The 72,089-nt window shown below is 44.0% G+C and overlaps 2 protein-coding genes across 8 annotated transcripts in view; one reads left to right on the forward strand and one right to left on the reverse strand.

The window, feature by feature from the left end:
• The first annotated feature begins 262 nt into the window (after positions 1 to 262).
• LOC129866628 (L-lactate dehydrogenase A chain-like) lies at positions 263 to 15,222 on the forward strand. Its single transcript, XM_055939389.1, has 8 exons — positions 263 to 376; positions 2,246 to 2,371; positions 8,211 to 8,328; positions 8,557 to 8,730; positions 9,521 to 9,694; positions 9,834 to 9,951; positions 13,969 to 14,092; positions 14,466 to 15,222. The coding sequence occupies exons 2-8, from the start codon at positions 2,246 to 2,248 to the stop codon at positions 14,628 to 14,630; spliced, it is 999 nt and encodes a 332-aa protein (XP_055795364.1). The 5' UTR covers positions 263 to 376; the 3' UTR covers positions 14,631 to 15,222.
• An 18,471-nt stretch (positions 15,223 to 33,693) lies between these two features.
• The window catches only part of LOC129866629 (membrane-associated guanylate kinase, WW and PDZ domain-containing protein 2-like), a 274,270-nt gene continuing 235,874 nt past the window's right edge, over positions 33,694 to 72,089 (reverse strand). For 2 of the 7 annotated variants that reach the window (XM_055939392.1, XM_055939396.1), the window contains 8 exons: positions 71,956 to 72,089; positions 62,039 to 62,224; positions 47,669 to 48,002; positions 46,020 to 46,248; positions 45,422 to 45,565; positions 45,100 to 45,238; positions 37,948 to 38,036; positions 35,371 to 35,517 (listed from right to left, as the gene is read on the reverse strand). The exon at positions 71,956 to 72,089 is cut by the window's right edge and continues 118 nt beyond it. In XM_055939392.1, the coding sequence (XP_055795367.1) occupies positions 35,461 to 35,517; positions 37,948 to 38,036; positions 45,100 to 45,238; positions 45,422 to 45,565; positions 46,020 to 46,248; positions 47,669 to 48,002; positions 62,039 to 62,224; positions 71,956 to 72,089 (1,312 nt within the window). In that variant the 3' untranslated portion in view covers positions 35,371 to 35,460. Of the gene's footprint in view, positions 35,521 to 37,947; positions 38,037 to 44,626; positions 45,239 to 45,421; positions 45,566 to 46,019; positions 46,249 to 47,668; positions 48,003 to 62,038; positions 62,225 to 71,955 lie in introns of those variants that run through there. The other 5 variants (XM_055939393.1, XM_055939391.1, XM_055939390.1 and 2 more) reach the window with 5 other exon arrangements.

Consider the following 72,089-nt stretch of genomic DNA (forward strand, 5'->3'; position numbering starts at 1 on the left):
ATAAAAAGGCTACCGTTCAAGAGTAAAGTAGGGCTACTGGAGGGATTCCTCTGATGATGCACTTGGTCAATACCACAGAATAGTCTTTGCAGAGACTCATTAACCGAGCGTGGCGCGCACTACCGCATCCAAGAGCACAGCAATTACATTTGCTCTGCATGGACGTGACATTTAACACTGACAGGTCTGGTATGATTCATATGTAATCACGCAATGTCTACCGGGCACCCCGAAGCTATTTAAATACCGTGAACCTCCCCCATGTGCTCCATTGCTGCAGAAAAGCTGCATCCAGCCAGGGAAGAAGAGGCCAGCCGAAGACATTCCAATTCGCTTCTCAGTGTTGTTTCTACATCACTTTCACTAAACCTTCAAGGTGAGACATCAGATTTTGTGATCAAGTAATGGGAAGGGTCATTCCTACATAATATTTGGGGAGGAAAGTACCTATTTCATTTTTGGGGGGTATTCTAGCACTTTTAGTGGTCAAGCTCAGGCAGTCCTTAGCTGTGGTATATTGGCCATATAGCACCTCCCTTGGGGCTTATTGCTTATTATACCAGGCATTGTTGAATACTTGTTTCTGATTGGCTTGAAGGGCATTCTATTTCCCTATAATGCACGCTATATCAGCATGGTAGAATTCAATGGCTAAAGTTCATTCTTACATGTTCTATTCAGCTGCTTTTGAAAGCAAAAGTTGAATTGAAAACTTCATTGGCATTGTTGAATTAGATTCTCATAATAGAAAGCTAAGACTGATGGTTTGGTTAGCTAAACTAGCAAATCTTTAAGGGATAATCAACGAGAGGTTATGGCGTTCTCTGGAGAATAATGCAACTCCGTGGAAGGTTAGTTCCACTTCGCTAGAGCGTCGTGGAGCACACCTTCCACATCGTTCAGTACTCTCCAGAGAACGCATAGCCTCTCGTTGATTATCCCTTAAATAATTATAGGCAGATTGTTCACACATGGACCATGATATATTTCCATTATGTTAGGAACATATACATATATCTGAAAATGGTAACACATGTATGTATCTAGATTTAGATTGTCCTTTATTCTATCACATTCATTTGTTTTCTTCAAATAATTACAAAACAAAGATTAATGAGTAAAATGTGTATTCTTTTCAGAACCAGCGCTTTATTTGCACCCTATTTTTCCAAATAAGATTCAATATCAACAGAATGTTTAGTTGACCCCTTCTATCTCTGCAGGTTACCACAAAAATATACATAACATTTGATGGTATTGTTCATTTGTTATTTTTAAATACTGACCTAACAGGATGGAATTGAAGCACAAGAGGGTATTAAGCAAAAAAACGTGGTGGAACAACCAATAATGAATACAAGATCCTAACAGGGTGGAAATTTGGAGCCTAAAATAGCTTGAATGCTGTTGTAGCCGTGTCATCAATTTAATGTCATATTCTCAACAGGCCCTTCACTATCGTTCTCCCCGAACCAGGAAGTATAAATAGCGCCCATGTCATGACCCCATTGCCACCCCGTAATAGTTTGTGGTCAGTCAGGCAGGGCAACCGGAGGCAGGAGCAGAAGGGTGCGGGAGAGAGATAGGCATTGATATGGAGACCCAGTGTTGCTGTCGGTCAAATAGGAGATAAAGATTTTATGCTGGGCTGCAGAGTGGGACGATATAACTAACTAGCTGTTGGCAACCAATACATTTTTATATGATTTGAATATGATAAAAGGAAAGTAGTTTAGTTCAAATGCCATGTTACTAAAAAATGTGGGGAATGGGGATGGTAACTCCATATAGACAAGATAATAAAGCTCATGCTTTCATTTAAAAACTGTAATTTAATATTCACTTCATAGCTGCCTCTGAGCTGACAGAAACACTGGACAAATCATAAATAATAATCATAATTGATTGGATTTACAGTATATAGCACCTTTCTACCAACTAAGGTACTGAAAGTGCTTTACAAAATAAGGGGGAAACACCTCATCCACTAACAATGTGTGGATGCCAGAATCCTTACCACACATCAGCTAGCATGGTGGAGAGGTGAATGATATATACCAATTAATTCATTGTTTTGAGAGTTGACTCTTTGACCTTCTATTCATTCTTGCTCTCTGCGATGATGTACTAGGCAAAACAAATGGCATCAGGATACAGTATGTCTCTGACCCCGTCTCTCTCTGTCCCCTTTTGTCTTTGTCTCTCTGTCTTTCTATGGGTTTCTCTGGGTCTGTCTGTCTTTCAGATGACAACCAAGGAGAAGCTGATCACCCATGTGTTGGCTGGTGAGCCTGTTGGCTCCCGGAGCAAGGTGACCGTTGTTGGCGTCGGCATGGTTGGCATGGCCTCCGCAGTCAGCGTCCTGCTCAAGGTGAGACCGATGGAGGGGGTGGGGGGACGAACCTTACAAAAGACGATTGCCGTTTTTAAACTGCAGTAAAAGTGCAGTAACTGTTGACGACTGTGGTATTTTGGATGCAGTAATTGCAGAATAAGAGATTAGGGGAGTGGTGGAAGGAAAGGGTGGAAGACTTTTAGCCAGAGTGAAAGGGGTGTTAGGTGTTACAGTGTGAATTGTGGCGGCGGCTGCAGGGGGGGTAATAGGTAGTGGGAATGAGGGAGATAGAGGACAGAGGTAAGGGGTGTTTAGGTAAGTGCATGAACATTTATGAACATAAGAAGTTAGACAGACATGACTAGGACACAATGTCCAAGGTCGTGTTCATTTGGCACCAAACAGAATAATACGTACTTAAACAGAGAGGGACTGCATGTACGTGTCCAATATGACATTGTTTTTCCAAAAACTAAATCTGTTGCGTGCCCTAATGAACATGACCCAGGCCATTACCTCCATTGTTCTAACTGGTAAGAGAGAAGATTAGAGAAAATAACACAGGAATCTGTTCAAGGGCTCCAAGATCACTGGTCTAAAACCCAACCCCTCTGTAATTCAGTCTGGCTTTGTCTGATACACCACCAGCCAGAGGAAACAGGGTAAATGAAGTGAAGCTGATAAGTGAAGTACATTCTGTAAATGTTTGATGGATTCCAGTTCTCTCTACTTCAGGGAGTGTCAGAAACATTGAGAGTCGTTTTATACTCTAGCCCTCGATACACCTTGCATGATCATCCCACTGGGCACACAGTGGTTGAATCAACATAAAAACTAGCGTTGAACCGACGTGGAATAGACATTGATTGGACTGTGCCCAGTGGGATGTAGTTGTCGTCATCCGCTCAAGATGATCCGATCACTATCTGATCGAGATTTGTTGCGTCTACACATGGTATTAAAATGGTCTCTTATCTGCCCACTGCATCCGTATTGTGACCAAAATCCCTGGTCTCTCCCTGTATGCAAATGAATGTGACCTGCCTTGGACCTCCCATTATGACACAAGCTGTATAAATCGACAGAAAACAGCACACTTTTATAGTCAATCATTTTACACTCTCATCGTTAAAAAAATTATAAAAGTGGGAATAGATAAAAAGTGCAAAGAATAATGCATGAAAAGCAAATTCTATGACTTTATTAAGGATTAAAGTGTCAAACTAAACGTAGCCATGCTTACAGAAAGCAATGTGTCTTTACGTATCAGTGTGGACATATTCTACAATTTAGGGGAGAGGGTGGTAAGTAGAGACCTTTTTTTACATTCAGCATCACTCCGTCAAGGGAATATATTATTATTTCAAACATATATATATATACATATATTTTAGGATGTTGTGTATCCCTAGAAATAAATCAGTATTCATGTAAACATTACAGTTTTGAAAACATAATGGTCTTTTGGCACAACCTACTCCGGGTATGGGGTAAATAGAGTAAGTTAAGCTGCATACACATTTCTGTGCTGAATGAAATATTACCACTACTTTTTTTAAACCATGTCTACCTTTATTTCCTAAACACAATTTAAAACAATCACAATTGTTTTTTGTATTTTAATCATTTTAAGCATATTTTAAAACAGGCTTAACACCTTACAAATACTTTGTACTTTTTTAAAAGCTTAACATAAGCCATTATTGCAGTATTACTTTAGTGCCTTGTTGCAAACAGAATGCATGTTTTGGAATATTTTTTATTTTGTACAGGCGTCCTTTTTTTCACATATTCAATGGCATTTTTTTTTTACCTATCTACCAAAAGGTGCCCGAAAACCTCCATGGTCTTTGTGGTTGAATCTGTGTTTGAAATTAACTGCTCGACTGAGGGACCTTACAGATAATTGTATGTGTGGCGTACAGAGACGAGGTAGTAATTAAAAAATCATGTTAAACACTATAATTGCACACAGAGTGAGTCTTATTATGTGACTTGTTAAGCACATTTTTCTCCTGAACTTATTTAGGCTTGCCATAACAAAGGGATTGAATACTTATTGACTCAAGACATTTGATAATTATTTGTCAAAACAATTTGACATTATGGGGTATTGTGGTTAGGCCAGTAAGCAAAAATGTTAATTTAATCCATTTCAAATTCAGGCTGTAACACAACAAAATTTGAAAAAAGTAAAGAGGTACTATCTAAGAGGTACTATCTAAGAGGTACTATCTAAGAGGTACTATCTAAAGGCATTGTACCGCTTTATTCTTTTCATATCTGATATAGCAACTGAATTAGACTATTTACATTACCAAAAAAGTTGATAAAGCGCTCAGCAGCTTTCCCTCAATATTGCCACAGCACTGTCCAGAATGAACAACGGACGGGTGTTGGGATGGTCACCCAATACCGCGTCCAGCGCTGACTAAAATGGCTATCGGGCACTCCCGTTCCCACTCCTGCTATTGCAGTCCTTGGCCTTTCTGTACAATGTTTTCAAATATTCGATTTTGCGCTGTCATTGGACATGGAATGGGGGAACCCTTTTTTCCCATTCGGGACAATATCTTTTTATAAATAGGCCTCTTCATTTCTATGTGCGTTATCTAATTTCAATTGGACTGTGCATCCGACCACAGTGCCAGTAGGCACTTCCCACAGGGCAAAAACTGGTTGAATCAAAGTTGTTTCCATGTCATTTCGACCCCAAAAAATCTATGTGATGGCATTGAATCGACAGGGGATACTGATTGGATTTGCAAAAGTAATCCACATAAGGGCGTCACGTCTTTTTTGGTCACCGTGTCATTTGAACCTACCATAAATCCAATGACGTGGTGACGTTTGTTGTTGATTTCATGTTCAATTCACGTTAGTTGACAACTCAAGCAAATGTACACTGAACGAAAAATATAAATGTAACATGCAACAATTTCAAAGATTTTACTGCGTGACAGTTCATATAAGGAACTCAGTTAATTGAAATAAATTCATTAGGCCCTAATCTATGGATTTCACATGACTGGGAGTACAGATATGCATCTTAAAAAATGGTAGGTGAATGGACCAGAAAACCAGTATCTGGTGTGAACACCATTTGCCTCATACAACGTGACACATCTCCTTCAGAGTTGATCAGGCTGTTGATTGTGGCCTGTGGAATGTTGTCCCACTCCTCCTCAATTGCTGTACAAAGTTGCTGGATATTGGCGGGAACACGCTGTCGTACATGTCGATCCAGAGCATCCCAAACATGCTCAATGGGTGACATGTCTGGCGAGTATGCAGGCCATGGGAGAACTGGTACATTTCCAGCTTCAAGGAATTGTGTACAGATCTTTGAGACATGGGGCCGTGCATTATCATGCTGAAAGATGAGGAGATGGCGGCGGATGAACGGCACGACAATGGGCCTCAGGATCTCGCCACGCTATCGCTGAGCATTCATATTGCCATCAATAAAATGCAATTGTGTTTATTGTCTTTAGCTTTTACCTGGCCATACCATAACCCCACTGCCACCATGGGGCACTCTGTTCACAACTTTGACATCAGCAAACCGCTCGCTCACACATTTGCCATCGGCCCGGTTCAGTTGAAACCGGGATTAATCTGTGAAGAGCACACTTCTCCAGCGTGCCAATGGCCATCGAAGGTGAGCATTTGCCCACTGAAGTCGGTTACGATGCCGAACTGCAGGCAGGTCAAGACCCTGGTGAGGACAATCTTCGGTTGTGCAAACCCACAGTTTCATCAGCTGGGTGGCTTGTCTCAGACGATCCCGCAGGTGAAGAAGCCGGATGTGGAGGTGCTCGGCTGGCGTCGCTACACATGGTCTGCAGTTTTGAGGCTGGTTGGACGTACTGTCAGATTCTCTAAAATGACCCTGAAGGCAGCTTATGGTAGAGAAATTAACATTCACTTATCTGGCAACAGCTTTGGTGGACATTCCTGCGGTCACCATGCCAATTGCATGCTCCTTCAAAACTTGAGACATCTCTGGCGTGTGACAAAACTGCACATTTTAGAGTAACCTTTTATTGTCCCCAGCACAAGGTGCACCTGTGTAATGATCATGCTGTTTAATTAGCTTCTTGATGTGCCACACCTGTCAGGTGGATGGATTATCTTGGCAAATGAGAAATGCTTACTAACAGGAATGTAAAGAAATGTGTGCAATTGTCTTTTAGAGAAATAAGCCTTTTGTACGTATCAAACATTTCTGGGATCTTTTATTTCACTCATGAAACATGGGACCAACACTTTATATTTATATTTTTGTAAATCAAAACTAGACATTGAACTGACGTCTCTGCCCAGTGGGTTGGTTTTTAATGAAGACCAACGTCTTAATTCTGTAGAGATATCCTTGTCCATATCTACTTTCCTCCGACACATTGGTGCGTCTGGCTTCCGGGTTAAGCGAGCATTGTGTCAAGAAGCAGTGCGGCTTGGCAGGGTCATGTTTCGGAGGACGCACCGCTCTCGACCTTCGACCTTCGTACGGGAGTTGTAGCGATGGGACAAGACTGTAACTTCCTTTTGGATATCACGAAATTGGGGAGAAAAAGGGGGTAAACATTTTTTTTTTAAAAGACCTATAAAGTTATAAACAAGGCTCCTGACTATTGCGTCCCAAATGACACCTATTCCCTATTGTACTACCTTTGACCAGAACCCTATGGGCCATTTTTTGTTTCCTCACTGGCATAGGTTGTGTCCCAAAACATTAGGAACAACTACTCTTTCCATGACAGACTGTAGATTGACCAGATGAATCCAGGTAAAAGCTATGATCTCTTATTGGTGTCACTTGTTAAATCCACTTCAATCAGTATAGATGAAGGGGAAGAGACAGGTTAAAGAATGACTCAGATGGTGAATGGGCAAGATAAAAGATTTAAGTGCCTTTGAACGGGTTATGGTAGTAGGTGCTAGGCACACCGGTTTGAGTGTGTCAAGAACTGCAATGCTGCTGGGTTTTTCATGCTCAACAGTTTTTCCCATGTGTATCAAGAATGATCCACCACACATCCAGCCAACTTGACACAACTGTGGGAAGCATTGGATTCAACATCGTCACCTTGTTGAGTCCATGCTCCGACGAATTAAGGCTGTTCTGTGGGAAAAAGAGGGTGCAACTTGATATTCGGAGTGTGTTCCTAATATTTTGTACACTCAATGTATTGTCATACACCCTGTGGGCCCTGGTCAACAGTAGTACACTATATAGGGAATAGAGTGCCATTAGGGATGCAAACTAAGCCAGTGAGGAAACAAAGGCTTACAGGAAATAGACCTCTGCTGAGAGCTGTGCATGTCAAATCTGCCGAGGTGATCTGAGTGGAGTGAGCCGGAGGTAACTGGTGGGCTGCCACTGTGTTTTTTCCAGGGCTTGTGTTATAACCAATCAGTAGAAGTTTGTTTTATCCAGTTGTTCAATAGGCCTATTTGGCATGAGACTGGTGTCAATAAGACAATGGACTGGAGGGAAGTGGTTTTAGGCCTCTAAGTGTGAGATGGGCCTGGTCAGTTGTCAAAATAAAACACAGCGAAAATGCATTTTAGACATAAACTACTTTTTATATAGGTTATATTGTTAAACACTACAAAGTGTACTACTAAATAATGATCATTCCACCATTAAATGTCTTAGTAAAATGGAGCAGTGACAGTTTCCCTGGACACAAATAATGCATCGTCCGGGACTAAAAAGCCGTTTCAACTGTGAAATGCCAAGATTTATGCCAAGATTTTGCCCTAATTTGTGCCCAGGAAACCAGCCCCTTATGTACAGTATAGCCATATACTTTTCTACATGGAGTATATTCCTGAACCATAATATTCCTTGTTTGCTTGTGTTGACCAGGACCTGTGCGATGAGCTGTGCCTGATTGACGTGATGGAAGATAAACTGAAGGGTGAGGTCATGGACCTGCAGCATGGCAGCCTCTTCTGCAAGACTCACAAGATCGTGGGTGACAAGGGTGAGTGAAGAGTCATACACTTATGCACACACACTCTGAAACACACATACGCACAAACGAGTTGTGCACACACACACACAAACATACACATGCATGCACAAGTTGAGCAGACACACAAAGGCACACACATACAAACACACACACACATACACATTTGTTGCGGGGGTGCTTCGGAAAAACTAGGTTGCATTTGTGTGTGTTTAACGTGCATCTTATATCTCACTCAAGACTACAGTACGACTGCCCACTCTAAGGTGGTGGTGGTCACAGCCGGTGCTCGTCAGCAAGAGGGTGAGAGCCGTCTGAACCTGGTGAAGCGCAACGTCGACATCTTCAAATTCATTATTCCCCAGATCGTCAAGTACAGCCCCAACGCCATCCTGCTGGTCGTCTCCAATCCTGGTACGAGAGAAGAGAAGGATGAGAGAGAGAGATGAGAGAGAGAGATGAGAGAGATATGAGAGATGAGAGAGAGAGAGAGATGAGAGATGAGAGAGAGAGAGACACAGAGAGACACAGAGACAGAGAGACAGAGACAGTGACAGAGAGAGAGAGAGACACAGAGAGAGAGAGACACAGAGACACAGAGAGAGAGAGAGAGACACAGAGAGAGAGAGACACAGAGAGAGAGAGACACAGAGACACAGAGACACAGAGAGAGAGAGAGAGACAGAGAGAGACACAGAGAGAGAGAGAGACACAGAGAGAGAGAGAGAGACAGAGAGACACAGAGAAGGAAGGTAGACAGATGGAGAGTATGGAGAGTACAATACATAGAAAAGTGGAAGTGAAGGTAATTCGGTTCAACATCGTCTAGATCATTCCTCTAGCATTATGATAAGTCATTCATAGGTTTGAATCATGTTAGTCCTGGGCTGGAACAAAAGCCTGCTCATCCTGTAGCTTTCCATGATCAGGGGCAGGTTACATTAACAACTCCACGGTCCTATTGCTGACAACTCCTATAAAATGTGTCACCCCTTCACCCCTCTCTTTCGGTCCCCACTGTATGACCAGTCTGCAAAGTCAATATAGGCTATACAGTGAACTTTTCTACAAAGAAAAAATATAATTTAAAGTTAGGCATAATGTTAGTGGTATGGTTAAGGATAGGGTAAAGGTTAGGGTTTGTTTTGTTTTGTTAACTCAGATTGTGCTAATATTTGTCACCCCCCTTCTTCCCCCATCTCAGTTGACATCCTAACCTACGTGGCTTGGAAGCTGAGTGGTTTCCCCCGTCACCGCGTTATCGGTTCCGGCACCAACCTGGACTCTGGTCGTTTCCGTCACCTGATGGGCGAGAAGCTACACCTTCACCCATCCAGCTGTCACGGCTGGATCATTGGAGAGCACGGAGACTCCAGCGGTATGTAGAATATGGCTTCAAATACACTCCACACCTGGAACCTGTCTGTCTGATTACAATATTGTGAAAGACCTTCACGTACATTGGTCCTGTGTCTATGACAGACTGACTGGATGCCTGTCTCTTCTCCTTCTCCCAGTGCCTGTATGGAGCGGTGTGAATGTTGCCGGTGTTTCCCTGAAGGGCCTGAACCCAGACATGGGCACAGACGCAGACAAGGAGGACTGGAAGCACATCCACAAGATGGTGGTCGACGGGTGAGTCTTATAAACACACATATCGCTATATGTTCAACTTTATCTTTATTTATCTAGGGTCATGTTAATCAGGGCTCACACTTTAAAAAATGTTTGCAATGGGAAACGTGTTACTTAGTTCAGATAGTACTCCATTCATTTAGTACTCACTTCTTTTCGGCTCGTTTTCTTCCGTTTCATGCCTAATGAACACAATGGTTCTAATTTAAAACAAATATTTTACCAGGTAAGAAGAAATTCTTAATTACAATGACGGTCTACCCCGGGCCAATTGTGCGCCGCCCTATGGGACTCCCAATCACGGTCAGATGTGATTCAGCCTGGATTCGAACCAGAGACCATAGTCACCTCTTACACCGAGATGCAGTGCCTTAGACCGCTGCACCACTCGGGAGCCCTAATGGTTGGGTAAAGCAGAGCTCAGAGACCACTGCAGCACATGAATACACAGTCGTGGCCAAATGTTTTGAGAATGACACAAATATTAATTTTCACAAAGTTTGCTGCTTCAGTATCTTTAGATATTTTTGTCAGATGTTACTATGGAATACTGAAGTATAATTACAAGCATTTCATAAGTGTTAAAGGCTTGTATTGACAATTACATGAAGTTGATGCAAAGAGTAAATATTTGCAGTGTTGACCCTTCTTTTTCAAGACCTCTGCAATCCGACCTGGCATGCTGTCAATTAACTTCTGGGCCACATCCTGACTGAAAGCAGCCCATTCTTGCATAATCAATGCTTGGACTTTCTTGAGGATTGACCACAAGTTCTCAATGGGATTAAGGTCTGGGGAGTTTCCTGGCCATGGACCCAAAATATCGATGTTTTGTTCCCTGAGCCACTTAGTTATCACTTTTGCCTTATGGCAAGGTGCTCCATCATGCTGGAAAAGGCATTGTTCGTCACCAAACTGTTCCTGGATGGTTGGGAGAAGTTGCTCTCGGAGGATGTGTTGGTACCATTCTTTATTCATGGCTGTGTTGTGAGTGAAATTGTGAGTGAGCCCACTCCCTTGGCTGAGAAGCAACCCCACACATGAATGGTCTCAGGATGCTTTACTGTTGGCATGACACAGGACTGATGGTAGCGCTCACCTTTTCTTCTCCGGACAAGCTTTTTTACCAAACAATCGGAAAGGGAATTCATCAGAGAAAATGACTTTACCCCAGTCCTCAGCAGTCCAATCGCTCTACCTTTTGCAGAATATCAGTCTGTCCCTGATGTTTTTCCTGGAGAGAATTGGTTTCTTTGCTGCCCTTCTTGACACCAGGCCATCCTCCAAAAGTCTTTGCCTCACTGTGCATGCAGATGCACTCACACCTGTCTGCTGCCATTCCTGAGTAGGCTCTGTACTGGTGGTGCCCCGATCCCGCAGCTGAATCAACTTTAGAGGACGGTCCTGGCGCTTGCTGGACTTTCTTGGGCGCCCTGAAGCCTTCTTCACAACAATTGAACCGCTCTCCTTGAAGTTCTTGATGATCTGATAAATGGTTGATTTTGGTGCAATCTTACTAGCAGCAATATCCTTGCCTGTGAAGCACTTTTTGTGCAAGGCAATGATGACAGCACATGTTTCCTTGCAGGTAACCATGGTTGACAGAGGAAGAACAATGATTCCAAGGACCACCCTCCTTTTGAAGCTGTCTGTTCCAGTCTGTTATTCGAAATCAATCGGCATGATGGGCCTCCTGGTCGCGGCCAGCTGCGACAGAGCCTGGGCTCGAACCCAGAATCTCTGGTGGCACAGCTAGCACTGCGATGCAGTGCCTTAGACCACTGCGCCACCCGGGAGGCCGAAGCACTGATATTTAACCCTTTCTCCTATGCTGAGTCTCCTCCTACACATCTGAACAGCCAATGTATCTCTGTTGCTTGACAGAACCTTAGTGATATCTGTTCTTCCTCACTTCATCTGACCTGACCTCTGCACCAAAGTCCTCACTCCTCCCCAACTCACGGCTGTCATGGTGACTGATACCAGACTGTGTCTCTTCTCCTCCCAGAGGCTCCGTCCAATAGGATCCCTGATGGCGAACAAAAACATATCCTGACATAATGGAAACGTTATACATTAACCTCTCTCCCTCAGTGACATGAATAAGTATGGGCCAGCATCCCTGTGTAAAATGCTTTTGACACCTTGTAGAGTCCATGCCCCGACCAATTCAGGCTGTTTTGAAGGCAAAAGAAGGCTGGTACAACTCTTCATCCGAAGAGGAGGAGCAGGGATTGAACCAAAATGCAGCTTCGTGATATGACATGATTTATTAAAGTAAAGACGAAAAAACACGAAAACACTTTAACAAACTACAAAACAACAAACGAAGTAGACGCACCTGAACATAAGAACTTACATGACACGAAGAACGCATGAAACAGGAACAGACTACATAAACCGAACAAACAAACCGAAAACAGTCCCGTGTGGCGCAACGTACATAGACACAGACACAGGAGACAACCACCCACAAAAAAACAGTGTGAAAACACCTACCTTAATATGGCTCTCAATCAGAGGAAATGAAAACCACCTGCCTCTAATTGAGAGCCATATCAGGTCACCCTTTAACCAACATAGAAACACATAACATAGACTACCCACCCAAACTCACGCCCTGACCGTCAAACACATACAAAATAACAGAAAACCGGTCAGGAACGTGACAGCAACTCAATATTAGGAAAGTGTTCCTAATGTTTGCTATACTTAGTGTATATTTTCCACTAATGTTTTTTAGCATTTACAACAGGAAAAACTACCCATATTTCCCCAAAAATTAGACGGTTGTTTTAAATGTTTTATGAATGTTATACCTATCTTATAGGTTAAAGAGGTGTGTACAAAGGTGTTATGTTAGAGGTGTAGGTTAAAGGTGTGTGTATAAAGGTGTTATGAAGGTTACACATATGTTATATATATATATATATAGGTTATATAGATGTGTTTAAATGTATTTGTATGTTTAATATACACTATATATACAAAAGTATGTGGACTCCTCTTCAAATTAGTGGATTCGACTATTTCAGCCACACCTGTTGCTGACAGGTGTATGAAATCGAGCACACAGCCATGCAATCTCCATAGACAAACAGTGGTAGCATAATGGCCTTAGTGACTTTCAATGTGGAACCGTCATAGGATGCCACCTTTCCAACAAGTCAGTTTTCTGCCCTGCTAGAGCTGCCACGATCAACTGTAAGTGCTGTTATTGTGAAGTGGAAACATCTAGGAGCAACATGGCTCAGCCAGGGCTGAAGTTCGTAGTGCGTAAAAAATGTTCTGTCCCCGGTTGAAACACTTACTACCGAGTTCCAAACTGCCTCTGGAAGCAAAGTCAAGACAAGAACTGTCTGACAAGAACTGAGTCCAACAGACAAATCTGGGTTTGGCAGATGCCAGGAGAATGCTACCTGCCCGAATGCATAGTGCCAACTGCACTTCCTTGGTGGAGGAATAATGGTCTGGAGCCTTTTTTCATGGTTCGGGCTAGGCCCCTTAATTTCATTGAAGGGAAATGTTAATGCTACAGCATACAACGACATTCTAGACAATTCTGTGCATCCAACTTTGTGGCAACAGTTTGGGGAAGGCCGCCGTGCACAAAGTGAGGTCCATACAGCAATGGTTTGTCGAGATCGGTGTTGAAGAACTTGACTAGCCTGCAGAGAGCCCTGACCTCAACCCCATCAAACACCTTTGGGATGAACTGGAACGCCGACTGTGAGCCAGGCGTAATCACCCAACATCAGTGCTCGACATCACTAATGCTCTTGTGGCTGAATGGAAGCAAGTCCCCGCAGCAATGTTCCGACATCTAGTGGAAGCCTTCCTAGAAGAGTGGAGGCTTTTATAGCAGCAAAGGGAGGACCAACTCCATATTAATTACCATGATTTTGGAATGAAATGTTCGACGAGTAGGTGTCCACATACTTCTGGTCATGTAGTGTATGTTTGTATCTTGGATGTTCCCCTTTAACTCCTCTCCTCGTTTCACTCTATGTCATATAGTGCCTACGAGGTCATCAAGCTGAAGGGTTACACCTCCTGGGCTATCGGCCTGTCCGTCGCTGACCTGGTTGAGAGCATCCTGAAGAACCTCCACAAAGTCCACCCTGTGTCCACCATGGTCAAGGTAAGAAGACCATATGCTGGGAGTCCATCTGCCATAATGGGACAGATGCAATGTTGCGTCCTCTATCATTGTCTGTGGTTGTAGACTAGGAGTAAAGTCGTTCTTTTTTTTTTTTTTTTTATAGTCTCAAACCGACATGCATCTATATGCCAAAGCATATACTGTAACCAATGCTTGTTAAGACTGAAGATGTAAGGATTAAGTTGGCACACATGCTATTACGCCCCCCCCCCCCCCCCCCCTCCCCCCCACATACACACGCCTACCTCTCATGTACACACATGCCCCTCCCACCCAAACCAACACTCCAGCTGTGTTCGGCCCCTAACCAGTTTCTCTCTTTGCCTCCATCCATCCCCCTTCCCTATCTCAGGGAATGTACGGTGTGAAGGAGGAGGTGTTTCTCAGCGTGCCCTGCGTGCTGGGAAACAGCGGTCTGACCGACATCATCCACATGACTCTGAAGCCCGAGGAGGAGAAGCAGCTGAACAACAGCGCCGAGACCCTATGGGGCGTACAGAAAGAGCTCACCTTGTAAAGAGTCCTGTGTGCCCGTCTGTAACATCCTCAACCCCCAATCCCACCTTCTGTATACCCGTCCTTGTTCTCCCCTATATTCTTACTATTGATGGTACAAATGAAACCTTTTAGGCAGAAAGTAAGACTAGGACCAGGTCTGAAGAAAGGCAGTTGGTTTGAACACACTGCCAATTGCACTGTACCTGCTGTTTGTATGTCAATAACAAAAAGCGTTATAAACAGAGAACTTATTGGAATCGTCTGGGCGCTCACATAAAAAAATTAATCTGATGGCACTTTCCAATGTTGTGTTTTGGGTTGAAACCTGACGTGTAAGTAACTGATGGTGACAATCCTGCTCGTCGCCAGTGTTCTGTGCACCCTAAATTGACTGCTCAGTTTTCCCACCGTTAATGATGATTTCTTAAAATCGGTCTCTGAAGCTTCAGTGGCCCAAACTCCGCTGCGATGGTACTGCGGTAAAGGCCTATATAGTTATTATGAGCTGAGCTGGAACTACGGCGCTGTACTGTGCTCGTCAAGGCAGCTGGATGTACATATGATCCGATTTTCTTCACCACCAACCAAATAAAACTACCAGGATGAAACAAGCCTCTCTTTTGTCACTCTCTGTGTGTCCGTGCACGTGTGAGCTATATCATGCCTGTATGGGAGTTTTGTGTTTACGTGTTAGAATTGCAGCTGATTCAACTGATTCTTCTAGGCAGAGTTGCAAAGAAAAGGCCATATCTCAGACTGGCCAATAAAAATAAAAGATTAACAATGGGCAAAAGAACACAGACACTGGACAGAGGAACTCTGCCATGAAGGCCAGCATCCCGGAGTCGCCTCTCCACTATTGATATTGAGACTGGTGTTTTGCGGGTAATATTTGCCAGTTGAGGACTTGTGAAGTGTCTGTTTTTCAAACGAGACACTCTAATGTACTTGTCCTCTTGCTCAGTTGTCCACTGGGTCCTCCCACTCCTCTTTCTATTCTGGTTAGAACCAGTTTGCACTGTTCTGTGAAGGGAGTAGTACACAGCAATGTACGAGCTCTTCAGTTTCTTGGCAATTTCTCTCATAGAATAGCCTTAATTTCTCAGAACAATTATAGGCTGACGAGATTCAGAAGAAAGTTCTTTGTTTCTGGCCATTTTGAGCCTGTAATCGAACCCACAAATGCTGATGCTCCGGATACTCAACCAGTCTAAAGAAGGCCAGTTTTATTGCTTCTTTAAACAGCACAACAGTTTTCAGCTGTGCTAACATAATTGCAAAAGGGTTTTCTAATGATCAATTGGCCTTTTACAGGTGTGGTTGCTGATAACGGGCCTCTGTGTTGATATTCCATTCAAAATCAGCCGTTTCCAGCTACAATAGTCATTTACAACATTAACAATGTCTACACTGTATTTCTGATCAATTTGATGTTATTTTAATGGACAAAAATGTAGCTTTTCTTTCAATATCAAGGACATTTCTAAGTGAGCCCAAACTTTTGAACGGTAGTGTACCTTTCTTAGAACAGCTGAAAACTTGAAGTGGACAGGAAAAGAATAATAAAAAACATGCTAAGAAGAAGCAGTTAAAAACCTAAAATGTTCCTTTTGATGCGGGTAGTAGAGCGACACCTTGCACAAGGGCTGAGGGGATTCTTTTATGGAAAAACTGACATGATCGACAGTGACCATAAGGGTTCTGCTCATTGGGCAACAAACAGATTAACAGGGAGGGACTATCCGTGCTTGTCCAATAAGAAACAAGTTGGCAAGGCAAGTTGAGAACAAGTTCTCATTTACAATTGCGACCTGGCCAAGATAAAGCAAAGCAGTTTGACACATACAACAACACAGAGTTACACATGGAGTAAAACAAACAGTCAATAATACAGTAGAAAAATAAGTCTATATACAATGTGAGCAAATGAAGTGAGATGAGGTAAAGGCAAAAAAAGGCCATGGTGGCGAAGTAAATACAATATAGCAAGTAAAACACTGGAATGGTTGATTTGCAGTGGAAGAATGTGCAAAGTAGAGATAAAAATAATGGGGTGCAAAGGAGCAGAAATAAATAAATAAATACAGTAGGGGAGAAGTAGTTGTTTGGGCTAAATTATAGATGGGCTATGTACAGGTGCAGTAATCTGTGAGCTGCTCTGACAGCTGGTGGTTAAAGCTAGTGAGGGAGATAAGTGTTTCCAGTTTCAGAGATATTTGTAGTTCATTCCAGTCATTGGCAGCAGAGAACTGGAAGGAGAGGCGGCCAAAGGAAGAATTGGTTTTGGGGGTGACCAGAGAGGTATACCTGCTGGAGCGCGTGCTACAGGTGGGTGCTGCTATGGTGACCAGCGAGCTGAGATAAGGGGGGACTTTACCTAGCAGGGTCTTGTAGACGACCTGGAGCCAGTGGGTTTGGCGACGAGTATGAAGCGAGGGCCAGCCAACGAGAGCGTATAGGTCGCAGTGGTGGGTAGTATATGTGGCTTTGGTGACAAAACTGATGGCACTGTGATAGACTGCATCCAATTTATTGAGTAGGGTATTGGAGGCTATTTTGTAAATGACATCGCCGAGGTCGAGGATCGGTAGGATGGTCAGTTTTACAAGGGTATGTTTGGCAGCATGAGTGAAGGATGCTTTGTTGCGAAATAGGAGGCCAATTCTAGATTTAACTTTGGATTGGAGATGTTTGATGTGAGTCTGGAAGGAGAGTTTACAGTCTAACCAGACACCTAGGTATTTGTAGTTGTCCACATATTCTAAGTCAGAACCATCCAGAGTAGTGATGTTGGACGGGCGGGCAGGTGCAGGCAGCGATCGGTTGCCGAGCATGCATTTAGTTTTACTTGTATTTAAGAGCAATTGGAGGCCACGGAAGGAGAGTTGTATGGCATTGAAACTCATCTGGAGGGTTGTTAACACAGTGTCCAAAGAAGGGCCAGAAGTATACAGAATGGTGTTGTCTGCGTAGAGGTGGATAAGAGACTCACCAGCAGCAAGAGCGACATCATTGATGTATACAGAGAAGAGAGTCGGTCCAAGAATTGAACCCTGTGGCACCCCCATAGAGACTGCCAGAGGCACGGACAACAGGCCCTCCGATTTGACACACTGAACTCTATCAGAGAAGTAGTTGGTGAACCAGGCGAGGCAATCATTTGAGAAACCAAGGCTATCGAGTCTGCCGATGAGGATGTGGTGATTGACAGAGTCGAAAGCCTTGGTCAGGTCAATGAATACGGCTGCACAGTATTGTTTCTTATCGATGGCGGTTAGGATATCGTTTAGGACCTTGAGAGTGGCTGACCAGCCACGACCAGCTCTGAAAACCGATTGCATAGCGGAGAAGGTATGGTGGGATTCGAAATGGTGTGTAATCTGTTTGTTGACTTGGCTTTCGAAGACCTTAGAATGGCAAGGTAGGATAGATATAGGTCTGTAGCAATTGGGGTCAAGAGTGTGTCCCCCTTTGAAGAGGGGGATGACCGCAGCTGCTTTCCAATCTTCGGGAATCTCAGACGACACGGAAGAGAGGTTGAACAGGCTAGTAATAGGGGTTGCAACAATTTCGGCAGATCATTTTAGAAAGAAAGTGTCCAGATTGTCTAGCCCAGCTGATTTGTAGAGGTCCAGATTTTGCAGCTCTTTCAGGACATCAGCTGACTGGATTTGGGAGAAGGAGAAATGGGGAAGGCTTGGGCGAGTTGCTGTGGGGGGTGCAGTGCTGTTGACCGTGGTAGGGGTAGCCAGGTGGAAAGCATGGCCAGCCGTAGAAAAATGCTTATTGAAATTCTCAATTATAGTGGATTTATCTGTGGTAACAGTGTTTCCTATCCTCAGTGCAGTGGGCAGCTGGGAGGAGGTGTTCTTATTCTCCATGGACTTTACAGTGTCCCAGAACTTTTTTGAGTTTGTGTTGCAGGAAGCAAATTTCTGCTTGAAAAAGCTAGCCTTGGCTTTTCTAACTTCCTGTGTATATTGGTTTCTAGCTTCCCTGAAAAGTTGCATATCACGGGGGCTGTTCGATGCTAATGCAGAACGCCATAGGATGTGTTTGTGTTGGTTAAGGGCAGTCAGGTCTGGAAAGAACCAAGGGCTATATCTGTTACTGGTTCTACATTTCTTGAATGGGGCATGCTTATTTAAGATGGTGAGGAAGGCATTTAAAAAAAACAAAACAGGCATCCTCTACTGACGGGATGAGATCAATATCCTTCCAGGATACCCCGGCCAGGTCTATTAGAAAGGCCTGCTCACTGAAGTGTTTCAGGGTGGAGGTCGTTTGACCGCTGACCCATTACCGATGCAGGCAATGAGGCAGTGATCGCTGAGATCTTGGTTGATAACAGCAGAGGTGTATTTAGAGGGTAAGTTGGTTAGGATGATATCTATGAGGGTGCCCGTGTTTACGGCTTTGGGGTGGTACCTGGTAGGTTCATTGATAATTTGTGTGAGATTGAGGGCATCAAGCTTAGATTGTAGGATGGCTGGGGTGTTAAGCATGTTCCAGTTTAGGTCGCCTAGCAGCACGAGCTCTGAAGATAGATGGGGGGCAATCAGTTCACATATGGTGTCCAGAGCACAGCTGGGTGCAGAGGGTGGTCAATAGCAGGCGGCAACGGTGAGAGACTTGTTTTTAGAGAGTTGGATTTTTAAATTGCTTGGGTACAGACCTGGATAGTAGGACAGAACTCTGCAGGCTATCTTTACAGTAGATTGCAAAGATACAGCGGAGGTAAACCTATGTATTGAGTGATGATGAGAGAGATATTGTCTCTGGAAACATCATTGAAACCAGGTGATGTCATCGCATGTGTGGGTGGTGGAACTGAAAGGTTGGATAAGGTATAATGAGCAGGGCTAGAGGCTTTACAGTGAAATAAGCCAATAAACACTAACCAGAACAGCAATGGACAAGGCATATTGACATTAAGGAGAGGCTTAGTCGAGTGATCATAAGGGTCCAGTGAGTAGTGAGGTTGGTTGGGGTAACGGCGATTCAGACAGCTAGCCGGGCCATCGGTAGCAAGCTAGCATAGAATGGAGGTCTGTTTTTAGCCACCTTGTGCGTTTCCGACGGTAAATTAGTGGGGTTCCGTGTGGTAGAGGGGATCAATCCAATTGGCAAAATAGATATAGTTATAGTGACCCAACAAAAATTGTCCGATAGACCTATTCAGATAGCAGCCGATAAGACAGCTAACGATTAGCGGGCCGCAGATGGGCGTTCAGGTAATGTCGCGACGGAGGGGCCAGTTGGATAACTCCCTCGGGCAGATAACGTCGGTAGTCCAGTCGTGAAGGCCCGGTGGGGCTCCGCATCGGCAGTAAAACGGGTCCGGATAGGTGATTGTAGCCCAGGAGTGGCTGATGGAACTCTTCATCTGGCTAGCTCTGGAATAATTGATGTTTGCTCCGGGATCGACGTAAGTCACATAGCAACTAGTTTGCTGCGAGATCCAGCTGTAAATGTCCAGAGCTTGCGGTTGAAAATCCGGGAATATGGAGAGAAAAATAGGTCCGATATGTTCTGGTCTGAGTCGCGTTGTACAAAACTGGTGATAGCTTTTCGAGCTAAAGGATAGCTGATGACCACAAACCGTGGTTAGCTGAATACTAACGTTAGTCAGTGAACTGGCTAGCTTCTGGCTAGCTTCTGGTTAGCTTCTGGCTAGCTTCTGGCTAGCTTCTGGTTAGCTTCTGGTTAGCTTCTGGCTAGCTTCTGGTTAGTTTCTGGCTAGCTTCTGGTTAGCTTCTGGCTAGCTTCTATTGTGGATTTCAGATTTGAGGTAAAAAAAAAAATATATTTTTTTAAATTGGTGAGGCGGGTTGCAGGAGAGTGTTTTGAAGTTGAGTTTTTGGAAAAGAAAATATATAAAAGATATGCAAAGAAAGATGTAAATGTATATATACACGGGACACGACAAGACGAGGACAAAGGACGTCTGACTGCAGGTCAAGTCAGACTGAAGGATCATCCTGAACAGGCTCAGCCAAAACAGAAAGCCGCTCTTAATTGTTCAAGATGCTAATTGGATCAATATTGACAGAACAGTTGAGATAAGCAAGGGGGACTGGGAGCACAATCCAAGGTCGCCTGCTCACGGCATTGAGAAAAAAAGAAGAAGAAGTTCAGATTGTACCTCCAAAGGTTTCCAAATGGTTTCATGTCAACATGAACGCGACCCTACTCTGAGAAAGCATGCGCCTACTAGTTGAACCCTTGTCATTTCCTAAAAGACATGCATTTACAGTACCAGTCAAAAGTTTCACCATATGTATTCATTTATGGATGTCCATCATCAATTTTGTGTGATATGTTACAAATTCCAAGTTGTTGTGGCTAACATTAGCCAGGTGGCTACCGCTACCTTCGGTCTTATGTAACCATACCAAGCGTCCCGGATTTGAATTTACTATGTTACGTCTGGTCTATGAGACCAGCCTTGATAGGGGTTACCTAGAACTGCACTAGGACTACAGGTGATGGTCAGCCAGGAAGGATAGGGAGGTTATTTTCTTCACAAAAGTAACAGTGTCATAGTAATACACCTAACAGTCTTATACTTACTAAATTACAACATAAATATTGATGTTTTATGTTCTCTTTCTTTCTTGTCAACCAGGGTTCCCCAACCGGGTTTACAAGGAGGGTTGGGTTTGCTCTGTACTGTATCTGAACTAGCGGGCTGGAGTCAGCAACATGAATGTCATGGTTAATCTCATGGTGAACCTTATCCTCTTTCACCCCTCTACTCCCCTCTACTAAATATAGCTCAGTGTTCTGAGGGGTTTGAGACCACCACATCCCTTGACCTTTCGGTCAACCTACTCTGGTTACAGAGAAGACCTTTCTGAGGCAGCCCGGCACTCCAGTGAGGTCACAGAGGGAGGGGAACAGACCCCAGCCAGAAGGTTAAAGGTCAGTTTCAATGAAAGGCAATTGTGTAAAGTACTTAAGTAAAATTTCTTTAAAGTACTACTTAAGTATTTTTTTTTGGTATATGATATATGATATACTTTTTACTCCATACATTTTCCCTGACACCCTAAAGTACTCGTTACATTTTGAATGCATAGCAGGACAGAAAATGGTCCAATTCGCACACTTATCAAGAGAACATCCCTGGTCATCTCTACTGCCTCTGATATGGCAGACTCACTGAACACAAATGATGTCTGAGTGTTGGATTGTGACTCTGGCTATCCGTAAATAAAAAAACAAGAACATTGTGCCATCTGGTTTGCTTAAAATAAGGAATTAAAAATTATTTGTGATTTTACTTTTGGTATATTTTAGCAACTACACTTACTTTTGTAGTATAAGTATATTTAAGTATATTTAAAACCAAATACTTTTAGACTTTTACTCAAGTAGTATTTTACTGGGTGACTGACTTTTACTTGAGTCATTTTCTATTAAGGTATCTTTACTTTTACTCAAGTATGACAATTGAGTATTTTTCCACCACTGATGAAAGGTCAACAGAATGGCGGGCAGTAGATCCAGAGTTCACGTGGATGATAACAGATAACAATGCTTGTCTAATTTTTATTTCTTTTAGATATTTTTGGTCAATTGATTATAATTTTGGATAGGTCATCATCGATTAAAGCAAAGACCCAGGACAGTGTACGGTGCCTACATTTGGCCTATTAATTATTGTTTTACTGTCTATTGGTCATTGGTTGTATGAGACGTATTTGAACAAAGATAATGTAACTTCTGAAAGATTACAACGTAGTTTGTAAAATGCATGTTTAGATACAATGGCATGTACAACATTAATATTGATCATGTGAAACATTGGCATACAAGGAAGTATAATGGTGTCCAATATTGAGTATAGAACTGCATTGTGGGTTAAGGGCTGGTAGGTAAGCATTTCAATGTAAGGTTGTATTCAACACCTGTTGTTTTCGGCGCATGTGACAAATACATTTGATTTGACATTGAACATGTTCTCTTGTCATCTTAGTATATTTCACACCGTGTGTGGATGCCACCTAGAGTCAGATAAGATATCTGCACAAGTTGGGAGAATCATTTAGTCTCACATATTAGGCTGTGGAGAAATATAGTTTTCTTGTTTATGCAGAGACGAAATGTCCTCTTACAACGAGCGACCTATCCCTAGAGCAAAAAGCGCTGATTAATGCTATCCATACGGCTGTGTTCCTCAAATCTTTCCCCGAGGACCTCCAGAGTTTCACAATAACGATGTAGCCCTGAACTAGCGCACCTCATTCAACTAATTCAGTGTCAGAATGCGTCATTAACAATAAACTGGTCTTAAATATACTCAACATACATAGAAATGCAACAATTTCAAAGATTTTACTGAGTTACAGTTCATATAAGGAAACCAGTCAATGAAAATAAATTCATTAGACCCTAATCTATGGATTTCACATGACTGGGAATACAGATATGCATCTGTTGGTAACAGATACCTTTAAAAAAAAGTAGGGGCACGGATCAGAAAACTAGATACTATCTGGTGTGACCGCCATTTGCCTCATGCAGTGCAACACATCTCCTTCGGATAGTTGATCAGGCTGTTGATTGTGGCCTGTGGAATGTTGTCCCACTCCTCTTCAATGGCTGTGCAAAATTGATGGATATTGAGGGGAACTGGAACGCGCAGTCGTACACGTCGATCAAGAGCATCCCAAACAGTGAGTGCTCAGTGGGTGACATGTGCTCAGTGGGTGACATGTACTCACTGGTGAGTATGCAGGCCATCGAAGAATTTGGACATTTTTGTGTTCAGATCCTTGCGACATGGAGCCATGCATTATCATGCTGAAACATGAGGTGGTGGCAGCGGATGAATGGCACGTGTTCGTTGTCCGTACCTTATTTCTGCCCATACCATAATCCCACAGCCACCATGGGGCACTCTTGAAATCACATTGAAATCATCAAACCGCTCGCCCACAGGATGCCATCTGCCCAGTACAGTTGAAACTGGGATTAATCCGTGAAGAGAACACTTCTCCAGTGTGACAGTGGCCATCAACTTTAAAACGTGTAGACTGGTCTGGAGTTCAACTTTTTTATATATTTAATACTTCTTCATTCGATCTTCATTCACTTTCATGGAATTTTCCTCAACATTCTAAAGCTCCCCATTGTGACGTCATCCCTTCCAACTGCCATTCACTGTCAATGCAAAAATACAATTTTTGAAACAAATGATCGACTTTGACCACTTTTCTAACAACTTATACAAAAAGTTAGAGGGTATTACATCTTGGTCTACGTCTAAGGAATTCAAATCTGAAATAATAACAGAAATATCCAATACATCTCTAACAATATAACGTAATCTCACGTAAACTCGTACATCGCCTTGGTCCGTACAATTGCCCTTATTTTAGCGCCAAAAAATGTAATACTTCCAGATCAACTGTACTGTCAATACCATTGTAAAGCACAATTTCTCCCCTTTCCAACATTATCAATTACATTACCTAAACGCTGCCCGTTTCTGCATAATTCAAGCAGGCAATGAGCCCCGTCGGGTCTTTTTAAAAATGGCGGGTGGGGAAGCGAAACTAATCCATTATAGTGAGAAGGAGAAATGTTGTGTGGGAAGTTTGCTTTTTTTCACTCGATCTGTCCAACTTATCACCTTATCGCCTCTAAAATGTAAATAAAACACTATAAAGAGTTTATATAATGTGTCATTACATACCTATTTGAAGGTTTGTGTCGAATATGAATCGGGTTTTTAGGGCGGTGCTAAAGTAATCTTAGAAGTAAACACGGCTTTGAGAATGATGATCGCATGCAATGATGACGCAAAAAATGACTAGGTATCCCCCTTACCCCCGTCACTGTTCATTTCTTGTTTTTAAACGATGAGAGAAGTGCTACACCTGGTGGAGAGAGATTGTAAGACAGAAATAGTTGCTTTATGGGTGCTGTACGTTACGGCATGACACGTCACGATGTAACAGAGGGTCAGTTTTTGAAAAACTTTTCTCCAATACTATAGAGCCATTACCATGTCGATCAACGCTTGAATAGAAACCTAGTTCACACCCCCGATTTTGAAGTCAACACAGTCGCTACAGTCCCATTAGTTTTCTTTCTAGCCTCGTTTGAATGTTACGGTTGCGCACATTTGTACGGAGTGGGGTGAGTTTACGTTAGCTGTTTTAGTTACCGCGTCAACATTTTCTCAAACTTATTAGCAAACAACTAGTTTTGACCACTACCCCAAAAAGTTAGATGAAAACTTATAGTGTATGAGTCTTCCTCTACTTTTCTGCTATTCAAACTGTATCTCTTCGCGGAAACAAAATATTCACTACGGATCTTACGGTACAACTGTTTAAGTAACTGCATTACCACATTTTCCCAAAACCTTTTCCAAACAACTGCCATTTAACCACTCCCCCAACAAGTCAGACAAAAAAACGGGGGGAATGAAATCTTCCCCTACTGCTCTAATGTCAAATCCGAAAACAGATTAGGAATAGCGTCTACCAATTTTTAGATAGTTGTTTCAGTAACCATCAACTGCCATCTTTCAAGCTGCACTAAGTCATGTCAGAATCGAGCAAATTCATTATTTACCAACAACAGCTACAAATTCCAATAAAACTACATCACGTTTTGAAGTTCACTTTCTTCGCTTTGTTTATCAACACTATAAAGAATCTAGCAAAGACGTTTTGTGGGCCAGAGTGCAGTATTTACAGTTGAAGTCGGAAGTTTACATGCACCTTAGCCAAATACATTTAAACTCAGTTTTTCACAATTAGCTAGCTAGCTAACTAACGCTAACTAACCCCATTCCGTACAAATTTGCGCAACTGCAGCATTCAAACGAGGCTGTAATGTAACTAATGGGACTATAGCGACTGTGTTGGCATCAAAATCCGGGGTGTGAACTAAATTTTGATTCAGCGTTGATTGACATGGTAATAGACCAATATTATTAGAGAAAAGATGAAAAAACGGACCCCTCTTACGCGGTACGTTACATCATGACGTGTCACTACGTAGCGTACGGCACGCATTTGCAACTCATTTTGTGCCGTACAGCCTCTTTCCACCAGCGGTACCCCTTCTCTTGCAGATTAAAAACATGCTTTACCATATACATTATCATTATTCATGATTTTTGTCTTAATGACAATTAATATTATTACGGCTAATATTAAACAAATATTTCATGAGTAGGGTGCTAATTGCAATGTGGTCATCAATAACACAAACAATGAATCAATCAATAATGAATTGCATAAGCCTGTGATGTGCAGAATCTCAAAAATAATACCACTGCACCGAACCTCTGATCTGCATTTACAAATCAAATCAAGTGTGATTGGTCACATACACATGGTTAGCAGATGTTAATGCGAGTGTAGCGAAATGCTTGTGCTTCTAGTTCCGACAATGCAGTAATAACTAACAAGTAATCTAACAAATTCACAACTACCTTATACACACAAATGTAAAGGGAAAATAAGAATATGTACATATAAATATATGGATGAGCGATGGCCGTGCGGCATATGCAAGATGCAGTAGATGGTATATGATACAGTATATACATATGAGATGAGTAATGTAGGATATGTAAACATTATTAAAGTGGCGTTATTTAAAGTCACTAGTGAAACCTTAATTAAGTAAATTTATTTAAGTGGCCAGAGATTTGAGTCTGTATGTTGGTAGCAGCCTCTCTATGTTAGTGATGGCTGTTTAACAATCTGATGGCTTTGAGACAGAAGCTATTTTTCGCTGTCCCAGCTTTGATGCACTTGCACTGACCTCGCCTTCTGGACAATACCGGGGTGAACAGGCAGTGGCTCGGGTGGCTGTTGTCCTTGATGATCTTTTTGGCCTTCCTGTGACATCGGGTGCTGTAGGTGTCCTGGAGGGCAAGTAGTTTGGCTGATGTGCTGTTGCGCCTTCTTCACCACGCTGTCTGTGTGGGTGGACAATTTCAGTTTGTCCGTGATGTGTACGCCGAAGAACGTTAAAACTTTCCACCTTCTCCACTACTGTCCTGTCGAGGTGGATGGGGGCGTGCTCATCTGCTGTTTATTGAAGTTCACGATCATCTCCTTCGTTTTGTTGATGTTGAGTGAGAGGTTATTTTCCTGACACCACACTCCGAGGGCCCTCACCTCCTCCCTGTAGGCCGTCTCAAATACACAAGCAAACCTGCTGACAGAGTTTCGTTTTTTTCTTCTCACGTTTGCTGTGTTAACGTTTTGAAATACCTTTGCTGTGCCAACCTATTCATGAGTGCCGTGTGTTCAATAACTGAAGTGTGAAATCTCGTGTGCAATAGCGCATGCCCTAAATTCTCACGTGTGCTATCTATTAAACTCATTTGCACATGACATGCTCTAACCCAAAATGAGATGCGACATTCCTGCATGCCTCTTTTTCTGTTCAGGTGAATAAAATGAACGGGGACTCCCTAAAAGACCAAAGTGCACAGCCAGTTCGGTTACCCTTTACATCGTGTCACCAAACTGTCACCAAACTGCTGATCTAATGATAACATAAAGGGGCTGTCAGCATGCCAATTGCGCACTCCCTCAAAACTCGAGACTGTGGCGTTGTGTTGTGTAACAAAATTGCACATGATTGGGTCTTTCTTGTCTCCAGCACAAGGTGCACCTTTGTAATGATCATGCTGTTTTTCTTGATATGCCATATCTGTCAGGTGAATGGATTCTCTTTGTAAAGGAGAAATGCTCGCTAACAGGGATGTAAACAAATGTGCACATAGAATTTCAGAGAAATAAGCTTTTTGTGTGAATGGAACATTTCGGGGATCTATAATTTCAGCTCATGAAAGATGGGACCAACACTTAACATTATATTTATATTTATATTTTTCTTCAGTGTAAATGTAAAAATGTAAACAAGACGTGTAGACTAACAATGAAATGTTAGTCTACAAATATTAACACAATACTATTTACACAATGGATAATGATAACTTGGCTATAAACAAGGGTAAATAAAAAGTGGAGAAAGAAAGTAGAAAAAGTGGAGAGAAAATACAAATCTGTGCAACTGCCTATGGCTTTAATTCCAGTTCGTCTACAATAATTGATATGTTGGATTCACGTGTCCATCTCACTTAAAGAATAGGATTGGAGGTTCATCAAGGATCTCTCTGTACTGTGCTCTGTTCATCTTTGCCTTGAACCTGACTTGATCCTGACTAGTCTCCCAGTCCTTGCCGCTGAAAAACATCCCCACGGCATGATGCTGCCACCACCATGCTTCATCGTAGGGAGGGTGCCAGGTTTCATCCAGATGTGACACTTGGCATTCAGGCCAAATAGTTCATTATTGGTTTCATCAGACCAGAGCATCTTGTTTCTCATGGTCTGAGAGTCTTTAGATTACTTTTGGCAAACTCCAAGCGAGCTTTCATGTGCCTTTTACTGAGGAGTGGCTTCTGTCTGGCCACTGTACCATAAAGGCCTGATTGGTGGGGTGCTGCAGAGATGGGAGAACCTTCCAGATTGACAACCATCTCCACAGAGGAACTCTAGAGCTCTGTTAGAGTGACCATCGAGTTCTTGGTTACCTCCCTGAACAAGGCCCTTCTCCCCCGATTTCTCAGTTTGGCCGGGCAGCCAGCTCTAGGCAGAGTCTTGTTGGTTCCAAACTTCCTTCTATTTAAGAATGATGGAGGCCACTGTGTTCTTGGGGACCTTCAATGCGGCAGAAATGTTTTGGTACTCTTCCCCAGATCTGTGCCTTGACACAATCCTGTTTCAAAGCTCTGACAAGAACTGTCACCTGTGGGTCCTTATATAGACAGGTGTGTGCCTCATGTCCAATCAATTGAATTAACCCCAGGTGGACTCCAATCAAGTTGTAGAAACATCTCGAGGATGATCAATGGAAACATGATGCACCTGAGCTCAATTTCGAGTCTCATAGCAAAGGGTCTGACTACTTATGTAAATAAGGTATTTCTGTTTAAAAAAAAGTATACATTTGCAAACATTTCTAAAAACCTGTTTCGCTTTGTCATTATGGGGTATTGTGTAGATTGCCTGAGTTAAAAAAAAATCTATTTTAAAATAAGGCTGTAATGTAACAAAATGTGGAAAATGTCAAGGGGTCTGACTACTTTCCGAAGGCACTGTATAAAATTACAAACGCAACATGCAACAATTTCAAAGATTTTACTGAGTCACATTTCATTTAACTTCTTATGGCTGAAAGGGCAGTATTGAGTAGCTTGGATGAAAGGTGCACATAGGTGCCCAGAGTAAAAGGCCTGCTCCTATGTCATAGTTGCTAATATATGCATATTATTATTAGTATTGGATAGAAAACACTCTGAAGTTTCTAAAATTGTTTGAATTATGTCTGTAAGTATAACAGAACTCATATTGCAGGCAAAAACCTGAGAAGTTCCACTTCCTGTTTGGATATTTTCTGGGGGTGCCAGATTTTCAACCAAGCTCTCATTGAAAATACAGAGAGATATGGATGGGTTTTGACTTCCTACGGCTTCCACTAAATGTCAACAGTCAATAGAACTTAGTCTGATGACTCTAATGTGAAGGGAGGCCGAAGGAGACAGGAATGAGTAATCACTTCCATGAGGTGCCCACGCATTGAACTGGCGCGTTCACGTGAGAGTGAGCTCCGTTCCATCGGTCAATTGAAGTCGATGTAATTCTCCAGTTGGAACGTTATTCAAGATGTATGTTAACAACATTCTAAAGATTGATTCAGTACATCGTTTGACGTTTCTACTGACTGTAACGGAACTTTTGGACATTTCGTCACGTTATAGTGGATGCGCTTTGAGACTTTGGTTAGGGAGTTTGGTAAACAATTCAAAAGTAGCTAATTGGACATAAATAACGGACATTATCGAACAAATCAAGCATTTATTGAGGACCTGGGATTCCTAGGACGGCATTCTGATGAAGTTCATCAAAGGTAAGGAAACATGTATCATGTATTTTCTGGTTTCTGTTGAGTCCAACATGGCGGCTAATTTGGCTATTGTTCTGAGCTCCGTCTCAGATTATTGCATGGTTTATTTTTCCGTAAAGTTTTTTTGAAATCTGACACAGCGGTTGCATTAAGGAGAGGTACATCTATAATTCCATGTGTATAACTTGTATTATCATCTACATTTATGATGAGTATTTCTGTTGAAACGATGTGGCTATGCAAAATCACTTGATGTTTTTTCAACTAGTGAATGTAACGCGCCAATGTAAACTAAGATCTTTTGATATAAATATGAACTTTATCAAAAAAAACATGCATGTTTTGTGTAACATGAAGTCCTATGAGTGTCATCTGATGAAGATAATCAAAGGTTAGTGATTAATTTTATCTCTATTTCTGTTTTTTGTGAAAGCCATCTTTCGCTGGAAAAATGTCTGTGCTTATTGTGGTTTTGTGGTGACCTAACATAATCGTTTGTAGTGCTTTCGCTGAAAAGCCTATTTGAAATTGGACACTTTGGTGGGATTAACAACAAGATTACCTTTAAAATGATATAAAACACATGAATGTCTGGGGAATTTTAATTATGAGATTTCTGTTTTTTGAATTTGGCGCCCTGCACTGTCACTAGCTGTTGTCATATCTTCCCGGTGACGGGATTGCAGCCATAAGAAGTGTTAAGAAAACCAGTCAATCTGATTACTTTCCCAAAGCACTAAACAAAAATATAAACGCAACATGCAATAATTTCAAAGATTTTACTGAGTTATAGTTCATATAAGTAAATCAGTCAATTTAAATAAATAAATTAGGCCCCAGTCTATGGATTTCAAATGATTGAGAATACAGATATGCATCTGTTGGTCACAGATACTTTAAAAAAGGTATGGGCGTGGATCAGAACCAGTCAGGACCTGTGTGAAATTGCTGGATATTGGCGGGAACTGGAGCACGCTGTCGTACACGTCGATCCAGAGCATCGCAAACATGCTCAATGGGTGACATGTCTGGTGAGTATGCAGTATGCCTCTAAAACGGCATTGGATGCAGATTATGGTAGAGAAATTAACATTAAATTATCTGCCAACAACTCTGGTGGACATTACTGCAGTCAGCATGCTAATTGCACACTCCCTCAAAACTTGAGACATATGTGGCATTGTGTTGTGTGACAAAACTGCACATTTTAGAGTGACCATTTATTGTCCCTAGAACAAGGTGCACCTATGTAATGATCATGCTGTTTAATCAGCTTCTTGATATGCCACACCTGTGAGGTGAGATGGATTATCTTGGCAAAGGAGAAATGCTCACTAACAGGGATGGAAACACATTTCTGCTTAAAATTTGAGAGAAATAAGCTTTTTGTCAGTATGGAACATTTCTGGGATCTTTTATTTCAGCTCATGAAACATGGGACCAACAGTTTAATATAATGTAGTCTTCTGCACTAGATGGAGCCTTTGAGACCTATACTACAATGAGGTCAATCCATTTTAAACAGTCTACGGGCCTATCATTATATGGATACTTAATATTGAACATAGTCAATACACATTACCCCTTTTTAAAGCACATTCAGTCACATTCAGACATTAAAATCCCACACAGACGTCCAGAAAATTAGTACTTTACACCATGTCAAGAGTTTATTGGACAGTATTTCAGAATATCTTTCAGTAAACAATTATTAGATTTTTTTGCAAAATGTAATATATCCATAGTCACATTTCATAAAAATAGTTGTCCACTTCGGTGTCTGAAACTACAGTATCAATGGTACAGTAAACCATATTTTGTAGGAATTCAGCTGTACATGGTGGATAATACATGGTTAACACGACACAGGTATACTGAGCTTAATGAGGGATTCATGAACGTGCCATCCTTCACACGGATTTATCAATATTCATATTTTTTTTCTGTATACAAAATCACTCACAGCAGGCAGGCAGGGGAAAAGCCTCCACGGACACACCGAGGGTGGAGCGATATTGTCCGCGTTCCTAGCTGACTTACATTGCAGACGAATGCCAGATCTCACAACCACTGGATAGGTGTTTAACATATCAGCTAACCACATCCTATGATACAGCAATCTGACGGCCTAATGCACAGTCGATGATGTGGCACACAACCATTGGTTGATGCATGTAGTCTACCTGGAACTCAACCAGTATCAATTTGTTCACCTTTGACTTTTTTTGTTTTTAACCATAGAAATGATATGTTTATCGTCTGGACTGGAACACTGCACTCAGTCTAGTGAATCTGCATTGAGAGAAATCATTTCATAGAGGAATGAACACACGTTTTCGGAACAGCTGGCATCCGTGCCAGTATGAGCATCAGTAGTTTCATCCTCTCTGCAACATATGCAACTTAACACTCAAAATGCAATTACTATTACCAAAGAAGAGATATATAGGTTCTGATTTTGTGAATTTCCAAATACCTATAAAGATGGTAGGAGCTCCCGACATTGGTCCTCAAATTACCCAGTGGCAGGATTGCACACCAAAAGAACACACACTCGTGTTTGGCCTCGTGTGGCTTTTCATGATAAAATAACAACAGTCAACTCTGGGCAACAGGATTCAAAGTCTGCTCCAGGATGACATTTTTCCCTAGGTACGGATCAAAGATCATATTCCCCTCCCCAATCCTGGCATTAACCAATAGTGGGGGAAATGCTAAACTGACCAAGGAATCAGTGTCTAGGGGCCTCTCTCTAGGAAGGCCATTCACTTGGACCTTCATGCTACAGTACAGGCCAGGGCAATAGAGTTTAGATTAGAGATAGACCTTGAGATTAGAATTATGATTGAGAAATATAAATTTGACCTGTTGGCACCAAAAGCTAAAAGACTGCAAATATGAGTGTAATTGTTTGGTGCCAACATAAATGGCTCTACATTTCTACGGCTAGCCTCTTCTACAGGCTACACATAATACCCATAGGAAAGCCCAAAATGCATTGTACTCAAACAATTCATTTAGGGACCCATAATATGATGAAAAAGCTAGTAGGCTAAAGAAGTCAGACTTTTTATGATTCTTCTGCATATGATTATTTTGCACTGTGAAGTTTCAAAATGTTTTCTGACGCTGTAGACCAAACAGAAACAGTAGGCTTACACCTTGGTACTAGCCACCGATGATGTGCTGTTTGATATGTGTACTGTACAATACTGTATAATCTCTCACTCCAGTTCTGCATTTCAGCTCCCTCAAGCTGAAACAAAAGCTAAATCCAACATCTGCACCACACAGAATACACTGCAACTGCAACGCAATGCTGCAAGGCAAACGGCGCGTTCCATTAGAAATGAATATACTTCTGGTGTACCAAAATGCAATGACTCCGTCGTTGTGATCTGCCCCACCTCGTATCCCATGTAAAAACTCCGCTCCTCAACAAATCCTATGCCCCGAACCCCCACAGTGTTGTGGTTCATGATGCACAGTAAAAGGCATAGAAATGGAAAATATAGAATGGACAGCTAGAGTTCTCTGTTTCACGTGCTGCTGACACATACTGTACATACAGCATAGACCAGCTAAAAATTTCCATAGTTATAGAATCTACAGTGGCGACCCGTCATTCAGGACACCTGTTTTGAGCCCCACATTTGTGGAAAGGGGGGGCTTTCCTGTTGGCATTAATATGTGTCACATATCAGTTTGCAAACAATGTAAAAAATAATATACCTCATTGAGTTAATAAAGCCGCATACAAACATGGTCTCTTTTTTTGTTTTCTTGAGTAAGGCAACTCCAAAATGCAGCTGTTTCTGCCTAGCTCAGTGCTTTCTGTGGTGGGGCAAGACAGCAGAAAATACGGAGCGTTGTGCCGTGATTGGCTCAGTGTTCTGTCACTCATGGGGACACTACTTCACCTCCAAGTCTAAGGGTTGACTTAGAAAATTCTAGCCCCTTGGGTGCTGCCATAGAGTTACATTAGAAGTGCACATCCAAGAAGGTCATTGGCCAAAGATAAAATGACGTCAAATCACATTATATGTACAGTAGCTTTGATTGGACCGATCATGTCAACATCATACTTTCAAAATCTTAGCTAGCAGTCATCATGAATCAAGTCAACAATCTACTGGCGAATCCTTTTTAATCCTGGTCATATGAAGAGAAATAATGAAGAGAAATTATAGATGAAACATATCGGTGCCCATCGGCCATTGGACATAAACATTACACGACAAATTGGAAATTGCAAAATCAACAATGAGTGGTTTGGAAGGAATCAGTGGCTGTGTGGTCCCAAATCTGGGATTAAGTGGCTCTTTTCCAAGTTTAAAATGATAAACATTCAACATTGGCCATGCTATCAATGAAGCATGATTTGTGCTGCCCTCGAAACAAATGTTAACTCGGAACTGTGAAGTCTTGAACTCACTGAAGTCAAGTTAACTGGGAAGTCGGGAATAAACGAGCTCCGACTGGAAAAATACTTTTTGAACGGTCATCCAACTCGGTATTGTAAATCTGGCCTCTTTCTAGAGCTACGACCTGAAGATCAATGACGTCATCATGATTCAACCTTGTTTTTTTTTGTTTTGAAAGCACCATAAATCCAGAGATTATCAGAGTTTGATGACAAAATTTGCCCACCAAGGACCGCGACGCCACCTTCCTGTTCAAGTGAGCACAGCACAACAAGGTGAGTCCAAAAATGTATTGTATGTTGCTGCATACATTTTGTAATATGCCAGGGCGATATGTATACTGTAGCTAAGAAAGTAATACTAAGTGTATGTTGTGTAGTAAGATGTTAGTAGCTAATTAATGTCTTAATTGAAATTACGATAGACTCTTATCCGCTTGTCGTCCCCTTATGGCATAGTTTGTACATCTCAGTTGTCATTAGAAACCACACGTGTTTAAGCAAGTCAGCCATATCAGCTATGTTTTTTTAAAAGGCAGTAAATGAGTCTGAATGAACTGTTTCGCTGCCATACAAGGCTCCGCTGATAACCAGGTGTAGCAGTGGTAAGATGTTGGGACTGCTGTTGGTACAGGTTTATGTAGGACCTAACTGCTTTGCTGGCATGCATCCCACTTTTTTTTTTTCTTTTGCCCCACCAAGATTTGCATGCTAAACTCGCCACTGAGAATCTAGTCTATTTCTAGTAACATAACCAAGGGTTTTCCAAACTCGGTCAAAACCAACGCACTTATGGTTACACACACAACTGTAATATATCTTTCAGTTTTTAAGGTGGTGGGTTGTAATCATCTTGAGAGAGAGAGAGAGAGAGAGAGAGAGAGAGCGAGGTAGAGAGAGAGAGAGAGGTAGAGAGAGAGGTAGAGAGAGAGAGAGAGAGGTAGAGAGAGAGAGATCCCTCTTGTATCTGATGGTGTGAGTGGTGGGTTGGATTTGGGAGCCTATGAAGAGCCAGCCAGTCCAACCTGGTCAGAAGTGGTCTGGTCCAGTGTATACCAGTAAACCAATCTCCACCGCCTCCGTTCAGACTCACACTCAGGTAGGAAGAGTCCCAGGGCCATAAGGCAGTGTTCGGAGCCTACGTGGGTGTGTGTGCACTCTCCCCACCAGGGGCGCCGGTGCTGCTGCTCTCCATCCTCTCCGCTGAGTTCCCTCAGAGCGTTGGGGGACCGCAGCGTAGGCTGGGGCTCTTGGGGTCCCCCCTCCACCTACCCAGGCCCATGTGGGGTTTCCTGCTCCCGGACAGTGCACTTGGTTTGGGACCTGCCACCTGTAGCCCCTCTCGTGGAGCTGGGGTCTGGAGCCTGGGCTGCCGTACGCGGTGAGGCCTCTAGAGAGAGCTGGTGGGGGGAGTCTAGGGTGGAGGCTGGATGGGATGAGAGAGATGAGGTGGGCGGCTGCTGGGGGTCAAGGGTCACTTCCTGCAGGGCAGAGAGGGCTGGAGGAAGGGTATCCCAGGGGGAGGCACCGTCTACTGAGAGAGGATGACACCCAGTCAGAGATACACACTACAGGTTGATAAGCAGTGACACACACACAGACAGACAGACATAAGTATGCATGCACACACACACACACACACACACACACACACACACACACACACACACACACACACACACACACACACACACACACACACACACACACAGTTGTTAAGCTGACCCATAATAGTCTCCCTGAGTATAATTGTTTTCCCTATGGCCAAATAATTGCAGGATAAAGAAGAGGAATGATGTCAATCAAGACTGAAGCCTTGCTAGACCAAAATAAAATAGTATTATCTCTCTATAATCTCCTTATGTATCCACACAGCTGCACTGGCATCACCAGGACAGTCAGGACTATATACACTCAGTGGCCTGTTACTTATGTACACCCATCTAGTACGGACCCACCTTTGCCTCCAGAACAGACTGAATTATTCGGGGCATGGGCGCGTTGGTAACAAGGGACCTAACGTGTGCCAAGAAAACATTCCTCACACCATTACACCACCGCCACCAGCCTGTACCTTGACAGTAGGCAGGATGGGGCAATAGACTCATGCTGCTTAAATGCTGACTACACCGGGCACGCACATGTTGATTTTGTCCACCCACACCAGATGCGATCAGGACACGCAGGTTGAAATATCAAAACAAACTCTGAAACCACCATATTCATTTGGGGACAGGTCGAAACACATGAAACCTTCATGGACATTTAGCTAGCTTGCTGTTGCAAGCTAATTGGTTCTGGGATATAAACATTGGGTTGTTATTTTACCTGAAATGCACAAGGTCCTCTTTTCGTGGATCTTTGTAGAATTTTGACCAATTTTGAGTCAAACAAAATCGTGTGCTCTCTACTTCGACAATTAATCCACAGATAAAAGGGGGGGATTTAGTTTGTTTCTAGTAATCTCTCCTCCTTCAGTCTTCTTCTTCTGTGGACTTTATATGGCGTTTGGCAACCAACTTTAAGGTGCATTACCACCACCAACTAGGCTGGAGTGTGGAGCTCAATTCATCTTTCAATCAACCATGTGGGTATATGCTCCTAACAACCAATGAGGATATTAGAGAGGCGGGATATGCAACACGTCAAGCATCTAAAATAGAACCAAGATAGAACCAAGTTCTATTTTAGCGCCTGGCTATGCAAAAGCTCGTTGATGTGCGCGAGCAATTTGGATTCAATTATTGAATAACACGTATGTGTCCATTTATTTTACAACGCTCGCAAACGTAAAGAATGTTAAGCCAAATCCTGACTCTGCCATCAGCATGACGCAACAGGAACTGGGATTTGCTAGACCAGGCAATGTTTTGCCACTGTTTTTGCCATTGTCCTGTGTTGGTGATCGCGTGCCCACTGGGGCTGGTTCTTCTTGTTTTTTAGCTGATAGGAGTGGAACCCGATGTGGTCGCCTGCTGCATTAACCCATCCGGGACAAGGTTGTTCTGCACACCACTGTTGTACTGCACCGCTTGTTTGTGGCCCACCTGTTAGCTTACACGAATCTTGACATTCTCATTCGGCCTCTCATTAACAAGCTGTTTTCACCCACAGGACTGCTGCTGAATGGATGTTTTTGGTTTGTCGCACCATTCTCGGTAAACCCTAGACACTTGTCATGCGTGAAAAGCCCAGGAGGTTTCTGAGATACTGGAACCGGCGCGCCTGGCACCGACGATCATACCACGCTCAATGTCGCTTAGGTAATTTGATTTGCCCTTTCTAACTTTCAATCGAACAGTAAGTGAATGTGTCAATGCCACTGAGTGTATATATATATATATATCATTATGTATGCGTTCTAAATGGCACCCTATTCCCTATACAGTGCACTACTTTTGACTAGGGCCCATTTAGGGTGCCACCTGGGATGCACTCTGTGTGTGACATGATCGGTCTATTACTGAAGAGGGTGTGTGTGCGTGTGCGTGTGTGAGGATGGCCCTGGTCAACACTGAGAGCAGTTTCCCTTTACTGAGGGTGCACTTCATTGCATCATCTACTGTGGTGCAGGTCCTCTTCAGACCTGATTGCTTTTTCTACTGAGACCACCACAACCAAACACAAGGGTGATTGTCTCAGCACATAAACAGATATTACCATACACACGCACTGACACAGAGGCACGCAGCGATGCACATACACACATGTAGGACACACACACACACACACACACACACACACACACACACACACACACACACACACACACACACACACACACACACACACACACACACACACACACACACACACACACACACACACACACACACGTAGGATACACGCCAGCACACACACACTTGCACTCATGCACTTACACACACACGCATTCACACAAACAAGCACAGATTTAAATGAGAGTCAGAATGGAGAGAAAGACATGCAGCTTTTCACGAACCGTGTCTTTAGAGTGGCCCATTAGGAAGAAATAGGGTGAGCTTAGCATATCACCTTTCATGCACATGGAGAGGTTGGAAGGTACCATTCCTAAGGGAAGTGGAGTAAAAGCCTATACCAATCATTAGAGTTAAAGCAAAGGGGTTAAAAAGACATTTCCACTCGTGTTATTTCACAAAGGACAGTTTGACAAGCAGAAAGCATCATCAGAAGCTTCTCAGATGTTGTTTCAATGTCGGGTTATGGAAGCAGATTGAATTAGCTGAAGCTTTTGTTGTGTCAGTTAAGGTGTCTTTCAGGTTCCACAGAGCAGTAGCAGTAAGAGTAGGTAACATTTCAGGTATTATCTGCTGTTTATAGCACACATCATGGCTGTAACATTTGCGGTGGTCTGCATTAGTGTGTGTGAGAGGGAAGCCGTGATTACACCTTGCATTAACATGTGGTTGTCACCATCCTTCAGGATGATCCGATCACTATCTGATCGAGATTAGTTGCGTATACACATGGTAATAAAATGTGTATCTTATTTGCCCACTGAGTCTGCATTGTAACCAGATACACTGGTCCCTCCTGTACGCAAATTATTTCTACCTGCCTTGGACCTCACCTTATGACACAAGCTGTGTATATCGACAAAAAACAGCACACTTTTATGTTTAATCATTTTATCATTATAGCATACTTTGGTTATCCAACATTTTAAGACTGGGGATAATACTGTCCCGATAACCTCGACCTGTCCACAGTCGTACAAAATGAATATTACATATTTAATATTCAAATGAATACTCATCCCTAAAAAAAACTCACCAAACACACCAGCTGAGTATCTGAATGTGTTTACAAATTATAATCAATGCACAATACATTAAAAGAATTACACTTAGCCCCTAATGCACACAGTAGAAACACAAAGTAGGCTACAGCGCATCTCTGAATGTCACAACACATTTATCCAAACAGGTCTGAACAGGGGTGATCTTTACGCATGGACGTTTACGCACACTGCCTTTATATTATTGTCATCTTGTCTTGGAAATAACCTTGCCATCTTGTGACGTTGACGTTGTCTTCACCTCTATTTTAAGGCCACGCCAAACAAAGTTAGATAACGCTTATAGAAATAAAGATATTTATGAACAGATATCGTCCTTTAATGACAGAAAAAGGGTTCTCCCATTCCCACGGCCAATGCCAGCGCAAAATCAAATAACTGAAAACATTGTACAGAAAAGCCAATGACTGTAATGGTGGGAACCTGAGAACCCAAAGCCCATGGGTGACAGTCCAGCCCATTGTTTATTCTGGACAGTGCTTTTGGTAAGCTGCTTAGTGTTTCATATACTTTTTTTTGGTCATGTCAATAGTCAAATTCAGTTTCTATATCAGATATGAACATAATACAGTGGCTTTTCTTTAGAAATTTTATAAATGTGCACTCTGGCTAGAGCTAAAGGCAGGTTACAGGAGGAAAATTAGGCTTACACATTATACCTTGACATACACTTGTAATGCACTACTCTCTCTGCTGCGACTCCATCATGGTATGTCCCATGCATACCTAATAAATTTGTAGTTCAGTTTAAACTCTGTAATGCTAGTAGCTATATCAGTCTATCCACCCTCGATGAGTGAAAGAAAGTGAATAATCACTAATCAATGATTTGGAGGAAACCAAACCACAGACCTTCTTCAGGAAGTCCATTTTTTCCCCTTTGGTAAAACTGTTTAGGCTCATACTTAATTAGAATCTGATGCCTGTAATATAATGCAATCCTTTTCAATTTTATTTCATTATATTATATTCTGTGAATCTTTGAGCATTTTCCAGACAAATCTCTAGCACTAAGTTGCAGAAGATGTCCAAACTGATAAGTAAAGGCGTATAGTTCTCTGTAAGCATGAACGAGGCCACTGTCCAATTTAATATACAATACGTAGCGCTCTTTAGGCTACTTTTATGTGGCATCAGTCCACGGTGTCAGTCGGCACATGGTTTCTAATGAAGACCATGATCTTAATTCTAGAGGAATTGTAAAGTTACCGTTGTCCATAATTAGGCTACTACCTCAACTGGTCGGTGTGATTATTCTGATTTTTTTTAGAGGGGAGAAATAACTGTGACGTTGGCCTAATCTATTTGCTTTCATTGTCAGGATTTGTTTACACTTCAAGGTTACCTGTACAAGATGTGTCTTCAACTACCTCCTGAGGTGGTCATGAAGATCTAATCACAATCAGTTCAAAATGCATCTTTTGATTGTCTAAACTCGTCGAAAAATGTGGGCAGAATCAGATTGCGGTCAAGATCAGGACAACGGACGCATGTTAGAACCAGGTATAAACGGGGCTAGAGAGAGAGAGAGAGAGTGAGAGAGAGCGAAAGAGAAACAGAGAGAGTGAATGAGCGATGATGAAATTAGACCCAACCAAATCATTACAAAACGGAAAGAAAATGACTTGACACATTGGAAAGAATTAACAAAATAACAGAGAAAACTAGAATGCTATTTGGCCCTAAACAGGGAGCAGACAGCGGCAGAATACCTGACCACTGTGACTGACCCAAAATTAAGGAAAGCTTTGACTATGTACAGACTCCGTGAGCATAGCCTTGCTATTGAGAGAGGCCGCCGTAAGCAGACCTGGCTCTCAGGAGAAGACAGGCTATGTGCACACTGCCCACAAAATGAGGTGGAAACTGCACTTCCTAACCTCCTGCCAAATCTATGACTATATTAGAGACACATATGTGACTCATTTGAGGAAACTAGACATATGTCGCCATGGAGATAGAAATTTCTAACACAGCTTTTTTAAAGATATCACAAAGTAGAACTGAAAAGGTGTTGCTCTTCACTTTCTGGAGGACAACGTTTTGAAATCGGTGGAATGCACGGTGGATTTAGAGTATGATAGCTAAGGAGATGGAGGAAATTCTGCCTTTTGATTGCAAATATGCAGACAGAGTCAAAAAAAGAACACACAAAAGGCTATTGCATAAAACACCTGTCTCCGGATTACATCTTCAAACTAAGGCAACCATGGCATCCATGACAGAGAGGGAAAAGCATCCATCCATGTATATGGACGGGTAAGATAGTCTATCTAGCTACATTTTCAAATATTACACAGTTCTAGTTTAGTCAGAAAGTTGTTTTCATTTCAAGTTAAAGCGTGCTGTTCGATAGCTAGCCAACGTTAGCTGGCTGGCTTGCTAGCTAACGTTACGTGTATGATCTGTGTACTAATGTTTTTCGTATCTCAGAGTCAATTGCATTGCTATAGTTATAGCCTAATGTTAGCTAGCTAGCTAACATTGAACCTGGTTGGTTAGCTACCTGCAGATTCATGCAGGGTAGTAACGTTATGGGATTATGGGATTATGGTTCATTGTTTAGCAAGCTAGCTATATGTCTAAACAAAGACTCCACTATGCAAGTAACCCTTTCAATAGAATGTTCATGTTGTCACTGCGACAGCTGTCGATAGACGTAGCTGGTAAATTCCCTCTGGCTATCTACTCTGATTTCAGAGCACCCGTCTGAGTGTGCCAGAGCGCAGAATAACTGACGAATTTACAGACGCTCAATTGTTGCCAGCAGCACAGTTGTGGTAGCCAACGCTCTGGATAACATAAAAACAGCCTAATCAGCTCTATTATGGCGAGTAAAATGGTCAGAGTGAGCTGTTCCCTCGTTTGTGTCTGGAAGTAGCTCGCAAGCTAGCCAACGTTAGCCAGTTAGCTTGGGTGCTTGACTGCTGTTGTTAGGTCAGAACGCTCGGATCAACCCTACCTCAGGCGAAGACGGGGGCCTGGGATTTAAAAAAATGAATAAATACAATATAAATATAGGACAAAACACAAGAGGGACAACACAACACTACACTACATAAAGAGAGACCTAACAACATAGCAAGGCAGCAACAAATGACAACATAGCATGTTAGCAAAACAACATGAAAACAACATGGCAGCAACACAGCCCTGACCTGTTCATTGTGATTACTATTATTTGACCATGCTGGTCATTTATGAACATTTGAACATCTTGACCATGTTCTGTTATAATCTCCACCCGGCACAGCCAGAAGAGGACTGGCCACCCCTCATAGCCTGGTTCCTCTTTAGGTTTCTTCCTAGGTTTTGGCCTTTTTAGGGAGTTTTTCCTAGCCACCGTGCTTCTACACCTGCATTGCTTGCTGTTTGGGGTTTTAGGCTGGGTTTCTGTACAGCACTTTGATATCTCAGCTGTTGTAAGAAGGGCTATATAAAAAAGGTGATTTGTTTTGAACATGGTAGCAGCACAAAACATGGTACAAACGTTATTGGGCACAGACAACAGCATGAAGGGCAAGAAGGTAGAGACAACAATACAACACACAAAGCAGCCACAACTGCTCAGATTCTTTGAATGAATAGATTGAGATAACTGTCCAGTTTGAGTGTTTGTTGCAGCTCGATCCAGTCGCTAGCTGCAGCGAACTGAAAAGACGAGTGACTCAGGAATGTGTGTGCTTTGGGGACATTTAACAGAATGTGACTGGCAAAACGGGTGTTGGATGTGGAATGCAGTAGATATCTCAGATATGGGGGAGTGAGGGCTAAAAGGGTTTATAAGCATCAACCAGTGGGTCTTGCGACCAGTATACAGAGGAGTATAGAGTGCATTGAAGTGTCCTATAAGGAGCATTGGTGGCAAATCTGAACATCTAGCCGCTCGAGAGCACCCTTATCTGCCGATCTATAAATCATGTCTCCGTAATCTAGCATGGGTAGGATGGTCATCTGAATCAGGGTTAGTTTGGCAGCTGGGGTGAAAGAGGAGCGATTACGATAGAGGAAACCAAGTCTAGATTTAACTTTACCCTGCAGCTTTGATATGTGCTGAGAGAAGGACACTGTACCGTCTAGCCATACTCCCAAGTACTTGTATGAGGTGACTACCTCAAGCTCTAAACCCTCAGAGGTAGTAATCACACCTGTGGGAAGAGGGGCATTCTTCTTACCAAACCACATGACCTTTGTTATGGAGGTGTTCAGAACAAGATTAAGGGTAGAGAAAGCTTGTTGAACACTAAGAAAGCTTTGTTGTAGAGCATTTAACACAAAATCCGGGGAGGCACCTGCTTAGTATAAGACTATCATCTGCATATAAATGGATGAGAGAGCTTCCTACTGCCTGAGCTATGTAGTTGATGTAAATTGAGAAGAGCGTGGGGCCTAGGATCGAGCTTTGGGTACTCCCTTGGTGACATGCAGTGGCTGAGACAGCAGATTTTCTGACGTTATACACTGCACTCTTTGAGAGAGGTAGTTAGTAGACCAGGCCAAAGACCCCTCAGAGATACACCAATATTCCTTAGCCGGCCCACAAGAATGGAATGGTCTACCGTATCAAAAGCTTTGGCCAAGTCAATAAAAATAGCAGCACAATATTGCTTAGAATCAAGGGCAATGGTGACATCATTGAGGACCTTTAAGGTTGCAGTGACAGGTCCATAACCTGAGTGGAAACCAGATTGCATTCCTGAGAGAATACTACAGACCTCAAGAAAGCCAGTCAGTTGATTATTGACAAGTTTTTCCAACACTTTTGATAAACAGGGCAAAATAGAAATAGGCCTATAACAGTTAGGATCAGCTTGATCTCCCCCTTTCAATAAAGGACAAACTGAGGCTACCTTCCAAGCAATGGGAACCTCCCCAGAAAGGAGAGACAGGTTAAAAAGGTCAGAGATAGGATTCACGATTATAGGGGCAGCAACCTTAAAGAAGAAAGGGTCTAAACCATCTGACCCAGATGTTTTTTGGGGGTCAAGTTTCAGGAGCTCCTTTAGCACCTCAGACTCAGTGACTGCCTGCAGGGAGAAACTTTGTAGCGTGGCAGGGGAAAAAGAGGAGAAGCATCAGGGATAGTCTCATTAGAAGGGGTGGGAGATGAGGAAAATGTTGGACGGGCAAGGAGGCATGGCTGAGTGAAATAGGTATCCTGACTTAATGAAGTGGTGATTAAAGAGTTCAGCCATGTGCTTCTTGTCAGTAACAACCATCAACATTAAGGGACATGGGCAGGTGTGAGGAGTATGGTTTATTCTCCAGGTCTTTATACATTTTCCATAACTTCTTGGGGTTAGACCCACAGAGAGAGAACTGCTCTTTAAAGAAACTAACTTTGGCCTTCCGGATAGCCTGAGTGCAATTCTTTCTCATTTGGCTGAATGATAGCCAGTCTGCCTGAGTATGCGTGTGCCGAGCCTTTCGGCTGAGGCAATTCTTGAGGTAATTCTTAAGATGGTGTGAACGATACTGAATGGGTGTAGACAAAGAAGAGCTGTCCAGTAGGTGTACCAAAACATTCAAGGCCATTTTCTCAAAAGTGAGGTTACAAGTTTATCAACTTCCAAAGCAGAATTACCTTCCCATTGTTCCTCATCTGTAGTGTATGATATACCATTTTCTATCTCTTGAGTCTCTACTTTTATACAATGTAAAAACACCATTTCAAATTTTGCTACATAAAACAGAATCGAGTCGGCAGGTCACATATTTCCCTCAGATTACACAGACTCACAAAGAATTCGAAAACAAATTTAATTCTGATAAACTCCCATATCTATTGGGTGAAATACCACAGTGTGTCATCAGAGCAGCAACCAGTGAAGAACAAACACCATTGTAAATACAACCCATATTTATGTTTATTTATTTTCCCTATAACTATTTGCACATCGTTACCACACTGTATTTAGCCATAAAATCACATTTGAAATGTCTCTATTCCTTTTGAACTTTTGAGTGTAAGGTTTACTGTTCATTATTTAATGTTTATTTCACTTTTGTTTATTATCTATTTCACTTGGTTTGGCAATGTAAACATATGTTTCCCATGCTAATAAAGCACTTTGAATTTGATTGAAATTGATATGAAAGACGGGGGGGACAGAGAGAGAGAGAGAGATAGAGAGAGTTGAGCGATGATGGGGAACAAGAGAGAAAATTAAAAAAAAACTAGCACAAGAGAGAGATTGTCAACCAAAAAGAAAGATTGAGAGAGAAATATATAATCAAAAGAGAGAGAAATTATAAAGCGAGAGAGGGAAAGAGAGAAAAAAATGAAGATGGAGGTTTATTTGGGAGGAGACCCACCATACTCAGGCACTTGTCCCGTGCCTCTCTTTAGCAACAGTCTCACCCGCCTGCACCCCGCCTTGATCAACTCGATGGCCCGGGCATGAGTCATGTCCCGGGTACTGTCGCCATTTATCTCAATGATTTGATCCCCCACCTGAGAGAGAGAAATAGCGAGAGGGAGAGTGAGAGAAAAGAAACAAAGCGATAAAAAAAGAGAGTAAAGATGGGACAGGATGAACATAGAGACTTGTCAAATTATATGAAGTACCGCATTGCTATTGGGCTGGAAAAGAATGTTGCTGTGTTTGCAGTCAGGACAGGAAGTGATGTCCCTCACCCTCATTCTGCCATTGCGGATGGCTGGCCCATCCTCTGCAAGCCGCAAAACAAACAGATCCATCTTGTACTCCCGTCCCCCACGGATACTGAAGCCAAAACCCTTCACACTCTTCTCCAGCTCTACCGTGAAGTAGTCAAAGTCCTGTGCACAGCACACAACCAAGAAGCAACATTCATAAAAAATATAGCCAATACATAATCAACTTATACCTGTCTGTAGTCTGGTATGTGTAGTTTTACATGCTGTCTGTAATATGGGATTCTGGGGTATGTTGTCTTACCTGTGGTGTCCAGTAGAGGATTCTGGGATGTATAGACTTACCTGTGGTCTAAAGTCTGGGGGGAACTGCTCTAAAGGGAACTGTCTGTCCACTAAGTATTTTCTGTAATAGGGGATTCTCGGATATGTAGTCGCAACTGGGATGTTTAGTAAGGGATTCTAGGATGTGCAGTCTTATCTGTGGTCTGAAATCCGGGGAGAACTGCACCAATGAAAGCTGTGCAGATTTTGAGTGTTTGTACTAGGGAATTCTGGGGTATGTAGTCGTCCATATGGTGTGTACTGTAGTAATGGCTTCTGGGATGTGCAGTCTTACCTGTGGTCTGAAGTCAGGTGGAAACTGTGCTAGAGGGAACTGTGCAGCGAGTGTTGTCGAGTGTTGTCTGTAGTCGATGAGGGGAGGAGGGTGACGATAATCCAGTGTGGGCGGCTGCCGGTAATCAGCCACCGGAGGGTGCCGGTAGTCGACGGGGGGCTGCCGGTAATCGGTGAACGGAGGCTGGCGGATATCCGGTTTCACGTCCTGCCTGGCTTTCACCTCTGACCTGTAGACACCAAACAAATATGAGGTTGAGAAAGAATGTGCGTATTCCCTATGTAATGTAAGTGCACACACACACACACACACACACACACACACACACACACACACACACACACACACACACACACACACACACACACACACACACACACACACACACACACACACACACACACACACACACACACACACACACACACACACACACACACACACACACACAAGAACCCTTCACGGTGGCAGCTCTCTCTCTGGGTGTGACAGAGAACATAAGCCCTCCGGCTGGGCGCCATGTATTATACACACACATCCGTAAATGTATACAAACATCCACAATCGTAGCATACGTCCACCTACCCTGCACACATACAACCCAAGTGCACGCTCTCGCTGATTGGAAAAGCATGCACACACGCACGCAGGCAGGCTCACGCACGCCGCACACACACACAATGCAATGTAATATCTCCGTCATTCCCAAACGGCACAGGAAAAGCAGCCTCTTAACTGTAGTCGTAATGAGCATTCCTCCATCCTAACAGGAGATGATTGTGGTCTACAGGAAAAGGAGGACCGAGCACGCCCCCATTTTCATCGACGGGGCTGTAGTGGAGTAGGTTGCTAGCTTCAAGTTCCTTGGCGTCCACATCACCAACAAACTAACATGGTCCAAGCACACCAAGACAGTTGTGAAGAGGGCACGACAAAACCTATTCCCCCTCAGGAGACTGAAAAGATTTGTCACGGGTCCTCAGATCCTCAAAAGGTTCTACAGCTGCACCATCGAGAGCATCCTGACGGGTTGCATCACTGCCTGGTATGGTAACTGCTCGGCCTCCGACCGCAAGGCACGACAGAGGGCAGTGCATATACGGCCCAATACATCACCGGGGCCAAGCTTCCTGCCATCCAGGACCTCTCTACCAGGCGGTGTCAGAGGAAGGCCCTAAAAATTGTCAAAGACTCCAGCCACCCTAGTCAGACTGTCCTCTCTGCTACCGCACGGCAAGCGGAACCGGAGTCTAGGTCCAAGAGGCTTCTAAACAGCTTCTACCCACAAGCCATAAGACTCCTGAACATCTAATGAAATGGCGACCCAGACTATTTGCATTGCCTCCCCCTCTTTTACGCTGCTGTTACGCTCTGTAATTATCTATGCATAGTCACTTTAATAACTCTACCTACATGTACATATTACCTCGACTAACTGGTGCCCCTGGACATTGATTCTGTACCGGTACCCTCTGTATATAGCCTCGCAATTGTTATTTTACTGCTGCTCCTTAATTATGTTACTTTTATTTCATACTTTTTTTTAGGTATTTTCCTTAACTGCATTGTTGGTTATGGGCTTGTAAGTAAGCATTTCAGTGTAAGGTTTGGTGCATGTGACAAATAAAATGTTATTTGATTTGAAATACCTGCCGTCGTGGAGGTAGAGCGGGGGAGGGTGGCCGGGTGGCTGGGCGACCGGGCTCGGCTCGGTCCCTGCCGGGCTGGGCTGGGCGGCCGCTCCTGGGGTAGGCTGCGTGGCTGCTGCTGGTACTTGGCCTGGCTGGTCTGGTGTTTGGCCGGGCAGAGCTGGTGGTGCTGGGCCTTCCTGGGTGGTGGTTGTCTGGCCTGGCTGGGCTGGTGCATGACCAGGCTGGGATGCTCCTTGGCTGGGCTGGTTGACTATGGGGCTGGGCTGGGCCTGGGGGCTGTGTTTCTGGGTCATGGGGCTCTGCTTCTCTGAGCTGGGCCTCGAGTGGGGATCTAAGATGGAGAGATGGAGTTATGTTTCACTATATTGGATCATTCCAATATATTGGTATCACTGAGCAGCAACATCCGGTTTGGAGCGAGCGGTCGCATTTGCATTCGCTCTGCAGGTAGTATAACTTTTCATTACATTTCATTACATTTCATTATAGTACAACGGTTTAATTTGTCTAACCTTAGCAATTTCTTCTTAGCTAGCTACTTAGCCGTCTGTGTATAAAAGATAATTGCGTAATTATCGTATTTCGTCGCCTATCGTAGTCCACACTGCTATCTGCCCAGCAGCTAGCAAACGTCCACCGTCTACCGAATAGTAGTATAACTTTTCATTACATTTCATTATAGTACAACGGTCTGATTTTCATTTTCATTACAGTACAACGGTTTGATTTGTTTGATCTTAGCTAGCTACATAGCCGTCTTTGCATCAAACATAATTGTGTAGTTATTGAGGTTCGCCAGCCAGCTATTTTCGCCCTAACGTAACGCAACGTAGCCAACACTGCTAGCTAGCCAGCTTGCCACCGAATAGCAGCATTGTAGAAACGAGTGCATTACAACGGAACGACTTGATCAGTGTAGTGTTGGCTGACTACACAGTTGTCTTTGCTATCTTTGATTTGTATTTGTTCGATCTTAGCTAGCTACTTAGCTGGCTACATAGCCGTCTTTGTATCGGTGATAATTGTGTAGTTATCAAGGTTCGCTGAGGTTCGCTAGCCAGGTATTCTCGCCCTAACGTAACGTAACGTAACGTAGTCAACCCTGCTAGCTACCCAGCTAGCCACCGATTAGCAGCACTGTAGAAACGATTACATTACAACGGAACGACTTGACTTGTGTAGTGTTAGCTAGCTACATAGTTTTCTTTGCTATCTTTGTATCTAAGATAATTGTGTAGCTTTGAGTAATTATCGGTTAGCTAGCCAGCTATTTTTCGCCTGCCGCGCTGCCGTCCTCCTACCTAGCCAACACTGCTAGCTAGCCAACTTCTACCGAACAGCAGCACTGTAGAAACTTACATTACAACGGAACGACTTGATTCGCGTAGTGTTAGCTAGTTGTCTTTGCTGTCCTTGTATCCATGATAATTGTGTAGTTTAGAGAAATTTAGTGAAATTGTCGAGGTTACCTAGCCAGCTTCACTTTCAACAACGTAGCCACTGCTAGCCAGGCTACTTCACCAGCCAGCAGTACTATATCATTTTAGTCAATAAGATCTTGTATTTTATTTTTATTTTTTTGCAACGTAAGCTTAACTTTCTGAACATTCGAGACGTGTAGCCCACTTGTCATTCTAATCTCCTTTGCATTAGCGTAGCCTCTTCTGTAGCCTGTCAACTATGTGTCTGTCTATCCCTGTTCTCTCCTCTCTGCACAGACCATACAAACGCTTCACACCGCGTGGCCGCGCCCACCCTAACCTGGTGGTCCCAGCCCGCACGACCCACGTGGAGTTCCAGGTCTCCGGTAGCCTCTGGAACTGCCGATCTGCGGCCAACAAGGCAGAGCTCATCTCAGCCTATGCGTCCCTCCAGTCCCTCGACTTCTTGGCACTGACGGAAACATGGCTCACCACAGATAACACTGCTACTCCTACTGCTCTCTCTTCGTCTGCCCACGTGTTCTCGCACACCCCGAGACCTTCTGGTCAGCGGGGTGGTGGCACCGGGATCCTCATCTCTCCCAAGTGGTCATTCTCTCTTTCTCCCCTTACCCATCTGTCTATCGCCTCCTTTGAATTCCATGCTGTCACAGTTACCAGCCCTTTCAAGCTTAACATCCTTATCATTTATCGCCCTCCAGGTTCCCTTGGAGAGTTCATCAATGAGCTTGATGCCTTGATAAGCTCCTTTCCTGAGGACGGCTCACCTCTCACAGTTCTGGGTGACTTTAACCTCCCCATGTCTACCTTTGACTCATTCCTCTCTGCCTCCTTCTTTCCACTCCTCTCCTCTTTTGACCTCACCCTCTCACCTTCCCCCCCTACTCACAAGGCAGGCAATACGCTTGACCTCATCTTTACTAGATGCTGTTCTTCCACTAACCTCATTGCAACTCCCCTCCAAGTCTCCGACCACTACCTTGTATCCTTTTCCCTCTCGCTCTCATCCAACACTTCCCACACTGCCCCTACTCGGATGGTATCGCGCCGTCCCAACCTCCGCTCTCTCTCCCCCGCTACTCTCTCCTCTTCCATCCTATCATCTCTTCCCTCTGCCCAAACCTTCTCCAACCTATCTCCTGATTCTGCCTCCTCAACCCTCCTCTCCTCCCTTTCTGCATCCTTTGACTCTCTATGTCCCCTATCCTCCAGGCCGGCTCGGTCCTCCCCTCCCGCTCCGTGGCTCGACGACTCATTGCGAGCTCACAGAACAGGGCTCCGGGCAGCCGAGCGGAAATGGAGGAAAACTCGCCTCCCTGCGGACCTGGCATCCTTTCACTCCCTCCTCTCTACATTTTCCTCTTCTGTCTCTGCTGCTAAAGCCACTTTCTACCACTCTAAATTCCAAGCATCTGCCTCTAACCCTAGGAAGCTCTTTGCCACCTTCTCCTCCCTCCTGAATCCTCCTCCCCCTCCCCCCCCCTCCTCCCTCTCTGCAGACGACTTCGTCAACCATTTTGAAAAGAAGGTCGACGACATCCGATCCTCGTTTGCTAAGTCAAACGACACCGCTGGTTCTGCTCACACTGCCCAACCCTGTGCTTTGACCTCTTTCTCCCCTCTCTCTCCAGATGAAATCTCGCGTCTTGTGACGGCCGGCCGCCCAACAACCTGCCCGCTTGACCCTATCCCCTCCTCTCTTCTCCAGACCATTTCCGGAGACCTTCTACCTTACCTCACCTCGCTCATCAACTCATCCTTGACCGCTGGCTACGTCCCTTCCGTCTTCAAGAGAGCGAGAGTTGCACCCCTTCTGAAAAAACCTACACTCGATCCCTCCGATGTCAACAACTACAGACCAGTATCCCTTCTTTCTTTTCTCTCCAAAACTCTTGAACGTGCCGTCCTTGGCCAGCTCTCCTGCTATCTCTCTCAGAATGACCTTCTTGATCCAAATCAGTCAGGTTTCAAGACTAGTCACTCAACTGAGACTGCTCTTCTCTGTATCACGGAGGCGCTCCGCACTGCTAAAGCTAACTCTCTCTCCTCTGCTCTCATCCTTCTAGACCTATCGGCTGCCTTCGATACTGTGAACCATCAGATCCTCCTCTCCACCCTCTCCGAGTTGGGCATCTCCGGCGCGGCCCACGCTTGGATTGCGTCCTACCTGACAGGTCGCTCCTACCAGGTGGCGTGGCGAGAATCTGTCTCCTCACCACGCGCTCTCACCACTGGTGTCCCCCAGGGCTCTGTTCTAGGCCCTCTCCTATTCTCGCTATACACCAAGTCACTTGGCTCTGTCATAACCTCACATGGTCTCTCCTATCATTGCTATGCAGACGACACACAATTAATCTTCTCCTTTCCCCCTTCTGATGACCAGGTGGCGAATCGCATCTCTGCATGTCTGGCAGACATATCAGTGTGGATGACGGATCACCACCTCAAGCTGAACCTCGGCAAGACGGAGCTGCTCTTCCTCCCGGGGAAGGACTGTCCGTTCCATGATCTCGCCATCACGGTTGACAACTCCATTGTGTCCTCCTCCCAGAGCGCTAAGAACCTTGGCGTGATCCTGGACAACACCCTGTCGTTCTCCACCAACATCAAGGCGGTGGCCCGTTCCTGTAGGTTCATGCTCTACAACATCCGCAGAGTACGACCCTGCCTCACACAGGAAGCGGCGCAGGTCCTAATCCAGGCACTTGTCATCTCCCGTCTGGATTACTGCAACTCGCTGTTGGCTGGGCTCCCTGCCTGTGCCATTAAACCCCTACAACTCATCCAGAACGCCGCAGCCCGTCTGGTGTTCAACCTTCCCAAGTTCTCTCACGTCACCCCGCTCCTCCGCTCTCTCCACTGCCTTCCAGTTGAAGCTCGCATCCGCTACAAGACCATGGTGCTTGCCTACGGAGCTGTGAGGGGAACGGCACCTCAGTACCTTCAGGCTCTGATCAGGCCCTACACCCAAACAAGGGCACTGCGTTCATCCACCTCTGGCCTGCTCGCCTCCCTACCACTGAGGAAGTACAGTTCCCGCTCAGCCCAGTCAAAACTGTTCGCTGCTCTGGCACCCCAATGGTGGAACAAACTCCCTCACGACGCCAGGACAGCGGAGTCAATCACCACCTTCCGGAGACACCTGAAACCCCACCTCTTCAAGGAATACCTAGGATAGGATAAAGCAATCCTTCTGCCCCCCCCCCCCCCCCCCCCTTAAAAGATCTAGATGCACTATTGTAAAGTGGCTGTTCCACTGGATGTCATTAGGTGAATGCACCAATTTGTAAGTCGCTCTGGATAAGAGCGTCTGCTAAATGACTTAAATGTAATGATGTAAATGATTTACAGATTTACTCCCATATACACTTGTGTCACGGCTGGGGTCTGCCCCTATATATAGATCCCATGGCCGTGACACACGTTCTTTTTCATTTTCACGGCGGACGTCCATATGGTTTGAGGTACAAACTTTCTGAAGTTCGCTTGGTAAGTCGCTGGCAAGTGTAATATCTTGCGTGGAAGTATACTCACTGGCTGTTTGCAGCCTGGAGCAGCTGGCCACATGGCCAGCCCCTCCTCTTGAGTGCTCCACTCGCTGCGCACGGTTGATCTGTATCTTCCGCCCGTGGTTTGCCGTGCTTGTTTCGTTAGCTTTACACTACGACTCTGTGTGCACCCATTAATACATTGGTGGCTCTTGCTGCCACAAACTGTATTTACCTTACACAACTTGCCGACTGGCTTGTTTTGTGTGTGTTGTGACTTGCTTTAACATGCTATAGGCGCGGGTTCTTTGCTAATTACCCTACGTGGGTTCTCTGATAATTCCCCTACACGGTTTTCTTCTTCTTTCTCCTGCAGAATGTAAGAGTATGGTGGTGGGCTGCCACTACGTTGAGACATTAACTTTGGAGTTCCTTAACTTCTCTAGGGTAGGGGGCAGCATTTGGAATTTTGGATGAAAAGTATGCCCAAATTAAACTGCCAGCTACTCATCCCCAGAAGATAAGATATGCATATTATGAGGGCCTCCCGGGTGGCGCAGTGGTCTAGGGCACTGCATCGCAGTGCTAACTGCGCCACCAGAGTCTCTGGGTTCGCGCCCAGGCTCTGTCGCAGCCGGCCGCGACCGGGAGGTCCGTGGGGCGACGCACAATTGGGCTAGCGTCGTCCGGGTTAGGGTGGGTTTGGCCGGTAGGGATATCCTTGTCTCATCGCGCTCCAGCGACTCCTGTGGCGGGCCGGGCGCAGTGCGCGCTAACCAAGGGGGCCAGGTGCACGGTGTTTCCTCCGACACATTGGTGCGGCTGGCTTCCGGGTTGGAGGCGCGCTGTGTTAAAGAAGCAGTGCGGCTTGGTTGGGTTGTGCTTCGGAGGACGCATGGCTTTCGACCTTCGTCTCTCCCGAGCCCGTACGGGAGTTGTAGCGATGAGACAAGATAGTAATTACTAGCGATTGGATACCACGAAAATTGGGGCGAAAAGGGGGTAAAAAAAAGAATAAAAAAAATAAAAAAAAGATATGCATATTATTAGTATATTTGGATGGAAAACACTCTGAAGTTTCTAAAACTGTTTGAATCACGTCTGTGAGTATAACAGAAAATATTTAGTAGGCGAAACCCCGAGGACAAACCATTCAGATATATATTTTTTGGAGGTAACTCTCTTTTCAATGAGGTTTCATTGGTATCTTTCATGTGTGATTTAATGAAAGTTAGATTTTTATAGTAATTTTTATAGTAATTAATTTGAATTTGGCACTGCATTTTCTCTGGCTTTTTGCCAAGTGAGACAGTAGCATCCTGCCTAAACTCAGATTTTTGGATATAAATATGAACTTTACCAAACAAAACATACATGTATTGTGTAACATGAAGTCCTATGAGTGTCATCTGATGAAGCTCAAAGGTTAGTGATTCATTTTCTCTATTTCTGCTTTTTGTTACTCCTCTCTTTGGCTGGAAAAATGGCTGTGTTTTTCTGTGGCTATGTACTGACCTAACATAATCGTTTGGTGTGCTTTCGCCGTAAATCCTTTTTGAAATCAGACATGTTGGCTGGATTCACAACAAGTGTAGCTTTACTTTGGTGTCTTTCATGTGTGATTCCATGAAAGTTAGATTTTTATAGTAATATATTTGAATTTGGCACTCTGCATTTTTATTGGCTTTTGGCCAAATGGGGCGTTAGCGTCCCACATACCCTAGAGAAGTTAACGTAGCTAATCCATCATATGGTGCTGTTTTTTGCTTTTCGTAGTTGGCGTAAAACTAAAAGAAAAAAACACATCAAATCCATTACCTGGTTGCTGTTTTTGTGACTATGCACAGGTCTCCCCCTGTGTTTTCAGAGGTACTGGGTAATTTATCCCTCACCGGTTTCCTATTCCTCCAAATGGGTCACGATATAAGCTCTCCCAGGGCATCGGACCCCTGATCCATGACCTTGTTGGCTTGGCTGAGTTTATGGCTTCCCTTTGTGACAGGTGTGATGGTGTCAACCATAGGGACGTGCCTGGGGGACCTATGCGCTCAGGGCGCCAGAGGAGAGGCGGGCCCTGGCAGATTCCCAGACACACCCTTCCCCGGCCTCGGCTGCTTACCCGGTCTCAAAGGGCAAAGTGGGAGGAGTGTGTGGAGTCCCCATGGCTGTTGTTCCTCAATGCTGGAGAGGGGTACTGACTCCAATTCCGGTGCCGGCCTCCGTTCTTCAGGGGATTTCGTGTCACCACGGGGGCTGACCCCCTGTAGAAAAACCTGCGGCTAGAGATTCCCTCACTCCTGGACGAGGGTGTCGTCTGCAGGATTGAGACATCAGAACAGCTAGATGGGTTCTACTCCACTTATTTTGTGGTCCCAGAAAGAGACGGAGGGTTTCGACCAATTCTGGACCTCCGCAACCTCAATGGGTACTTGAAGGTACTGAGTTTCCACATGCTGTCCCCAGCCCGGGTGTTGCCCAGCCCGGGTGTTGGTCGTGTCCAGGGACCAGTGGTTTATGAAACTGACCCTGATAGATGTGTGATCCATGTTCCTGTTCACCCAGCTCATTGGCAGTACCTCCAATTCGCTTACGAGGGGAGGGCTTACGAATTCATGGTTCTTCCCTTCGGCCTCTCCTTGGCACCCAGCACATTCACAAAGTGCATCGACGCTGTCCTGGCACTCCTCACGTCCCGAGGATTGTTGATCCTCAATTACCTAGATGATTGGCTGATTGTGCCCCGACCAGGACCCAGGTCCTATCAGACAGAGACGTGCTCTTAACCCACATCGGTGGGCTGGGCATTACTGTAAACGACAAGAGTCATCTGACGCCCACCCAGAGGGTGGCCTTCATTGGCATGGAACTGGACTTAGTCCTCATGAGAGCACGCCTGCCCACCAGAAGGGTTCAGGCGATCTTATCTTGCTTCGACTACTTTCAGCAGTAGCGGGTGGTATCCGCCCTAACCTGCCAACGCCTGTTTGGCTTGCTGCACGCGGCCTCATTGTTGATTCCCCTGGGCCTGCTCCATCTCCGACCTCCTCAATGGTGGTTCAACTCCCACCAGCTGCACCCAGCCACGGGTAACCGCACAGTGCCTCAGGGCATTGTTGAGGTGGCGCTGTCACTCCTTTCTCTCAGATGGGGTGGAGATGCTGAGGATGTGCTGCCGGGAGCTGGTCAGCACAGATGCCTCCCAGATCGTCTGGGGGGGGTGTGACCAAGGGCGACTGTTGGCTACCCACTTGGAGCGGCAGGCACATCATTACACTACAGCTCCGAGCTGTACTGTTGGCCATGCAGTCTTTCCTTCCACATATGAAGGGAAGACGACCTGGTGAGAACAAATAACACCAGAGTGGTGGCTTACATTAACAATCAGGGTGGACTGAGGTCCCACCGCCTCCATATTATGGCACGGGATCTCCTTCTCTGGGCTCAGGGACGTCTAGCGTCTCTACGCGCAGTGCACGTACCTGGTATCCTGAATGTGGCAGTGGATATGCTCTCGAGGGAGGGCCCGCCCCCTTGGGACTGGAGCCTACATCCCCAGGTGGTGCAGCACCTGGGGGACAAGTTCGGGAGGGTGCAGCTGGACCTGTTTGCCTCCTTGGACAATGAACACTGCCCCCTGTGGTACTCCATGTCGGAGCCACCAGGGCCTCTGGACTTGGATGCTCTGGCTCACGATTGGCCAGGGCTGGAGCTTATGCAAATTAATTACTTAAAAATCATACAATGTGATTTTCTGGATTTTTGTTTTAGATTCCGTCTCTCACAGTTGAAGTGTACCTATGATCAAAATTACAGACCTCTACATGCTTTGTAAGTAGGAAAACCTGCAAAATCGGCAGTGTATCAAATACTTGTTCTCCCCACTGTACATACTACCTCAATTGGCCCGACCAACCAGTGCCCCCGGACATTGGCTAACCGGGCTATCTGCATTGTGCCCCGCCACCCACCAACTCCTCTTTTACGCTACTGCTACTCTCTGTTCATCATATATGCATAGTCACTTTAAACATATCTACATGTACATACTACCTCAATCAGCCCGACTAACCGGTGCCTGTATATAGCCTCCCTACTGTTATTTTTCACTGTCTATTTTACTGTTGTTTTTATTTCTTTACTTACCCATTGTTCACCTAATATATTTTCACTGTTGGTTAGAGCCTGTAAGTAAGCATTTCACCCGTAAGGTCTACACCTGTTGTATTCGGCGAACGTGACAAATAAACTTTGATTTGATTTAAAACACTTCAGCGAGCAGGCCTTTCTAATCGACCTGGTCCGGGTATCCTAGAAGGATATTGACCTCATTCCATCAGTAGAGGATGCCTGGTTATTCTTTAAAAGTGTTTTCCCTACCATCTTAAATAAGCATGCCCCATTCAAAAAATGTAGAACTAAGAACAGATATAGCCCTTGGTTCACTCCAGACTTGACTGCCCTTGACCAGCACAAAAACATCCTGTGGCGTATGGCACTAGCACCGAATAGCCCCCGCGATAAGCAAGTTTTCAGGGAAGTTAGTATCAAATATACACAGGCAGTAAGGAAAGCAAAGGCTAGCTTTTTCAAACAGAAATTTGCATCCTGTAGCATAAACTCCAAAAGGTTCTGGGACACTAAAGTCCATGGATAATAAGAGCACCTCATCCCAGCTGCACACTGCACTGAGGCTAGGAAACACTGTCACCAGCAATAAATCTACGATAATCAAGAATTTCAATAAGCATTTTTCTACAACTGGCCATGCTTTCCACCTGGCTAACCCTACCCCGGTCAACAGCTCTGCGCCCCCCACAGCAACTTGCCCAAGCCTACCCCTCAGCCAGGCTCAAGGTCCTAAACGATATCATAACCGCCATCGATAAAAGACAATACTGTGCAGCCATCTTCATCGACCTGGCCAAGGCTTTCGACTGTCAATCACCGCATTCTTATCGGCAGACTCAACAGCCTTGGTTTCTCAAATGACTGCCTCGCCTGGTTCACCAACTACTTCTCAGATAGAGTCCAGTGTGTCAAATCAGATGGCCTGTTGTCCGGACCTCTGGCAGTCTCTATGGGGGTGCCACAAGGTTCAATTCTTGGGCCGATTCTTTTCTCTGTATACATCAGTGATGTCGCTCTTGCTGCTGGTGATTCTCTGATCCACCTTCATGCAAATGACACCATTCTGTATACTTCTGGCCCTTCTTTGGACACTGTGTTAACAAACCTCAAGACGAGCTTCAATGCCATACAACACTCCTTCCGGGGCCTCCAACTGCTCTTAAATGCAAGTAAAACTAAATTCATACTCTCAACCGATCGCTGCCCACGCCCGCCCGCCTGTCTAGCATCACTACTCTGGACGATTCTGACTTAAAATATGTGGACAACTACAAATACGTAGGTGTCTGGTTAGACTCTAAACTCTCCTTCCAGACTCACATTAAGCATCTCCAATCCAAAATTAAATCTAGAATCAGCTTCCTATTTCACAACAAAGCATGATCCCAAATATAACCTCGTAAAACTGACTATCCTACCGATCCTTGACTTCAGTGATATCCTTTACAAAATATTCTCCAACACTCTACTCAGCAAATTGGATGTAGTATTTCACAGTGCCATCCGTTTTGTCACCAAAGCCCCATATACTACACACCACTGCGACCTGTATGCGTTCCCTCGCTTCATATTCGTCAGCAAACCCACTGGCTCCAGATCCTGTATAAGTCTTTGCTAGGTAAAGCCCAGCCTCATCTCAGCTCACTGGTCACCATAGCAGCACCCACCCGTAGTACGAGCTCCAGCAGGTATTTCTCACTGGTCATCCCCAAAGCCAACTCCCCTTTTGGCCGCCTTTCCTTGCAGTTCTCTGCTACCAATGATTGTAATGAAATGCAAAAATAACTGAAGCTGGAGTCTTATATCTCCCTCACTAACTTTAAGCATCAGCTGTCAAAGCAGCTTACCAATCATTGCACCTGTACACAGCCCATCTGTAAATAGCCCACCCAACTCCCTCATCCCCATATTGTTATTTATTGTTTTGCTCCTTTGCACCCAGTATCTCTATTTGCGCACACATCTTCTGCACATCTATCACTCCAGTGTTTATCTGCTAAATTGCAATTATTTCGCCACCATGGCCTATTTATTGCCTTACCTCCTTACTCCATGTGCACACACTGTATATAGACTTTTTCTATTGTGTTATTGACTGTACGTTTGTTTATTCCATGTTAAACTGTGTTGTTGTTTGTGTAGCACTGCTTTGCTTTATCTTGGCCAGGTCGCAGTTCTAAATGAGAACTCGTTCTCAACTGGCCTACCTGGTTAAATATAGGTGAAATAATAAAAAAAGAAAAAAAGATTACAATAGTATTTTTCTGCCTGTTTGGAACAGTGTAAACACTAAATCAATGATAAGTAATACCAGCAAATTTGTTTTAATTAACCAAATTGTAACGCCTATAATACAGCACAGCAAAGTTCCAAAACAGACAGATTTGTTAAACGGTATTATCCTACATTTTGTGGATGCACGAGGCTTGATGATCACAGAATCAGTAGGATATAAAATACAACACTCAAATAGGCAACAGAAGCAGGAATAGAAGCATAGGGCTGAGTGACTCACTCATTCCTGGATTTCGTTCAAAATAAGTTATATAATAATGCAGGGTTAAAGACACATTCTTTATTATTTTCTTTAGTATACGCAGTCTCTCATCTTGTTACAGCTCATTCCGTTTGAATTATGTGGATTATAATAAATTGAAATACAGTGCATTCGGAAAGTATTCAGACCCATTGACTTTTTTCCACATTTTGTTACTTATTATAGCCTTATTATAAAATTGATGAAATTATTATTTTTTCCACATCAATCTATACACAATAGCCCATACTGACAAAGACAAAACAGGTTTTTACAAGTTTGTGCGAATAAAAAAACAGAAGTACATTATTTATATAGGTATTCAGACCCTTTGCTATGAGACTCGAAATTCAGCTCAGGTGCATCCTGTTTCCATTGATCATCCTTGAGGTGTTTCTACAACTTGATTGGAGTCCACCTGAGGTAAATTCAACTGATTGGACATGATTTGGAAAGGCACACACCTGTCTGTATAAGGTCCCACAGTTGACAGTGCAAAAACTGAGCCATGAGGTCGGAGGAATTGTGTGTAGAGGTCTGAGACAGGATTGTGTCGAGGCACAGATCTGGGGAAGGATACCAAAACATTTACGCAGCATTGAAGGTCCCCAAGAACACAGTGGCCTCCATCATTCTTAAATGGAACAAGTTTGGAACCACAAAGACTCTTACTAGAGCTGGCTGCTCGGCCAAGCTGAGCGATAGGGGGAGAAGGGCCTTGGTCAGGAATTTGACTCTGACATAGTTCCAGAGTTCTTCTGTGGAGATGGGGAAAACCTTCCAGAAGGACATCCATCTCTGCAGCACTCCACCAATCAGGCCTTTATGGTAGAGTGGCCAGATGGAAGCCACTCCTCAGTAAAAGGCAGATGACAGCCCGCTTGGACTCTCAGACCATGAGAAACAAGATTCTCTAGTCTGATAAAACCAAGATTGAGCTCTTTGGCCTGAATGTCAAGCATCATGTCTGTAGGAAACCTGGCACCATCCCTACAGTGAAGGTGGCAGTATCATGCTCTGGGGATGTTTTTCAGCGGCAGGGACTGGGAGACTAGTCAGGATCAAGAGAAAGATGAACGGAGAAAAGTACAGAGAGATCTTTGCTAAAAACATGCTCCAGAGCGCTCTGGACCTCATACTGGGGCGAAGGTTCACCTTCCAGAAGGACAACAACCCTAAGCATACAGCCAATGCAACGCAGAAGTGGCTTTGGGACAAGTCTCTGAATGTCCTTGAGTGGCCCAGCCAGAGCCCGAACTTGAACCTGATCGAACGTCTAAAATAGCTGTTCAGCGATGTTCCCCATCCAACCTGACAGAGCTTGAGAGGAACTTCAGAGAAGAATGGGAGAAACTCCCCAAATACAGGTGTGCCAGGCTTGTAGCGTCATACCCAAGAAGACTTGACTGTAATCGCTGCCAAAGGTGCTTCAACAAAGTTCTGAATAAAGGGTCTGAATTCTTATGACTGAGTTTCTTTTCTTAAAATAAATGTAAAAAAGTATTTAATCCATTTTAGAAAAAGGCTGTAACGTAACACAATGTAAACAATGTCAAGGGGTCTGAATACTTTTCCGAATGCACTGTATATGAACAGTGTGATGTGATGTGTAAATCTGGCTACTCTGCTATCTACATGATCAATCATCAACGCTCAGGGTGGGGACGGACATCTCATCTCAGTAAGAGCGCAGTTCATCTCATCCATGTAACGCCTTTTTCTTGTGACGGGTAGGCCTACATTTGCTGCAGTATAGCCTATACTGCACTATTAGAAAAAAGGGTGCTATCTACAACCAAAAAGGGTTATTTTGCTTTCCTCATAGAAGAACCCTTTGAAGAACCCCTTTTGCTTCCAGGTAGAACCCTTTTGGTTCCAGGTAGAACCCTTTCCACAGAGGGTTCTACATGGAACAGGAAATAGTTCTATCTGGAACCAAAAAGGGTTCCCCAATCAGGACAGCCGCAGAACCCTTTTGGAATCCTTTTTTCTAAGAGTGTACAGTGGCCTAACATAAGGACTGAATGCTCGTCTAATTTACACATCTCCATCTGGCTTTCGGGGTCACTGTATTTTTTTATTGTAAAGAAGATTCTTTAATTGTAGCTGCAGAGATTTAAAACAGCTACTAACTCGGGTATCGTTGCATTAAATCAGTGCATACACGAGCACTCTATCGCAGTCTCTGTCTCTCCATCAATTCCATTCAATTTGCATCCAAAATAGATAATCCTGTTCAAGGATTATATACAGTGCCTGTCAAAAGTTTGGACACCTACAGTGGGGAGAAAAGGTATTTAAAATTAGATTCTTCAAATAGCCACCCTTTGCCTCGATGACAGCTTTGCACACGTACTGTAATTGGTTCTTTCTTTTGTTGGTACAGGAGCAAAATGCAATTATTTTGTCAAAATGTATAAATGCTCGAGTCTGTTGAATAATTTATAGTTTGAATGGCGAGTCCAGCTTAACCTGCTCAAGAGAAGTAGGGGTCAGCATAATGATAATAAGCCAAGGATATACTGTAATAGTCTGTGCCATCTAGAGACTGAGCCATTCTGGTCATTCCATGTGAGTATTCTTTCTTTAGATCTCTCTTCCACTCACTGCTACTCTCCCTCTCTCTCTCTATCTATCCCTCCCTCACGTCATCCCTCTTCTCCTCTCTCTCTCTCATATCCTCTGACTCCCTCCATAACTATTCTCTGCTCTCTCTCCCTCTCTCCTCTCCCTCCCTCCATCCCTCCGCTCTCTCTCATTTTCTCTGACTCACCTTCCTCCGGTATGATGTGCAGGGTGACGATGAGTCCGGCGTCTTTGATGAGCTTGACGATGTCGGCGTGGGGCATGCTGATGATGGACTGCCCGTTGACGGCCAGGATCCGGTCGCCAACCTTCAGGCGGCCGCAGCGATCCGCTGGGCTGCCCTCGATGATACGCCCAATCTTGTGGGGCACAGCTAGTAGGGGGAGTAGAATCAATGTTTTGGCAAATATGTGCATAAACTTGTCAAGTGCTGGACAGAAAATAAATTGTAAATGAAAGTATTCTCCGCAAATCTGCCCCCTGGTGGTTTATTGAGATGCACACACACAAACAAGAATGTTTTGATCCCACCTGGTATTTGAAGAACATCCCAGTGGGACTGAAATGTTGTCTTGTGTGTTTCTCAACAACCCACTGTGGGAGCATATTACAGAAGAAACATTTTAACGTCTTTTGCTCTCAAATCACTCCCTATCGCTACCCCAGAGTTTCCCAAACTCGGTCCTGTGGATCCCAAGGGGTGCACATTTTGGATGTTGCCCTAGGCACTACACAGCTAATTCAAATAATCAAAGCTTGATGATGAGTTGATCATTTGAATACGCTGTATCGTGCTAGGGCAAAAAAAAGAAATATGCACAGGGTTGACAAAGTGCACTGAGCAGTCACACAACTTGAGCCTGCTCTGAGTTTGCCCCATTGGGCAGGTGATTAAAAAAAAGTGACAAAAGCTGAAGAACATACACACATCCAGGTACTTTCCACAGGTGCTGGAGTTGTAGGGAAAGTCATGGAAAACAGAAAGGAAAATGCAGCACACTGCTGCTCATGCTCCCAGGTGATATTTATTAAGACAACAACGTTTCGACCCTTAGGTGGAAGGTCCTATATATAAGGGTACAGTACTCAGTGACATCACTTCCTGAAACAGGAGGTAAAAAAATGTGTAACAGTTTCACAATATTAACATTCAATGTATCAAAATATATGATCATACACAGGGATTGTAATCAGTATTTACAGTAATTCACATACAATATTCAATTAGGATTTTTTTTAAACGATAAAAAAAAAGGTCAACATTCTCGTTAAGGCCAAGAGGAGACAGTGTGTTGAGGCTGTGGATCCAAAAAGATTCCCTTTGAAGAAGTTTCCTCTCAATGTCCCCTCCCCTGCGTGACATCTTGACCATTTCTATTTCAATGTATCTCGGAGAGTTAATAGGATGTCCAGCTTGTACAAAATGAGCAGTAACCGTATTTTTGTCTCACCTGTCCGTATATTGCTGCGGTGCTCATTGATTCGTGTCTTAAGGCTTCTACAGATTTTCCCTATGTAAGACAGACCACAGGGACATTTCAACATGTAAATAACATTGGTGGACATGCAGGTAATCAGACCCTTGATCTTAAATCTTTGTCCTGTGTGGGGGTGGGTAAATGAGTTGTCAGATCCCCTGAAGGGAGAAATTATGGTTCACTATCCTAATACCCTCTTCCTGTCAAACCATAAGATGTAAGGATTGGAGGGAAGGTGTGCCTAAAGAGGAGTATATATATATACACTTGTAGTGGTGGAAACATGTCTTTGTCTGAATACAGCTGTGCCAACCCTTTGGGAAGAATTAAACTTGGTTAAGCTTCTCTAGTGAGTTATTTACTTTGAAAATTTAGAACCTAACACTTTTCTCTGGTGGGTAATCAGATTTAACCACAATATCTCTCAGATTTGGGTGTCTTTTAAAAACCATACGTGGGGGATATTTAAAAATGGGTTTCAATTGTGGGTCAGTGTCAATAATGTACCAGTGCTTCCTGATAATGTCTTTAAATGCCTTCTCTTCAGAGGAAACTTTTTCCTCCAGATCAAAGGGACAGTGATGGGGAGCACTTCGGCCCTCCTTTTTCTATAGTCCATGATTAGCTACTTTGTCTTGCTCACGTCAAGGGAGAGGTTGTTGTCCTGGCACCACACTGCAGGCTGTCTCATCGTTGTCGGTGATCAGACCAACCACTGTTGTGTTGTCAGCAAACTTAATGATGGTGTTGGAGTCGGGCTACGCAGTCGTAGGTGAACAGGAGGGGACTAAGCACGCACCCCTGAGGGGCTCCAGTGTTGAGGATCAATGTGGCAGATGTGTTGTTGCCTACCCTTACCACCTGGGGGCGGCACGTCAGGAAGTCCAGGATCCAGTTGCAGAGGGAGGTGTTTAGTCCCAGGGTCCTTAGCTTAGTGATAAGCTTTGTGGGCACAATGGTGTTGAAAGCTGAGCTGTAGTCAATGAACAGCATTCTCACACGTTAGGAAGTCCAGGTGGGAAAGGGTAGTGTGGAGTGTGATTGCGTCATCTGTGGATCTGTCGGGGCGGCATGCAAATAGGAGTGGATCTAGGGTTTCTGGCATGATGCTGTTGATGTGAACCATGACCAGCCTTTCAAAATACTTCATGGCTACCGACACAAGTGTACAGGGTGGTAACACTTGCTTTGAGTACACGTCCTGGTAAATTGGTCTGGCCCCGCGGCTTTGTGAATGTTGACCTGTTTAAAGGTCTTGCTCACATCGACTATGGAGAGCGTCATCACAACATCCCCTGCAAAAGCTGGTGCTCTCATGTATGCTTCAGTGGGGTTTGCCTCGAAGCGAGCATAAAAGGCATTTAGCTCATCTGGTAGGCTCGTGTCACTGGGCAGCTCACGCCTGGGTTTCCCTTTGTAGTCTGTAATATTTCTCAAGCCCTGCCACATCCGACGAGTGTCAGAGCCAGTGTAGTAGGATTCAATCTTAGTCCTGTATTGATGCTTTGCCTGCTTGATGGTTCGTCTGAGGGCATAGCAGGATTTCTTATAAGCGTTTGGATTAGTGTCCCGCTCCTTGAAATCGGCAGCTCTATCCTTTAGCTTGGTGCGGATGTTGCCTGTAGTCCATGGCTTATGGTTGGGAAATGTACGTACGGTCACTGTGGGGACAACATCGGCGATGCACTTATTGATGGGAAAAATATTGTTTTCCCATCTCAGTTCTAACCTTAGGAACAGACAAGGACAGCAGTGACTGTGAACAAAGACTGTATTGAGTGACTGATGCTCCTGCATGGTTCCCAGCCAAAATAGTTTGGTATAGTTTGTGCATATATTATGATAACATTTTGTGACATTTTTATTTGTTTTCAACTTCAGCGAGGGTTCAAAAACACCCCCCAAAAATCTGTAGGCAAGCCAAAGTTCGGAGCCGATGTCTACGCCTCTTCGTCTGTGATTCCTCAATAAAGTATTTGTTGTCATTCAACGAGAGACGACCCGTTTTCATGCACATTTTTTCATTGAGAAATACTGCACCTAACATCTTAGTTAGATGTGAAATTGCGCAACTAAATTTAATGACAGATTTCTTGAGTGATCTTAGATTCATTTTGACTATTTTGAGGAAGTGTATACTGGCTACGGCATCTCAAAAAGGACAAACAGTACTATTGCCAATTTTTTCTCATTTTTCAAGCGAAGGTCTTTTAAGGGAGTATGCGAGCACACTCGTTTGGTTGGGCTAGCTTAGTTCAGATAGGCGCCAGTAGAACTGATGCATGCTGACGCTTTAAGGAACAGAGACACAAAGGGAGTTGCCTTATCAATGCCTTGTACACAAAGTGTACCAGTGCTTTAGCCTCCTGGTGGAGAGAGAGGTACATTGTACAATGGCATAAAAATCAGTGTTTGGTGAGTGATAGTAATACACCGTGTCCAGAGTTTTTAACGTACTTGCTAACATCACCATAATCCAGAACCGATAAAAAGTGCTTTGTTCCTAAAATAAAAAACAATTTCAGTTTCTTGGTCAAGTTATCAATGTGCGGTTTAAAATTCAGATTTTCCTCTAACCAAATCCCAAGATATTTTTAGGAGATGACCCAATCAATTTGCTAGCCTTTTAGAGTTAAAATCTGCCCGTGACTCCATCTGTCTACTTTCAGAGAAGAGAAAAACGTATATTTTGTTTTCCTTGTTTTAAGCACAACTTTAAAATCGAAAATCTGAACAGCGTCCTGAAAAGCCTTCTCAATATTAGACGCGCTAGAAGAAATAATTGTGTCATCAGCATACAGATGGAGATTTGCAGAGTCAACAGTCTCCCCTATATCATTAATATACAGACCTAAAATAGACCCCAGGGGAACTCCTTTTGTAAGCCTTTGAAACTCAGATTTCATACCCTCCTGTGCCACACACTTGAGTTCTGTCAGAAAGGTAGTTTTGTAACCAATGCATCAACTTCCGGCGCCGACCGAGATGGCCGCCTCGCTTCGCGTTCCTAGGAAAATATGCAGTATTTTGTTTTTTTATGTGTTATTCCTTACATTGGTACCCCAGGTAATCTTAGGTTTCATTACATACAGTCGGGAGGAACTACTGAATATAAGAGCAACGTCAACTCACCATCGTTACAACCAAGAATATGACTCTCCCGATGCGGATCCTGTGTTTTGCCTTCCACCCAATACAATGGATCTGATCCCAGCCGGCGACACTAAACAACGACGCCGTAAACGGGGCAAACGAACCGGTCTCCTGGTCAGGCTTCGGAGATGGGCACATCGCGCTCCACTCCCTAGCATACTACTCGCCAATGTCCAGTCTCTTGACAACAAGATTGATAAAATCCGAGCAAGGGTAGCTTTCCTGAGAGATATCAGAGACTGTAACGTTCTTTGCTTCACGGAAACATGGCTTACTCGAGAGACGCTAACGGAGTCGGTGCAGCCAGCTGGTTTCTTCACGCATCGCGCCGACAGAAACAAACATCTTTCTGGTAAGAAGAGGGGCGGGGATGTATGCATTATGATTAACGAGACGTGGTGTGATCATAACAACATACAGGAACTCAAGTCATTCTGTTCACCTGATATAGAATTCCTCACAATCAAATGTCGACCGCATTATCTACCAAGGGAATTCTCTTCGATTATAATCACAGCCGTATATACCCCCCCCCCCCCCCAAGCAGACACATCGATGGCTCTGAACGAACTTTATCTGACTCTTTGTAAACTGGAAACCACACACCCTGAGGCTGCATTCATCGTAGCTGGGGATTTTAACAAGGCTAATCTGAAAACAAAACTCCCTAAATTCTATCAGCATATCGATTGTGCTACCAGGGCTGGTAAAACCTTGGATCATTGTTATACTAACTTCCGCGACGCATATAAGGCCCTCCCCCGCCCTCCTTTCGGAAAAGCTGACCACGACTCCATTTTGTTGCTTCCAGCCTACAAACAGAAACTAAAACAGCAAGCTCCCGCGCTCAGGTCTGTTCAACGCTGGTCCGACCAATCTGATTCCACGCTTCAAGACTGCTTCGATCATGTGGATTGGGATATGTTCCGCATTGCATCCAACAACAACATTGACAAATATGCTGATTCGGTGAGCGAGTTCATTAGAAAGTGCATTGACAATGTCGTACCCACAGCAACGATTAAAATATTCCCAAACCAGAAACCGTGGATTGATGGCAGCATTCGGGTGAAACTGAAAGCGCGAACCACTGCTTTTAACCAGGGCAAGGTGACCGGAAACATGACCGAATACAAAGAGTGTAGCTATTCCCTCCGCAAGGCAATCAAACAAGCTAAGTCCCAGTATAGAGACAAAGTAGAGTCGCAATTCAACAGCTCAGACACAAGAGGTATGTGGCAGGGTCTACAGTCAATCACGGATTACAAAAAGAAAACCAACCCCGTCGCGGACCAGGATGTCTTGCTCCCAGACAGACTAAATAACTTTTTTGCTCGCTTTGAGGACAATACAGTGCCACTGACACGATCCGCTACCAAAACCTGCGGGCTCTCCTTCACTGCAGCCGAGGTGAGTAAAACATTTAAACGTGTTAACCCTCGCAAGGCTGCAGGCCCAGACGGCATTCCCAGCCGCGTTCTCAGAGCATGCGCAGACAGGCTGGCTGGTGTGTTTAAGGACATATTCAATCAATCCTTATCCCAGTCTGCTGTTCCCACATGCTTCAAGAGGGTCACCATTGTTCCTGTTCCCAAGAAAGCTAAGGTAACTGAGCTAAACGACTACCGCCCCGTAGCACTCACTTCCGTCATCATGAAGTGCTTTGAGAGACTAGTCAAGGACCATATCACCTCCACCCTACCTGACACCCTAGACCCACTCCAATTAGCTTACCGCCCCAATCGGTCCACAGACGACGCAATCGCAACCACACTGCACACTGCCCTAACTCATCTGGACAAGAGGAATACCTATGTGAGAATGCTGTTCATCGACTACAGCTCAGCATTTAACACCATAGTAACCTCCAAACTCGTCATCAAGCTCGAGACCCTGGGTCTCAACCCCGCTCTGTGCAACTGGGTACTGGACTTCCTGAAGGGCCGCCCCCAGGTGGTGAGGGTAGGTAACAACATCTCCACCCCGCTGTTCCTCAACACTGGGGCCCCACAAGGGTGCGTTCTGAGCCCTCTCCTGTACTCCCTGTTCACCCACGACTGCGTGGCCATGCACGCCTCCAACTCAATCATCAAGTTTGCGGAGGACACTGCAGTGGTAGGCTTGATTACCAACAACGACGAGACGGCCTACAGGGAGGAGGTGAGGGCCCTCGGAGTGTGGTGTCAGGAAAATAACCTCACACTCAACGTCAACAAAACAAAGGAGATGATTGTGGACTTCAGGAAACAGGAGAGGGAGCACCCCCCTATCCACATCGACGGGACAGTAGTGGAGAAGGTGGAAAGTTTTAAGTTCCTCGGTGTACACATCACGGACAAACTGAATTGGTCCACCCACACAGACAGCGTTGTGAAGAAGGCGCAGCAGCGCCTCTTCAACCTCAGGAGGCTGAAGAAATTCGGCTTGTCACCAAAAGCACCCACAAACTTCTACAGATGCACAATCGAGAGCATCCTGTCGGGCTGTATCGCCGCCTGGTACGGCAAATGCTCCGCCCACAACCGTAAGGCTCTCCAGAGGGTAGTGAGGTCTGCACAACGCATCACCGGGGGCAAACTACCTGCCCTCCAGGACACCTACACCACCCGAAGTCACAGGAAGGCCATAAAGATCATCAAGGACAACAACCACCCGAGCCACTGCCTGTTCACCCCGCTATCATCCAGAAGGCGAGGTCAGTACAGGTGCATCAAAGCGGGGACCGAGAGACTGAAAAACAGCTTCTATCTCAAGTCCATCAGACTGTTAAACAGCCACCACTAACATTTAGTGGCCGTTGCCAACATACTGACTCAACTCCAGCCAATTTAATAATGGGAATTGATGGAAATTATGTAAAAATGTATCACTGGCCACTTTAAACAATGCCACTTAATATAATGTTTACATATCCTACATTACTCATCTCATATGTATATGTATATACTGTACTCTATATCATCTCCTGCATCTTGCCATCTTTATGTAATACATGTATCACTAGCCACTTTAAACTATGCCACTTTATGTTTACATACCCTACATTACTCATCTCATATGTATAGACTGAACACTATACCATCTACTGCATCTTGCCTATGCCGTTCTGTACCATCACTCATTCATATATCTTTATGTACATATTATGTATCCCTTTACACTTGTGTGTATAAGGTAGTAGTTGTGGAATTGTTAGGTTAGATTACGTGTTGGTTATTACTGCATTGTCGGAACTAGAAGCACAAGCATTTCGCTACACTCGCATTAACATCTGTTAACCATGTGTATGTGACAAATCAAATTTAATTTAATTTGAACACTTTAAAAAACATTTATTTTGTCCATACAACAGCAGGGCATGGTCAACAGTGTCGAAGGCCATTGATAAGTCAATAAAAAGTGAAAGTGTGAGAGAAATTACGTGTTCACCTGATTTGTTTAATATTAATAGTTAATAAATATACGCTGAACAATAGTAAGACATTTGCATTCTAACAATCCACGTTCACTCCCCGCAGCTGGTCCAGGCGTGTAGTCAAGGATATTCTTGGCGACTACGGGGTAGAGATAACTTGAGGGACAGAACAACATGTTCTTGTTTCCAATCATCTTTGCTTCGGAGTAACTTGGTCACACCGGCATAAGACAAAGAGCCTCTGAGAGTGACCACAGTTCCTCAGTCCGTCCTGTTCTTTTACTATCTTCCAGGGCACAGCTGTGTGGAGATATGAAGAGAACAGAGGCTAACTTGGTAGAGAAAGGAGTAACGGAACTGCCGTTATCACTTGTTTGTGCGTCATGACCTCACACACCCGAAAAAAAAAAGCCACAAGAAGAAAGCAAGGTATCTTATGATGCCCTGGGGAGGGGTGGAACCAACCGTGACTAAGCAGTTTTTGTGTTTCTATATAACCCCATTGCATTTGTGTATTATTCGGGCTCAGAACAATCACCTACGGGTGGTTTTTGACCAGCTCTACTATTGCAATAATTAATCAATATTAAAGGTTGATTGTTTGAAGAAATTGAAAGTCTCTTCTCCCTTACTTGATTAGAATTCCCACAACAAAACACAATGTTTCTTGTCCTGAACAGCTAGAATATCACCTACAGCCTTAGTTACCACAGTAATCGTGTATTATGCTTGCCACAAACATGCCTGGAATTTAGATAAAATTGAGTTATCATAAAGAAAGTCTTTCAACTGAGTTCACCTGGTTTTCCCATTTTTTTGCCAGTGCAGACAGTTTAGATATGGGACGATAGTTATCCATCTGGGTTCGATCTCCACCCTTATGTAAAAAGGTGTAGGCTGCTTTCCAGACATTTGGAATCGTATTACTCGCCAATACAGTATGAGTGAGAGTGGTAGAGAAGGAGGGTAGCAATGATCTCTGCACCACTTTAAAAAAATAAGTGTTCAATTTATCCGGGCCAGCCGTTTTCTTAATGTCAATAGATTTGAGTGCCCTTACAACTTCTGAAAGCTCAATTTCGATCGAATTAGATGTTAGGGTTGAGTTCATTATCAAATAGTTGCCCAGCCTCAGCAAAATGCTCATTAAACATGTCAAGCAGTTTATTGTTGTCAGTCACGTCCATTGAATTTGAGGTAAATTGAAGCGGAAGACCAGAAGAGTTTGTGTTTGCATTCATAGACTTAATGGTTTTCGATTATTTGGTCGGGTTATTGATGTTTGCCTTGGTGGATTCGTAATCGGAGCTAGATTTGCATTTCCATATTAACAAGGTGCACTTATTTCTCAGTGCCCGGAATAGCTCCAATTCAGCCTGGGAGTTACCCTTTCTGGCTTTGGCTCATTGTGTATTTCGGATCAAATTATGGATCAAATCAGATAATTATACTGTAAACAAGGGATTGTCTCAACCTCTTACCCAGTACTTTTTGAGAGGGGCGTGTTTATCACAAGTAGTAGAAACATGGAATGAAAATAGGAGAATGCCTCCTCGACGAACCGCTTGTAGTCCCCAGGACCGAGTTTGGGCAACCCTGCCCTACCCCTTGGCCATAACCCCTCGATGTTAGCTTGTCTGAAGGGTCTGGATAGGTCCTGTATTTATTTACCACAGTGTAGTGCTAAAGCTTCCACCATATTGCTTCTACCTGACAGATCTGCAAACATCGAAGGGTAAGGACTGGCCAAGAGGGACGGGTAGTTGTAGAAGTGTAATGTTTTATTACAAGTTATTACAAATGTTCTAACATCATGGCAAAAGGTTTATCTCCCCTCTTGGCTAACTTTAAAACACATGGAGTGGTGTTGTGTAACTTTCAATTAACAGAAAATTCCAAAAGGTCTACTATATAATGGACTGATACTTGGAATTGGAGCACCCATCCTGTTCTATTCCAGAATAACCCTTAGCGCGAGACATAGAAATAGAGTTACTTTAGTAGTTTTGCTCGGGTGATTCTATTCCTACGGCACTTGAGAGACATCGTGTGACTCACTGATGACAGCTGTGTTCTCCGGTCGGTTCAGCGAGCTGATGATGACAAAGCCGAAGCCCTCGTTCTCTTTGCGGTGGATGATGACATCACTGGTATGCAGGGGGACGGCGCCCTCCGGAGGGGAGGCGGTGGAT

Source organism: Salvelinus fontinalis, chromosome 12 (genome assembly GCF_029448725.1).
Source record: "Salvelinus fontinalis isolate EN_2023a chromosome 12, ASM2944872v1, whole genome shotgun sequence".
NCBI classification, from domain to species: domain Eukaryota; kingdom Metazoa; phylum Chordata; class Actinopteri; order Salmoniformes; family Salmonidae; genus Salvelinus; species Salvelinus fontinalis.

Bases quoted from the DNA above. Each gene is read 5' to 3' on its own strand.
- LOC129866628 (XM_055939389.1), top strand. From the start codon at position 2,246: ATGACAACCAAGGAGAAGCTGATCACCCATGTGTTGGCTGGTGAGCCT. The intron at 8,731-9,520 runs GTACGAGAGAAG...CCCCCATCTCAG, and splicing joins GCTGGTCGTCTCCAATCCTG to TTGACATCCTAACCTACGTG. The intron at 9,952-13,968 runs GTGAGTCTTATA...TATGTCATATAG, and splicing joins CACAAGATGGTGGTCGACGG to TGCCTACGAGGTCATCAAGC.